General features: G+C 40.7%; 3 protein-coding genes, 3 long non-coding RNA genes and 1 pseudogene across 6 annotated transcripts in view; 3 read left to right on the top strand and 4 right to left on the bottom strand.

Annotated features, from left to right (window-relative positions):
- The window catches only part of LOC133707256 (uncharacterized), a 2,092-nt gene extending 1,098 nt beyond the window's left edge, over nt 1-994 (bottom strand). Inside the window, exons 1-3 of the mRNA XM_062132811.1 lie at nt 606-994; nt 374-459; nt 48-253 (exon numbers count right to left, since the gene is read on the bottom strand). Of these exons, the coding sequence (XP_061988795.1) occupies nt 48-253; nt 374-459; nt 606-889 (576 nt within the window). The 5' untranslated portion in view covers nt 890-994. The remainder of the gene's footprint in view (nt 1-47; nt 254-373; nt 460-605) is intronic.
- Nucleotides 995-22,696: 21,702 nt separating this feature from the next.
- Nucleotides 22,697-23,548, bottom strand: LOC133744274 (putative pentatricopeptide repeat-containing protein At2g02150). The gene has a single exon (XM_062172410.1). The coding sequence runs from the start codon at nt 23,546-23,548 to the stop codon at nt 22,697-22,699; it is 852 nt and encodes a 283-aa protein (XP_062028394.1).
- Nucleotides 23,549-26,189: 2,641 nt separating this feature from the next.
- On the bottom strand, nt 26,190-28,466 carry LOC133744273 (coatomer subunit zeta-2-like; annotated as a pseudogene).
- Nucleotides 28,467-29,251: 785 nt separating this feature from the next.
- On the top strand, nt 29,252-38,351 carry LOC133746394 (uncharacterized). The gene is made up of 3 exons (XR_009864105.1): nt 29,252-29,537; nt 30,297-30,371; nt 37,514-38,351. It is a non-coding gene; the product is annotated as an uncharacterized LOC133746394 (long non-coding RNA).
- Nucleotides 38,352-39,123: 772 nt separating this feature from the next.
- Nucleotides 39,124-48,944, bottom strand: LOC133745387 (kinesin-like protein KIN-4C). Its single transcript, XM_062173446.1, has 26 exons — nt 48,813-48,944; nt 48,518-48,664; nt 48,272-48,424; nt 47,942-48,189; nt 47,331-47,509; nt 46,968-47,092; nt 46,832-46,868; nt 46,631-46,722; nt 46,430-46,546; nt 46,217-46,330; nt 46,058-46,141; nt 45,705-45,903; nt 44,977-45,074; nt 44,688-44,783; nt 44,490-44,603; nt 44,296-44,412; nt 44,134-44,214; nt 43,115-43,186; nt 42,929-43,045; nt 42,507-42,592; nt 41,903-41,959; nt 41,559-41,786; nt 41,298-41,430; nt 41,010-41,063; nt 40,262-40,807; nt 39,124-40,156 (listed from the first exon to the last, which is right to left on the bottom strand). Exons 1-26 carry the CDS (start codon nt 48,921-48,923, stop codon nt 39,779-39,781), a joined length of 3,783 nt encoding a protein of 1,260 aa, XP_062029430.1. The 5' UTR covers nt 48,924-48,944; the 3' UTR covers nt 39,124-39,778.
- Nucleotides 48,945-50,883: 1,939 nt separating this feature from the next.
- LOC133742044 (uncharacterized) lies at nt 50,884-53,627 on the top strand. Its single transcript, XR_009862331.1, has 3 exons — nt 50,884-51,306; nt 51,446-51,532; nt 53,342-53,627. It is a non-coding gene; the product is annotated as an uncharacterized LOC133742044 (long non-coding RNA).
- A 5,003-nt stretch (nt 53,628-58,630) lies between these two features.
- Nucleotides 58,631-66,705, top strand: LOC133742129 (uncharacterized). Its single transcript, XR_009862367.1, has 3 exons — nt 58,631-58,783; nt 58,875-58,978; nt 66,485-66,705. It is a non-coding gene; the product is annotated as an uncharacterized LOC133742129 (long non-coding RNA).
- Nucleotides 66,706-71,874: the final 5,169 nt, after the last annotated feature.

Genomic DNA, 71,874 nt, shown 5'->3' with positions numbered 1-71,874 from the left:
GAATTATAGATATCTGCACATAGTATATGACCAAGAAAAATAAAGACCTTGTGAATAAAATCTTGTGTTAGTTGAGCATCTTGAGCAGCCAGTTCGGATACTCGTTCAATCAGCAAAGCAATTTTTTTTAGTCTTGTATGATTAGTTGGAAGTTTATCAGCCACATCGGCTGACACCTTCTCAGCCACAGTTGCCACTCTTTCTACGACTTTTGCTACATTGTCAACCTCTTCCATCACCACCTCTGCCTCCCCTACACCCATCCATCCATAGTTTCCCACTTCAGATTCGATCCATCCATCCATTATAGCCATTTCTATTCAGTCAAGTAATCTGCGAATCAATTAAAAAGTGTGGACATATATATACATACCTTCAATCATTTGCAGATTTTCCCAGTACTTGTGCGTCCAAACAGGAATCAAAATTGACAAAAGGGAGCCCAAAATCCATCTTACCCTGAAATTGAAATAACATGTGCTTGCTGAAGTATATATTCAAAGTACGCACAGTTCATGCGTACAGTACTGAATAATCTATCAGGAAATTAGAAGAACAATGCATGGCAGGTACCAAAGACACAATGTACGAAATTTTATTTGTACCAATTAGGGATGGTGCGCCTAGAAGAAGTTGTAGCAGGCAGTGGTTGCTCAAGTTTTGTCCATGGTTTGTTGTTGGTGCTGCTAAATAACCGCAAGCCTAAGGGATTATTCGCCGAATAACCACGATGCCCAAACATATTTGATACTGCTGTCGGAGCAGAAACCTCATGTCCTTGACGACCATTAGACAAGTAGGTAGTGCAGGATGCTCTATTGCAATGAAGAGTTGTTCCAAGAATGCTACGGAATTTGTAAATGCCCCAAAAATACTCTCTTTTTGCCATTTATGTAGAGTGATTGATGTGCTGAGTTTTCATGGAGGAGATGAATTCAATATATAGCGTATACTTAGTAAGGAGATGGAAGGCTAAGAATTTAGAATTAAGGTAGGTAGGTTGAGCCTAATTTCAATTCAATTTGTTATCACTTTAACGTGTGGGAATGATGCTCACGCATATGTGCTTGATGAAGCCACAATATATAAGCAAGCACGTGCTTAAAAGCAACAATGATTAAGAAGGTGCATCCATGCACGCCAAAGCGATTTACTTGCTTCAAGCAAAGGTACCTTGTTAAGATGATCATGACGTCAGGTATATACATGGCATTCACGTGAGCCAGGAGAGCAAGACCCGACCATTCTTGTAAATAAAAAGTAACCAGATTTTTTATTATTATTACTGGCCTTTCTGCATGCGCACAAAAAATGCGGTGTGCAGAAAAAGGGAGAGGATCCTCTCTTGAGCTCATTTCTCAACTGAGCTGCCTAAGTTTTCAAGGAGATGAAGGCACGTGGCTCATATCACATCCAATGGTCCAAATATTATGTGGTTACTAATTTTACAATAATACCCTTTCCAGATCAATCTCTTCTCTCTTCTTTCCCTGTTCTTCCCTCTTCCTGTCAGCGTTCTTCTCTACCATACATATCCATGGCTTAACCCCAGATGCAATTGGTTGAAAGAAAAGAAGGGATCATACATATCTTGTTGGGCTCAAGGGTTTATTATTCAATGGCTCTCTCCTGCAGGTGTCATTATCTCAATTGGATTCTCTTAATAAGAACCAAGAGATCATTCAATCACTTCCCCTGACGTCGACCCGACTCATCTCAAATCAATATTGTTGTTAATTCTTCAAAAAAGGGTATGTAATGGAAATCTAGGATAGCAACTTGAGATTTGTGTTTTTGCACCTTTTATTGTTTTGGGGCTGAATTTGGGGTTGCAATTGGTTTGATTTGGGGCTGGGTGTTCCATTGATGTTCTTCCCTGTAAAATTTCAGTTTTTATCTCCTCAAGCAATATGGGATACACTTTCAACTACACAAATTCACCATTTGGGGCATTTCAGATACTGGCCAACCTTGTGGAAATTTAGGGGCTAAACAGTGTGAGGAATCCGGCTTCCACAGTTTTGGATATGCTTTTTAAACACTGCTTGTTTTTTTTTTTCCTTTTATTTTTAGAAAATCAAAACTCTTTCTGTATGAAATTCATTGAAACCCACTTGATTAGTCATTGTTTGTTTTGGTGCTGAGTGAAGAAGAAGAAGAAGAACCGAAAAGAGAGTTAGTCTCAGCAGGAGTGAATGAAGCCATGAACATATGAAAAAAGATAGACAAGAATAGTTTGTAAACCATTAGATTTATTATATCCACGTGTTGGAATCTAATGAAAAGCTCAGGTAGCTCAGGAGGGGAATGAGCTCAGGAGAGGATCCTCTCCCGCAGAAAAACTAGTAATAATAAGAATCCAGATAAGCTAGTAATAATAATAAGAAATGCGGTGTGCACACTTTTTTAAAATAAAAAGTATCCAGATTTTTATTATTATTATTATTAGGCTCTTACCAACTCGACCACCTGGAGGCTCTTAGTTTTGTGTCTTATGCTGGAAATTTTTGTTTTAATTTATGGGAACTGAAATTTATTAATAAGCAAGAGGATGTACGGAAGTACAGAACAGAGGATAAAAATTCCACTAAATCCTTTGAACAGCAGAGAATTCACTAACAAAGCCAACAACAATCAAACAAAACTAATTTCACTAATAGATATACTTTTTTGTATTTTCAGTGATGTACTAACTACTAAGTCTTCATGTATTTGTTACAAAACAATGAAAAGTATTTTCTCTAACAACATAGCTTTACTCTCATTGATCAATATATATTCTTCAGACTTTCATACCTCTGCACTATGTTTCCAATATGCTCACTAATCAAAAAAGGAATATGTAACTGCTATTTGACGCGGAAACCAGTTGGCCTGCAAACTGTCTCTTTTGCTGCTGTGATTGCGCGGGCATGCCAGCACCGTGGGGTGCAGTCGTCCCGGGAGTCCCTTGACCTGACTTCTTCTTCAAGCGTTGTGGACGAGGAGAGCACCAACCTCGCCACAAGGTTCTTTTCTATGCCTTCCGAGAAAGGACTTCTTGCCTTACGGATAAGGACTTTGGGTGTGATCTCTTCGCGTCACCGAATCGATACTTAGTATTGTAGACTAAGCAGAGCAATCACTGAGAAGTTTGGAGAAAGCACGGGTTGCGCTAAAGCATGACTTTAGCTTCGCTGGGTTGCGAGGGCGTTACCCTTGCTTCGCTGGTAGTAACGGTGGCAGTTGCGCTAGCAGTCGGCTCCTGGGGAGACTAGGACTGAAAGTACGGTCGCCGGGTTGATCTGGTGATGCTAAGAGTCGGCTCTTAGAGAGACTAGGACTGGCGCGCGGTCACCGGGTTTCAACTAGGTTGAAGGTTTGCTCCGGGGAGGCTTTGTAATCGCTGGGATTGATTGATTTTTGAGAGGTCCCTGATTTGTCCTTGAAACCTGGTATATATACCTAGGGTTTCGACTGCTCCTTGTCATAGAAGGAATATTGATTGAAGTTTCCTATTCAATCTCCGCTACCCGACTCCAATAAGGTTTCGTTTTCCTTATGGATCACGGAATGGGTGAAGCTGTAACCCAAACCCGAGTAGGCTTATTTTTGGGCCACAGGTATCGGCCCGCTGTGCTAAATCCACTAAAGGATCTTGCCAAAATTACTTTTGGGCTCAAACATTGCCCCCCAGGCCCCGATATCAGGCCCATGAAAATGTAACTGATTGAAGGGGACTAAAACGACACGTCTGATGATCAAAACGATGTAATTAATGAAGGTTGTGTCTATTCGCTTGGCAAAACGTCCTTTCGTCGCATCGTTTCCCTCACAAAATCTTTTATTTAAATACCGCAGCCAGTCCAGACCTGTCACATCAGAAACCCTTCCAGTCTCCTAAACCCAGAAAACCTTTTGCTCCATACCCACTCTACAGAAACCCAAAAATGGCTCCCCCAAAGAAGGTGATCATCGATCAAGAAGAAGAGCTTACTGATAACATCGCTCGCACTTGGGGAACCAACATCGGTGCCCGCTGTTGCATCCATACTTCCGTCCAGAGACCTTTGCTTCTCAGGCTTCCAAACCATCACGCCGGACTGGGTCCGGCACCGCGAGATTCCATTCCCGCTGATGCTCTCGTCCTCTATAGCCTGCCCATTCGTCGACCCATTCAGGCCCTCCAGAGGACCCCTGCAGATTTCAGCAGTTGGGGTGCGTAGAATCATCGAGCAAAAATAGGGCACTGGCCGTCCAAAATTAGCGCAGATGAGCTTTCCTGGTATCGTGAAGTAAGAACACGAGATTTGGCTCGCTGGAACGTGGCAGGTATTACCCACACTATCGATTTATGCTTTCGCCTTCCTCGCGGTGGGGATCGCTCACCACTCGCTGCCTTCCTTTGCTTTTGGCATACTGCTACCAATACTTTTGATTTTCGATTTGGCCAAATGAGTATAACATTGTTGGATATCCTCACCATTACTGGATTGCCCATCGATGGCGAACCCTACCTGCATGGCCAATTCGACTCTGACACCTTCACATCAACCATGGACCAAACTGGTCGCAGTGCTCATAGCGGCTCCTATCCGCGGTGGCTAGCTTATTATCGCAAAGAGCGCAATGTGACTGGTGGCATTGCTTTTCTGGAGTATTGGCTCTGCAAGTTCATATTTTGTACTTCTTCCTGTAAGCCCACTGGCGCCTGGACTCTTCTAGCAACGGCCCTCTACAATGGCCGCCACGTGGGGTTAGGACAACCAGTGTTGGGTGCCCTCTACCGTACTCTGTACCAGGCCACGATGCATCCTTTTGAGACTAGCATTTCTGGCCCCTTTTGGATCCTTGATTTCTGGATTCAAACTTACTTTCCATTCTTCCGCCGCGATGACATTTCACTGCTACCACCGGCTAATGCCCTTCTTGGTCAATGGTTTTGTCGCGAGGCAAGGTACATATCTCCACCCTATTCTGAGTGTTTCTCATATTTGTACCTCCTGCACGAGATGCCCTACTGCGATCTAATACTTAATAGGAGATTCCCTGCTCCTCTTGAAAATGGGTTCCTTCCTAGGGCTCTTAATTATAGTGATCGCGCGCGCTTGGCTTTTCGTCGTGCGATCTCTTGTTCAGACATTAGGCTCGCTGCTGACGAACTTAGTTATGAGCTTTATGCTCCCAACCACTTTGCTCGCCAATTTGGTCTTATCCAATTGGTGCCATTTCCCCTCTATGATGCCTGGAATTACAATACCTCTTGGCGCAGAATTGGCCCCTTAAATGGACCTCCGCCAGAACAAAGCATGCTTGTACTGGTCAATCTCCTTGACTGGGTTGATAATATCGTCCCCGTGGATGGGGGAGCCGAAGATTATGATCAATGGTGGAAGGAAGTATCTGTTAACTGCTGGAGGCAAAGGGATGACAAACTCTTTGCGGCCATCTTCGAAGAATTGAGATATCCTTACGACGCTGATACTGAAGAACTTGCTCGCTTTGATGAAGATGAAGCAAGACCTCCACCACCCGAACCGGCTCCGCGACCCGCGCGAGCCCCACGCTTGGTTCAGGCTGGAATTGTAATTCGCGAGCATCCTCCAGAGGTAATTGCCTTAGCGTGTTCATTGTTTCCTTGATCATTTTCACCTCCAACTCTTTCCTCTAACTCGAAGTTTATAGCAGGGACGCGCACCGCCTTCAAGCGATCGCGCCGTGGGTGTTTCTCCGGCCACTGATCCGGCCGCTAAACAGAAAGCAAAACTGACCAGGCCTGAGGTAGAAGACTCTTCCTCTGATGATGATGACCCTCAAACTGTAAGGATTCTCTTCTTAGAACCTATATTTTAGCAGCCTTCTCAAATTCTAATTTGACTCTGTTTAAATCCTGACAGATTGCTGCTGCTCTAGCACGCAAACGCAGTCGCGCTGAATTCCGGACCGATCCATGGGCAGAAGATGAACCAGTCGCTGATTGACTGGTAATACTCCTCTAAAGTGAGCACAGATATTTTGTTTTGCTATGTATGGTTTTATAACGTTTCTCCGCTTCAGGTTCGTCGTAGGTTTTCGAGGCAAGTTGGGGAAGGATCCTCCACTGCTGGCGAAGGTGTGTCTGGCACACAAGTCCAAGAACCCAATGATGACCCTCCTTCTGCGATCAATGCTGCAAACAACATGCAGTTGGTTATAGTTCCAGCGCAAGTCATAGATGACAGCTCGCCTGAAGTTGAAGAAAGGATGCCGCTCCTTCATACCTCCGGCGAGCAACCAATTCTCCTTCTGGAATCAACAGTGCCTGATTCGGGTCCAACTTCCGGTGAGACTGCCCCAGCACCAACAGCAAATTTCCGCGAGCTACCAGTTGAAGAGGTACTTCTCTTAACAAAAAATGTTTTATCTTTACCCTTGACTTGGTCATTCTGAAGATGTTTCTTTCTAGGGTCCAATCGTGGAAGCGGTAGCCGGAGAAATAGCGGATGAGGATCCTGCTGAACCTGTTCCCAATGTGGCTGGTCAGGAACCTGCTCTCCATGCCCCCCAAGTCATTGAAGTCGAGGAAATAGGAGAACTTCCTGAACCAATGCCAGAAGCAATACCTGTCGCGGAGCCTCTTGAGGCCCCTGTCGCTGAGCAACCTACTTCATCCACTTTAGAACGGTTAGCTCGTGTGCTCGAAGTGACCCCACCTGGGGTCGTAGATGATGCCAGAGAAGGCCTTCGTCGCCTCTTGGGCCCTGATATTCTGATTCCTGGCGCGCCCGCGAGAGTCTTGGAGTATCTGAGGGTGCTTCTCCGCGAGGGTGCTATCACTGAAGACCAATTTCAAGAGGTTGACCAGCTGCTGCAGAATCTCCCGCAAGGGCTCAATGAGAGGGTGGTCGCGAACGCGCAAGCCAGGCAGACCGAAACACACTACCAGACCCTTACTCATCAAACGGACACTGCGCGTGATTTCTTGGGTGACCAGGCTAATCTCATCAGGGATTTGACGCTCGAGAGGAACCATCTGAGGTCCCAGATTCAGGCTCTTCAGGCCCGGTTGACTGATGTCACTGCTAGGCTTGCCCATGCGGAGCCTCAATTAGAACAACCCCTTACTGCCTTCGAGATGCTGTCTCAAGAATTGGCCCAAACTCGTGTGGCAGCCCAACAAGCCGCACAAGCTGCTACGGATGCTAGCTTTCGACTAGACGAGCTTTTTCTCCGCTTGACCCACGCAGGCCGGAGACTTTTGGGCCTCTAGTATTCCAGTACCAGGCCCATATTTGTATGAACAATATTATTATTAATAATTTAAATATTTAGCCCACATCGCTTGGCCCAAATATATGCTCAAATTTGCAGGCAGTTTAGCGTTTACTTTGCCTTTATTGCTATTGAAACTGTTTGAAAAGATAAGGATTAAATTTTGTTTAGTCCCTGTACTCTGACTCTGTCCTCGTTTCAGTCCATGACATTTTCATTTAATCTATAAAGTCCCTAAGGTCACAATTTTCGTCTGATCGGTACACTCCGTCCAATTGCTCCGTTTGTAGGCTGACGTGGCATTAAAGTCAACCCCAACTCAGCGCCACGTAAGCCTTTCCAATTGCGAAATGTCCATATTATCCATGCCCTTTATTATTTTGTAATTTTATCTCTTCTTCTTCACCATCTCTCGATTTCTCTCCTTCTGTTCATCTCCCTCCTCTCTCCTTCTGTTCACCTCTGCCTCTCTCAAATGAACACCCCCAAATACTCCGCCTCCACGAGCCCGCCTCCGCCTTGCCTCCCGCCTCGACACGCAGATCAAGACCCATATCGATCTTCTCCTCGCATAGCTACCAGTTTCTCAAGATGGATCGAATTCTCTCTCTCTTCCTCTTCTTCCTAGCTCGCGCCGATGTGGACGGCAGCGATCCGTTGATCCGTCAAGTCGTGGACGGCGGTGATGAAGCCCCTCACCACCACCACGATCATGACGGCGAACAGATGCTCGGAGCCGAGCACCACTAATCTCTGAGTAGTTACCAGCGAATGGACCCCACGGCCCAACATGGTGTGACTCGGTTCTCTTATTTGACTTCGGCCGAGTTCAGGAGCAGCCATTTGGGGCTCAGAGGGCTGAGGCTGCCGACCGATGCCAACACGGCGCCGATTCTGCCTACCGAGAATCTGCCTGAGGATTTTGATTGGAGAGAGCATGGAGCTGTTACTGAAGTCAAAAATTGAATATTCTGGTTGATCTTTAGGTATGAGAATTGTACATACCTCCAACAATATGGAGTATTGGCTATCTCACCAAGCATAAGTAACACCCTCTTTGGGACACCCACAAGCCATGGTGAGGCCCAACCGCTACTTGCATCTTGTAGCCCTATGTTCAAGCTACGCTACGGTATCCGGAAGTCGCAAATCCGTCGCCGGGAAGCCACCTTTCCGGCCTTGCAAAGTTGCCCTCACAAACTAGGCTTTCTACACTAGAATAGTGATTTCTAATATCCCACATCTAAGAAAATGTAAAGGAGAAGCATTCCTTCACCTATAAAAGGAATGCCTCCTCCCACAACTCAACACATTCATTCATGCACTCCATTACAACACACTTTGTAATCATGTTAGGCCGCAAGGCTCGACACACACTAGTATAAACATTCAAGTGGACGTAGTCTCCCGCTCATGCGGAGGCGAACCACTATACATCTCGTGTCAACTCTTTCTCTCTCTCTATCTCTCTCTCTTTGATGCTAACTAGAGTCCCCACGGATTCTAACGTTAACAAGAATAAATCTTTGAGCTTGAATATTCTGGTTGATCTTTTGGTAATTAGCAAAACAAAAGTTGATTGTTTGGATTTTATTAGCGAATAATCCCTTTTACCCAGAATTTATATGAATTAGCTTTGTTTAGTACCATTAAGGTAATATTGACTGGGATCCATCGATGACTTGCCAGAAGTTTTTGACAAGGTTAGGAACACTAGTGAAGGCTTTTTCAAGAGTTTTCTCAAGATGTTCGACAATTTGGGTACATACGGCTACAGGGACTTGGCTATATATGGAGATTGGGGATCTATACGCTGACCAAGATGGTTTACTCCCGATTGTGACCTTGACCGGCATCATTGATGAGTATACTGAGGCCACCTCCCTCCGTCGTCTCTTAGCGGATCCCGGAGAACGGCGGAGCCGGATCGTTCTCAAATCGACACTTTGCCCTCTAAACTCCGCAAAATCCTCTCTTACTCAACTCCCCAAGGTTTGATTATGTTTCTTTTTGAAATTTTTGCTCAAATTTGCTTGCTTGACCTAGTTTCCATATGAAATTGGTGTTGTGAAATTTCAGTTCCTGATGACTTACATCGAAACCCAGATTTGTGTTGTTAATAGGGTTTTTGAATTAATTAGTCTTGTGTTGAATTGATACTATTGTAATGTACGATCTTTCTGTTTGGGTTGAATGAAATCTTTAACCTGACATTGGATTCAAATGTGCTAAGGATTTGTGGAAGCGAAAATTGAAAGGAGGACAATAGTTTATCCTCTGATCGGGTTTCACAGCGAAGTGTATGCGAGAGAGAGGTTGGGTTTAAGAATGGGGTTTTTCGGGGTATATTGGACAATTTGCTAGTTACATGGCATGCAAACTGCTGAGCTGGTGTACCTTTGAGTGCCACATCAGCAACTTAACGGTCTGATTTGACGGAATGTTAACGGTGAGGACGGATCGGACGGAAATTGTAACTTTAGGGACTTTTCAGATTAAATGAAAATGTCAGGGATTGAAACGAAAAAATGGTCAGACTACAGGGACTAAACATAATTTAATCCAAAAGATAATCTCGAAACAAAGCGGTTACGTCCTTGAAAATTGCCCCGCTTCCCACGCGTTTTCAATTATCTTCATTTCCGAGATCCTTGCATTCAATTCCATCGATACTCTTATTGATGGCGTTGAAAATACTTCAACTGTCCATCGCATGGTTGAGGCCACTGAAGTTGGTCCTATAAATACCTGTACTTTGGAGAATAAAAACTCAAGCAAATATGGCTTCCCCTGTAATAGTTTCACAAACCCTACTTCTCTTCCTTCTGTTTCTGAAATCCTCTCCTCACGATCTCAGCCTCAACCCCAAATTCTTAGGTTTTATGGCTTAATCTCAATGCCTGGGTAGGTCTTATGGCCTAATCTCAGGTCCATCCGCATGTCTTTCGTCTCTGGAAATCCGGATGGGATTCCCCGGTTTCAGTTAGGCTAAAGAACACGCGGCGCTCCTAACGCGGCAGAACCAGATTCTGAGGGATCCCTCTCCTCAGATTTCTCGCGTGGAGCAAGAGGGAGAAGGGCGGAAGGCCACTCGAGGCCGGCTGTTCTTCTTCCGCAGCCTACCTCCGGGGTCAGACTGTCAGACTTCTGTTTTTCCCCTGGAGGTAGATGTGGTTGTGAGTCGCGCTCTCTCTGAAGACCATCTCCATCCCGGAGGGTAATCCACTAGAAGGGTTGGGATGGTTTATTTCCTTCCCTCTGCCTCCGGTACAAATGAGAGCAGCTGCAACTCTGATCAAAGGGGGGATGTGGGTGAAGAGAGGGAGAGTATACATGATCATAGCACAGCCCCCCTTTGTCACCACAAGATCCAGAAACTCTAAGCAGATCTGCAACTCTTATGATTTGTAAGCCACTTTTGGCCTTGTAAACCGCAAATGTAATTGTTTCGATTTGTACTACTTCTGGCCGCAAAGCCACTTTATGAATGAAAGTTTCTGAGTATTTTCAAAAAACTGTTATAAAATAAGGCCTCATGCATAGGCCATTACATATATTCTTAACACATATTGTCAAGGAATTTGAAATTGAAATAATTGAAATTGCTATAAGGCCTCAATTAAGGCCTGGATGTATAGAATGTTGCCCCCTTAGTGTTCGTAGGTGAAGCAAATACATGAAACTAAGGCCACAGAAAAAGGCCTGAATATGAAGGGATGATGGGAGCCGATGAAGACTATGGTTGCCCCGCTGTCTGGGAAGAAGGTGGATCTGGGGGGTCCTCGAATTCCCAAACAATAGGGTAATATTTCTTCAGGAACCGCCCGTTGATGGGATTGCGATAGATGTCGCCGTCCAAATCTTTGAGGTGAAAGGCCCCGCGCTCCAGAATGCGGTGAAGAACAAAGGGTCCTTCCCATCGTGGAGTCCATTTACCGCGACCGGTCAATTTCTCGCCAAAGGGCAGAACAGCTTTCCAAACAAGGTCACCCTCTTTGTAACTACGGCCATGCGTCCTCTTATCATAGGCGCGGGCGATACGTCGTTTTTCCATCACTAAATTATCCAAAGCCGCTAAGCGCTGCTCGCTCAGGTCTTCTTGCTCTTGCCACATCGCTTGGACATAATCTTCGCCGATCAAGTGATGCTGATCTTGGATGCGCAAGGATTGAACGTTGAGTTCTAAGGGTAAAACGGCGTCATGACCAAACATTAGTGCATAGGGTGTTGTAGCAGTGGGATTCCTCTTGGAGGTGTGATAAGCCCATAGTGTCTCATACAACGTGTTGTGCCATAGGCGAGGGTTTTCAACAAGCATCTTCTTTAGAATGGTGATAATAATCTTGTTACTAGCCTCTGCTTGACCGTTGGACTGAGCATAATATGGAGTGCTGTGGATGAACTGGATGCCCAATTCGTTGACATGTTTCTCTACCTCACCGCCCATGAACGCTGCCCCCCTGTCTGAGACAAGCACTTCAGGGATACCAAACCTGCAGATGATGTTATGAAAAATAAATTGTCTAATGGTGGCACCTGAAGCCTCTTTCAAAGGCTCAGCTTCGACCCATTTGGTGAAAAAATTAGTGGCCACAATGATGAACTTGTGTTGGAGGGAGGAATGAGGGTGAATCATCCCAATCAAATCCAATGCCCAGCCTCATGCAGGCCAGGGCTTAATAATAGGTTGCATGGGAATGTTGGGAAGGTGCTGCACTGGACCATGTGCCTGGCAATCTTGGCATCCCTTCGCGAACGTGATACAGTCCTTCAAAATGTCAGGCCAATAGTACCCATGTCTTCTGATAAGCCAACGCATCTTAGGGCCCGCTTGATGGGCGCCACATACTCCCGTATGTGCTTCTCGCATTAAGCGCTTTGCTTCGCGGCCATAGACACACCGGAAGTCTATGCCATCTTCCCCACGTCAGCGCAGCTCGTCACCCCTGAGGAAGTAGTTTAAGGCAAGAAAACGAATCTTCCTGTTTGCTGTAGGATCTGGCTGCTTGAGGTAATCTATCAACGGAATTCGCCAATCGACGTCAATAGGCTCTAGGACTGCGATGACAGGATCGTCAGGTGGGTCAGGCCGCGCGAGCCACGAAGGCAGCGTGCGGCGCTCAACTTTCAGAATGCGCTCGCGAACCCCATACTTCAATGTAATACCTGTAGCCAATTGAGCAAGCTCATTGGCTGCGAAATTGCGCTCGCGAGGTATGTATTCCAAATCCGCATCATCAAACTGATCCAGAAGCTCAATGGCGCGATTCAGATATGGAACAAGCAAACAGCTGGCACACCTGTACTTCTCTTGAAGCTGATTTATCACGAGTAGAGAGTCACCGCGTACCTGAACGTCCCTTACTCCCAATTCCAGTAAGACTTCTAGGCCAATAATAAGGGCCTCATACTCCGCTTGGTTATTTGTGCACTTAAACTCCAATTGGAAAGAATAAGAGAAACGATCACCCTCTGGGTTTTCCAGAACAATCCCTGCCCCTGCTAATGTTTCAGTTCTGGAGCCATCAAAAAATAATACCCAGGGCTGCAAGGAGACGGTGGCTTGATACCACATGGCGTACTCTGGAATGCGCGCCAAATCTGGTCGAGTTGTGGTGGCGGTCGCTATCTCTAATTCCTTCACTGTGGGGATATCCAACATAGGGTGATGTGCCAGAAAGTCTGCGATAGCCTGTCCCTTCACTGCCTTCTATGGAACGTATTGTAGCGAGAATTCGGATAGAGCCAGTACCCACTTGCCAATGCGACCTCTCAGAATAAGTCGCGACAACATGTACTTAACCAGGTCGGTTTGAGCAACGATGCATGTAGTAAAGGATAACATGTAGTGTCGCAACTTGCAAGCAGAGAAGTACAATGTGAGACACAATTTTTCCATAGGGGTATACCTTGTCTCGCAATCCGTAAGTGTCCTACTGAGGTAAAAAATGGCATGCTCGACACCTACCTCATCATCTTGGGCGAGTAGGCTACCAATGGAAGCCTCAGCTGCTGAAATATATAGCTTCAATGGAAATCCAACTCGAGGGGGAACAAGCACTGGTGGACTCGCTAAATAGGCCTTGATTTTGTCGAAAGCCTCTTAATGTTGAGATTCCCAAACAAACTCGTTCTGTCCTTGCAACTTCAGCAATGGAGAAAAGGGCTGGATCTTACCTGCAGAGTTAGAAATGAAACGTCGCAGGAAGTTGATTTTACCCAGCAAGCGCTGTAGCTCCTTCTTCGTTCGCGGAGGGGATGGGTTGATGACTGCACTGGCTTTGTCTTCGGGGACCTCAATTCCCCTTTGATGGACAATGAAGCCCAGGAAATCTCCTGCTTGGACTCCGAACACGCATTTGGCGGGGTTCATCTTAAGTTTGTGTTGTCGCATGCGCTTGAAGACTTTCCTGAGATCTGTGATGTGGTCCCCTTTCTTTTTAGACTTTACCACTACGTCATCGATGTAAACCTCTAAAATCTTTCCCAGGATATCGTGGAAGATCAGGTTCATGGCTCTCTGATAAGTGGCCCCAGCATTCTTCAGCCCAAAAAGCATAACCACATACTCGAAAACGCCCGCGAACCCAGGACACCTGAACGCGGTTTTATGTCTGTCCTCCTCTGCGACCGGAATTTGGTGATACCCTGCGGTGCCATCCATAAAGGATAGCAATTCATGTCATGCGACGGCGTCTACCAACATATCCGCTACCGGCATGGGATAAACATCTTTAGGTGTAGCGACATTAAGGTCTCTGTAGTCCACGCATACCCTCATCTTGCCATTCTTCTTGCGAACAGGCACTACATTGGATAGCCACTGATTGTATTTGGCCACCCTGATAATGCCTGATTTATACATCTTTTCGACTTCCTCTTTGACGAGGACTTGGGTTTCAGAATTCATTCTTCGCGGCTCTTGCTTCACAGGCCTCTTGTCAGGGAGTGTTGGTAGCTGATGGCAAACCAAGTCCGGTGACAGGCCGGGCATATCTTCATATTTCTCCGCAAAGCAGTCTTTCAATTCCAGTAATAGCTCAATGAGCCTCTGTTTTTCGCTAGGCTCTAAGTAAGCGCTGATAGCCACTTCCATAGGCTCATCTGTTGTTCCAAGATTGACCTTCTCGGTAGGGTCCCTGACCTTAGGGGGTGTATCGTCCAGCGCTGCCGGAGCGAGCTGAATTTCTACCTCATCTTCTTGTTCCTGATCAGAGAGTTCTTCATTGACGGTTTCTAAGGTCGCGATTCGATCATAGGCCTCTTTTTCCACCAGGTACGACGATAGCCGTTCATACAGCGAGTGGAGGGCCTCTATCCCTTCCTCCGGAAGGTCGTAATCCATTAATCGTTTAAGGGTTTGGGCACAGCATGGCCAGGCCTTTCCAGGCCTTTTTTGGCGAGCGTGAGCCCCCACTGTGCCAGATCAGAGGCCGTCACCCCTGTGGGGCGGCCCTTGTTATCGATGCCACTCACTTGCAATGGAGTAATAGGCTCCAAGTAGTACCTGGCATCTACATAATTTGCGGAAACTGGGAATGGACGAGGGTCCGCTTTGATCACCTCGGCCTTATCTGTCTCCCTGTTCCACATAATGAGTTCCTGATGGAGAGTTGATGGAACACAATAACTCCGGTGGATCCAGTCTCTGCCCAGAATAGCGCTATAGGCTGCATAACAATCTGTCACAAAGAAAGCATAAACTCCCTCTGCATGGCCAACCTTGATGCGCAAGAAAAGTAATCCCAGGGTCTTTGTCACAGTCCCCGCGAAGTTCTTGAGTGTAAGGGACGTAGACTGGATTTTCTCTTTCTTGATCCCGAGCAAGTGCATGGTCCTGGTAGTGATGACGTTCACGGCAGCTCCGGTATCAACCATGATCTTGCTAACTTTGGTACCGCCAACTTCTGCTGTGATGTATAAAGGTCGCATGTGTTGGACCATAGCAAGTGTTGGCCTGGTGAAGCTCATGAAGAATTCTCTGCTGTTGGCATCCTCTGTTTCAAGAAAGACAGCCTCCTCCACAGGTGCCGTGACCGCGGACGTAATCTGCAAGGGTTGTGCACTACTTTCCTCAGCTTCTACACAATCCTGCGCGGCGACCGGTAGTGCATACCTCGTGGGCAGTACGTAAACCATGTTGCAGGACGTATCAGTCATAACTGTCTCATCCATGTCCTCTTCCAGGTTCAGCTTGGGTTCGTTGACAGGGGTGTCAGTGTTGAATTGCTTAGCCAAACGGTCTACCAACGATTCCTCTGTAAGACCTTTTACCTCACATTGCTCATGTTCCTGTATCCCGGTAGCCTGCTTAGGAGGGCTTGACTTTGGTTCCGTTGCTACGTTTACCTCAAAAGGGGCGACTACTACACTCTGGACCTTTTTAGGTTGCCACTGTAAAGTACCGGTAGTCTTGTCCTTGCCCCCCAGTCTCTCAAAAACTGAGGATTTGGCCTCTGGGTTTTCACGAAACAACTTGCGCCTGACATGTGGTCGCCTAGTCGGCGAACTCTCCTTTCGAGTTGGCGGAGGCTTCCTTTCGTCGGTGATCCTGCAAAAAACACTGGGCTTAGATGCCCCTGTTGCTGAGCTCGCTTGCTTTTGGAAGCTGCGGGGGGTCATTAATGGCTTAGCAGCTAGTGCCTCCATCTCCTTTTGATACTGCTCAGGTGATTTGACCAACTGCGAAGGTTTGATCAGGCCCTGGTCCAGAGCCTCTAGCACGCGCTTGGCTTCCCCAAACCTGAGCTGCAGTTTCCTCTTCTTGGAAGGACTTATTTACACTGCCTTCCCCTTCTCCCTTGTATACCACTTGCCTTCCTTGATGGTGGCGGTTGAAGCAAGTGGGATATAGGGCTTGTTCAGAGTGTCTTTGTGCTTGGTCGTAGCCTTCTCCTCTTGTTTCCGATCAACCGCGGCCGCTCTTAGCTTCTTGAACAAATTGGAGTCCCTTGGGGATGATGTTGACTCCATTTTATCTTTTTCTCTAGGGCTAGAAGGTTGATAGTTTCTCGATGGTGAGGCCCACTTGATGGGCGGGAGGGAGAGAGCCAAAACGAAACGTCTGCTCCACCTCTTCATGTGACACTTGGATGCCACACTCTTCTTTACATCGCGAGCAGAGGAATACAGATGAGGCTTGACCACTTGGTTTAGCTTTCTTCTCTGCAGGAGTCTCATCCTCGTCGGACTTTTCTTCTTCCCCCTTTGTGTTCAAATCCAAGGTTGGTTTCCTCCGACTCTGCCTTGCCCAGTTCACGTCAACCATATTGATCCCGGTGTCAGGAAAAGGGTTCAGGTCTACTAATGCCGCTGCGGTCGTCGGAGCTTCCACCTGTAAGCTGCCATTATTGAGCCATACCTGAATCTGGTCCTTGAGCTTCACACAGTCAACTGTATTATGATTCCACAAGTTGTGGAATTTACAGTACTTCTTCCCTTTCAGCTAGTCCGGTCGAGGAAAAGGTCCAAAGTCTGTCTTCACCATCTTCGCTGCAATCATTTCATCCAAAATCTCATGTGCCTTGTTGGCATCATATGTATATGTCGCGAACTCAGGTTTGGTGAAAGCCATTGATTTGAGCTTGACAGGTTCCTTGGCAATTTTCAGTTGCTTCAAGGCCGAATTCTTTCTTCCTGTCAGTTCATAAGCAGCGACATCATTCTCCTCTTCCTCATCCTCCTCCTGAACCATCTCTTCTTCAGGATGATGGTAATAAGGGTCATAAGTAGCTGGCTGATAGTGCAGGGCTGCAACGGTGCGATGTTTTCCTGGCACATATGTCCCTTTGGACGCATTCTTTCTTGCGTCAGTTTCTCTGAGAAGATGTTCAAAGCTGCCCACTTCGGTGATAAGCTCTCCCATTGACTGGATCATGCTGCCATGTTGCTTCTTTCGCTGGCGAGGCTCTAAGCCCTTGATCGCCAATTTGATCAATTCTTTCTCAGGCAGGATCACGTTCAGTTTGGCCTTCTGAATCTGGAAGCGTTGAAGGTATGCAACTGCGGACTCAGTAGGCTGCTGGGCCATCTGAGTGAGAGAAGCCAAATCAACCTCAGGCTCAATGGCTCCAAAAGTTTCTCGAAAGAGCTTTTCCATTGCAGGCCAATCTGCCACTGTTCCTGGTCGGAGTTTGGAAAACCATCTAAAAGCAGCTCCTGAAAAAGAAGTGCCAAAGATCCTGCACTTGAGGATGTCATCATTCTGGTACTGGCCGCATTACACCTTGAACCTGGCCAGGTGAGTCACTGCATTCTCGGTGTCTTCCCCTGAAAAAGTAGAAAATATGATATTTTTATAACCCCTGGGGAAGGGCGCGAGCATTATATGCGGTGGGAAAGGCCCCTCATAAACCCCGTCCATTTAGGCCCTAGGATTAGCCAGCCTGATCATTTCCTCTACCTCATCTCGTCTCACATATTCTGGGCCCGGAGGAGGAGGTATCGCCACCGTATGGCGAGCAGCCTGCAAGGGTATTGCTTGGTTTACAGTCGCTGCCCCTTCTCCTATCTGTACAACGCGGGTTGTAACTGGTTGTTGAAGAGTCACTGCTGGCATAGGCATCTCTTTTGCCAAAGCTGTTATTTTGACCGGGTTACCAGCCTGGTCAATCCCGTAATAGCTTCCTGGCAGCTCCTGATATACGTTTTCTGCCCTATCGCTGTCATATTGAACGAACACGGTGGAATCGGACGAAGTTTCACCACCTTTCGATGCCTGCTGCTTCTGTCTGGCGGTCTGTCCGCTTGACGAAGTGGCCTTTTCTTTGCTGCCACCAATAACCAGTGCTTGTTCTTTATTTTTCGGTGGAGTAGCGGCAACGGTTGCGGAAGGCATAGCGGTATTGCTGCTAACCTTCTCTCGCTGATTCTGCGGCACGTACTTGCCCGAACCAGACGGTTGGCCAAGGGAGCCAAGGATAGCGTTAGGATCTCCTAATGTTTTATTCAACACTTCTCTAGCTTGGTTCAATTCAGCTCTTTGCATGGCCACCTCAGTTGCGAGACTCGCTCCATCCTTGCGAAGACCTGCCATATCTGACGCCGCCTGCTTGGTATGGTTCGCAATGGCCTCTATGATTACTTTCTGCTGCTGACTCTGCTCATCTGCGATACCTATAGCATGAGCCCTTAATGCACTCTCTGTTTGTGCAATTTGTTGCTTAGTATCCTCAACCTGTCGGGAAATACGCTGGTTTATTTCGCCTATGATCCGGTCTGTCTTCGCGGTTTCCCTTTCGAAATCAGCGGCTATCTTCTTGCGATGATTTTCAATATTCTCCAGGATGATCGCGAAACTGACCTCAGAGGTCGCTCCCTCTGGAATAGGCTTCGCAACGAAAACCTCTCTTTCTCCACTTCCCGCCGTGTTAGGGACAGCGGTAGTGTTAACAGGCTCGCTGGCCTGGTTAGTAGTGACAGTTTGACCCTCAGTAGCGGTCAGGTGATTCTCTCCTTGCTCAGTTGACATATCGGAGGATTGTGAATGAAGAGAGAATCTTTGAGTCACTTGTTCTTCAGAAAGACCACGACAATCCGCGTGAGAATGCAGTTTGTAACTGGAGGTCTTATGTTTAGGGCAGTTAGCGTAAACCTTCTGGTAAGGATTTTCGCTTGACTTCCCAATGGCTACGTTCACGAAGAGACACTATGTATGTCCCACTGGGCGTGCCAAAATGTTTGACGCAGAAACCAGTTGGCCTGCAAACTGTCTCTTTTGCTGCTATGATTGCGCGGGCGTGCCAGCACCGTGGGGTGCAGTCGTCGGGGGAGTCCCTTGACCTGACTTCTTCTTCAAGCGTTGTGGACGAGGAGAGCACCAACCTCGCCACAAGGTTCTTTTCTATGCCTTCCGAGAAAGGACTTATTGCCTTACGGATAAGGACTTTGGGTGTGATCTCTTCGCGTCACCGAATCGATACTTAGTATTGTAGACTAAGCAGAGCAATCACTGGGAAGTTTGGAGAAAGCACGGGTTGCGCTAAAGCGTGACTTTAGCTTCGCTGGGTTGCGAGGGCGTTACCTAGGGCTGGGATCGGTTCTGTTTTTGACATTTTTTGGCAGAACCGAAACCGAAACCGAAATGTTTTTTCCGGTTCGGTGTGATCTTTTTTTTTTGCCGGAACCGTTTTGGAACCGGAACCGTATTCTTCGGTTCGGTTATAGCCTGTAACCGGTTCCTGTACAGAGCTGGGAATTGAAGGAATCGAATTGGGAATTGGGGAAGTGATGAAGATGAACTGGAAATCCCGATTCGAGATAAAACTATGAAAGTGACTTTTCGGTCAGTTAATGTGCTGAGTCTAAGAAATTGAGGAAGAACCTGGGGAAGAAACTGAAACTAAAATGGCCGATTGACTTGGGGGCTAGAGCTGCGTTTTCGAAACTGGGGAAGAACAAGTATTGAAGGTCTGAAACTGGGAAAGAACAAGTATTGAAGTCGGGCTGGGTCTTGTTTGATAAAAAGAGAGAAGAAATCAATGATTTGATCCTTGGTATTTGTTTATTGTTTTTGGGTAAAAAGTATGGGCTAGTGGGTATTGTTTTATTATTTTTGGGGTAAAGAGGAATTGTTGGTCGGTGGTCTGGTGGCTTTGCTATAATTGGTTGAGTCTCCGAGGTGAAAAGGCATGATAGTGGGTATTGTTTTATTGTTTTTAGGTAAAAAGACATCAGCTAGTGGGTATTTAACTATTTATATAGGCCTAGGTCTATATTTCGGTTCCTGCAACAGACACAAATTTAGAACTAAAACCGAACCGATCGATTTAAAACGGTTTGGTTCTTTTAAAATTGACATCTTTCTACAAAAGAAACCGAACCGAACCGGCGATTTCGGTGCGGTCCGGGCCTGTTCCCGGTTCAAAAATCCCAGCCCTAGCGTTACCCTTGCTTCGCTGGTAGTAATGGTGGCAGTTGCGCTAGCAGTCGGCTCCTGGGGAGACTAGGACTGAAAGTATGGTCGCCGGGTTGATCTGGTGATGCTGACAGTCGGCTCTTGGAGAGACTAGGACTGGCGCGTGGTCACCGGGTTTCAACGAGGTTGAAGGTTTGCTCCGGGGAGGCTTTGTAATCGCTGGGATTGATTGATTTTTGAGAGGTCCCTGATTCGTCCTTGAAACCTGGTATATATACCTAGGGTTTCGACTGCTCATTGTCATAGAAGGAATATTGATTGAAGTTTCCTATTCAATCTCCGCTACCCGACTCCAATAAGGTTTCGTTTTCCTTATGAATCACGGAATGGGTGAAGCTGTAACCCAAACCCGAGTAGGCTTATTTTTGGGCCGCAGGTATCGGCCCGCTGTGCTAAATCCACTAAAAGATCTTGCAAAAATTACTTTTGGGCTCAAACAACTGCATCATGATGTTGAGCATGCAATTGATAAAGCATCAGCTAGAGAATCTGGGTTAGGCCTGAATTTACTTATTCCCTTAAAAAATTCCAATTGCCTTGCTGCCAGTTCATACATTGAAGCAAAAATTACCATAAAAGTCTTGCAAATGTTTCTCTAAAAGCATTAAACATGACTATTACCAACACAAACTAAAATATTCAAAAAGAGTATACCATATAGTAGATGCTCATCATTCTAACATAGTGTTTTAGGGCTGGTCTGCTTGTAAAATATCCAGTCCAGTAAGCATTCAATTTGCTAGCATATCTGATAAATGCACATAAACTATAGGTCAGCAAATTCAAGAAACAGAATGGAGTACTGTAAGTGACTGAATTTCAAATAGTTGAACTCATAGAAAGAAGTCATCACTCGTAATTGGCCGGTACTCATTTTTTTGCATATTACGCATCGGTGTATGTTAAGCATCTATACATTCCAAGTTCTTGTTTTTCTGTTCCATAAACACAGAGTTCTCACCAAATAGAATAGTTGTGAGATTCACTACTGCAAATTAATACAGGGGGTGAGGATCTCTTAATGCAAGAAAATGCAGATAACTAAGGGACAGAGAAGCCAAATTCATCCTATGACTCTAGCAATATGAGTTTGATTTCAAGTGAGAGAACACAAACAAAACAAACGATAAAATGGAAAAGGGCTCGAACTAACAAAGATCCCATCTGCTACCATTTTCCCTCCAAGTTCACTGAGGCAATAATCCAGGAGATCACCCACAAAACCAAATTCAAATGCCAAACCAAAGCCAGAATCATACGCACCACCAAACTTGCATGCACCGAAATTCAAAACCCAATCAATCACACCCCAAATTCAACTTTAAGAAAAATTGATATAGATAAATATGCAGAGAGAGAGAGAGAGAGAGAGAGCTAGCATCTAATTGAATTACTCAAGAACAAAATCTTCTTGCAACATTTTGAATAGCACATTCTGCAAATAAACAATGGGTGCTTTGAATTCAATCAGATAGCAATAGGTTATTACTGATAAACTGTGCTCTAGTACCATGGATGAAGGAAATGTTTATGGCGCCAATAATCAAATTTGACAGGCATAACTCAAAACTAGATGAAGCTACATTTCCTATTGACTGATAATCTAATAACAAGGGAATACGATGTCACTAGACAAAAATTGCAAAAAATCTACATACATTCCCAAATGGTCAGATAAGAGTAAAAAGAAAATAAACAAATGATTGTTCCTCATATGCACCAGAAGCAGGGCATTTTTTTTTTTTTCTAAATTCAAGGAATAGAAAAACACGATTTGTAGAACAATTCACTTCAAAGACCACTTATAAGACTTGAATAAACACCTTTACTTCAACCATATGGATTGCTATTCCATTCTACTCAAACAGAGGTTACAACTTACAACAACTAAATGAAGTCTTGCAATTAACCCTAAATTAATTGCACAGATTGTGATCAAGAGGTCATTCGCTCAACGTAAGAGAAGAAATCACTAAGAATTAAAAAAACAAACCGCAGACAATTCAAAATGATAGAAGTTCTTGAATTAAATCCAAAGTTTAGAGTTGAATTTCGTTCCCTCAATCTATCCATTTCCTTAATTATTATCTCTAAACTGTAAATCTAGCATAACAACAATTTCAGGTCTGTCCTTTTGGATATACCAAAGGAGCAGCTTCTCCTTCATGCACAACCCTTCAAAAGAAGATAATTTCAGGTGGCTAAAAGTTTTACCAAAAAAGAAAAAGAAAAAAGGAATGAATGCACAAGACCACGAAAAAGGAAACATAAACTAAAGGATAATCACCACAGACTACAGACTACTTCAATATCAACATTAACAAACAGAGAGGACATATCCGATATTGAAACTCTATCCTACATAATTATCTAATTCAATTTCGGTATTATCCTACTCTGATGTCCCATTCAAAATGATTGAGAAAAGCACCAAGTCCCCTATTGAAACCCAATCCTACGTGATTTCCTAATGCTGAAGCTATTACCTCCCCCATAATGAAACCAACCACCTAATCCTGAAGCTGCTAGCATAACCACAATAAAGCAGCATCAGCTCTTCAACTTGGAAAGTACAATGCTCATGACCCTTCTAATTACCGGTGTTGGTTTGCCCTTTAAAACCGTCATCATAGCCTTCGCATTAGGCACAAAACCTTTACCGATCATCATCTCCACAAACTCTTTGCCCTTCTCCTCAGCTGTCTTGTCCTCCCAAAGCACAAAGCCTTCTATCACCGCAGTATAGGCAGCAACATTAGGCTGCTTCCCCTTGTCCATCATCTCAAGCAAGTACTTCTTGGCATCTCCAAAGAAGTTGGGGTCAGCACAGAGTCCCTTGATTAAAACAGTGTATGTGTAGGAGTTGGGGGCAACCTCAGCAGCTAACATGGCCAGATACGCCTCCAGAGCACCCTTGGTCTTGCCAAACTTGAGGCAGGCTTTAATAACAGAGGTGTGGATTTGGACCAATGGCTCTACGCCTGCCTGTTGAATGGTATGATAGAGCTCGATGGCCTCGTCCACATTTCCATCCTCTACCAAAGCCTTGTGCTCCTCCATCGACCGTTCTATCCAAGGGGAGAGGCGTGACTCGCGGAACAATTTTTGAACAGCCTTGTCAGTGTTGTTGTTGACGACGAGATCAGCATACGTTTTCATTGCCTGAAATGCTTCTGTGAGGTGGTTTTCTTTGTATTGAAAATCATCGATGACAGGGATGAATCCCTTAGCTTTTATCTGCTCAAGGAACTTCTTGGCCTCCTCCACTGGCTCTCGGTAGGCAATGGCATCCATAACATACATGTAGGGTTGATATTGGGGCTTCAATCCCCTATCCAACATTTCAAGGAAATACTTCTTGGCATACCCGACGAAATTAGAATCCAAAAAGTCTTTTGCCATTCCGCAGATGATTAAAGTGTAAGTGTAGACGGTGGGGGTGACACCAGATGCTATCATCTGCTGATAGACCTTGTGAGCATCCTTGGTCTTGCCATAATTACCATGGTGAAGACAGCCACTTCCGGCAGTGTGGTCTACTCAGAATGAGGCTTAAAGAGCTCTCTCGCTTCATCACAGAAGCCGCAATCTGCCAGAGAACTGAACATATGAATCGCATTTGCATTAAGGGCATCGTAGTCCACAATCCAATCAAATATTTTTCTCAATTCCTTATCTTCACAGTCTCTGGTCACATCCTCATAAACCTTCATCAAATGTTTCTTGAGGTCTTCATCACTAGAATTAGGTGTGTCACCCATTGATTTGATTCTTCTCTCCAGTTCAGTCGAAGCAGAAATTAAATTCGAGACAACAAAAAATCAGAGCTCGACTGTAGAAAAGGAAAGCAACCCAAATCAGTGAAACTTGGGTTTTGTATTTTAGAACCAACAAGAGAGCATAAAAATCATAACTTGACTACAATCGAGTAAAATGAAGTTGGGTTTTCTATTTAACACAAATTTAAGTGTGTATATGATGATGCAGTATGGGCGGCATCCCCCACTAGTCCTATATATGCTAGGTCCGCCAATGCTTGATTCTAACACTTTGTCATGGAATTCCATTAAAGAAATTTGAGAAAAAAAAAAAACTATATTCCTTAATCAATAACATTACAAATTCAAATGGTGGCGTTCGATGACCAAAAAAGGCGTCCCAAAACAAGAAACAAGGGGAAGTAAAGATACTTTCTAGCAGCTGCCCTGGATCAAGAGAAACGCTTGTATATAGTGCCAAAAATACTACTACATTGTAAACCCCATATTCAACAAGGTCTTAACTCGATCTACCTTAACATGGATCACGACTCTACCATATTCAAGGTTAACCACCACCCCATCCACCCCGGCCACAACAAGGTTACACATTTTCACCTACTTTCTAAATTAGGGGTTTTTAGAGCAGTTTAAATTGGAAGTAGATAGAAAGGAGGAATGGAGGATCCCAAATTGCTTTTCCATGCCATTTAAGGTTCATGGTGACTTCTATTCAAAAGATCGTTGCAGCTAGGAGCGTCTCTCTCTAAAACCTAGAGAGAAAACAGATCTGAGAAAACCCATCTCCCTCCCCCTTCTCTTTGCCCGGATCTTGATCCCTTCGGATCTAGATCGAAGGCTTGAGAGTTGGGGGCGGGCTCTCTCGTTTTGGCCTCTCTTTTTCTCAATTCCTCTGTCTTTCATCATTTTCTCTTGCTTCTCTCACACCCCTGTGGTGAATTACACCCATCTTGTGGTGATTTTGCTGGCTTATGTCCAGTTATAGAGGACTTTGTTCCTCCTTTCTTTGCCGATCAACCAAAAAAATTTCAGATCCAAAAAACCCCAAGATTCCCCTCACCCATCACCTCACACCAGCTCCCCTCCACCTACCAAAGACCTTCTCCATGAAGGATTTCGTGGCTACCTCTTAAAAGTGCGAGTCACTTACCGTATGGACTATGGGTGCTCACGCATGGATGTTTCACCGCCCATTCTCCGCTGGATTTTTTCTTTGCTATTGGCTTTTGTCCCATCTCGGTGGCTATTCCCTTCCCGGTTTGAGTCTCTCTGATAAAGAAGAGAGTGTGTGTGTGTGTGGTATTTGTTCCTTTCTCTCATCCCCTTTAATTTTGGTTTTGATTGGATTTGCTTTTTGGGATTGTTCTGGCAACGGCTATTCGGTACTCATCACTTCGATTCAGCACTTCTTGCATCCTCTTGGCTTCTGACGGCGGCAGCGGCAGCGACGGTTGTGCGGAAGAGTTTGGGCGGCGGCTGCTGTGCTAGTGTAGGAGTTGATTTTAATTTTTAGGGTTACACTCTTTTGCCCTATCCGTGTGGATTATGGTTGTGTTGTAATTTTCCTTATTGGGTTTATTTGTACTTGGGCCTTGTTTTAGGCACCTTCCATTGAGTTTACTCGCATTGGTAATTATTAATGAAATTTCATTAATATCCCCAAAAAAAAAAAAAATGTTCATGGTGACTTGATTATATAAGTTGACGGAAATGAGTATCTTTGCCTTATAGAGTTTGATCACTTGATGACATCAACTTATACAAAGAGTTGAGAGTTTGATGTAAAATAGCTAGCTATGTCTTGTTCTTTTGCTCTCTTTACTGACTGACAGTTGGATTGAACTTTAAAGAATACTGTTAGAACTTATAACCGATCACACTTAGAAATTGCATCTAACTATATCATATAGAATCCAAGTCCAAATCTCTCTCTCTCTCTCTCTCTCTCTCTCTCTCTCTCTCTCTCTCTCTCTGTGTTGTTACTAGGTTCGTTGTCTAGACAAACAAAGGTTAGAAAAAAAATACTTGAAATATGGAGCAACAATACACTAGGTGCGCGCATTGTGAACTTCTGCCAAAGAAAAGGTTGCATTTTTTCAAATATTCATCGGCAGTGACATAATCGGCCCCTCAATTCCTCAACATTGTCAAATGCATGCCAACGCGTGATGATCATTACTGCAAAAGAAATTGCGCTTGATGAATCATCTTATAATTGTAGGCAACTCTCCATGACCAATTACTACTGCAAGTTTAAGGATAAATCACAAAAACTTAACTAAGTGATGTATTTCAGCAGGCAGTGACACCGAAATCTCTTCAGCTTTAACAGTTGCAAAGGGTAAAAAATGAGCAGATCTGTCATCAGACATAACAAAATATCATATTAAACTCTTCAATTATACAAAATAAACAATAGCAGATCTTAACCAATTGTCCATCATGTTTTTTCAAATATAATAACAAACCACTACAGAAACATTATATCAATCCCCTCATATTTAAACCTCATATGCAGAAAATTTTTGATGCTGCACTGGTCTCTTGGTAAACTGTGAAAAGTCGGTCATACTTCATCCGCAAATCTGATAGTTCAGCCTACAGCTTTTCATATTTAGACAGAGATGGACCTCCTAACTTTTGTTGAACTAACCTGCCATATTGAAACTGATCACCTACCCAGGTTTAAGATTGAGCCACAATGTTTCGAGCCCTGCTTGTCCCTTCCCCCTCTCCTAGTTCAATCAGAATCCCTAAAACAAATCTTTCAAATACTTCCCGCACGCATCGTGATAATAAGAATGCCCTATATATTCTATTAGTAAAGCTTTAACGTCGGTCTCAAAATGGAAGTTTTTTGCCTCTCTGCTTTAAGATAGCACAGAAGGTTTTTTAGGGCCACTATGTTAACATTTCTCTAAGCTTATCATGTAGCTTATACGTCGTATTATCATAGATAACCATGATAATATATTCTATCTTGGAATGAGATATTAGGAAGAAAACCCAAAACTATGAATGAAATCAAAAGCTAACATCTCAGATGCAACATGTACTGAAGTGACTCAGAATTGATATGCTATTAGGTTCGAGTATATTGCATATTTCAAGTAACCATATACACGTAACAACTCGTATGTGCCTTTAGTATAAGTTATAAGAAAAATTGGAAAAGATAACAGCATTATCTTCACATAGCAAAAGTAGGTAGAAAGTTATTACTTTAGGTGACTTTGCCATATCACTGGAAGAGAGTGCTAACTTTAGAGTGAATACATAAGAAACATTATATAATCATATCCTTATTGTTGACAGAACTAAGATCAAGAACAAATCTAGCCCACTTCATCTAAGCGACTTAACCATACTCATCACTCGAAGAGTGTGCTAACTTTAGAGTGAATATATAAGGAACATATTGCATACCCTTGATCAATGATCACATCAAAGCATTGAACTATAGGAGTATGAGATCCAGGTGCTCTAATGCCTCCCTTTTGTCGACATTGTTCCTGCAAATATGTATGAATATATAGCAAAAGGTCCAAAAATAAATCATTATCCAAAGTAAAAAGAGCTAGAGGCAAGAGTTATGAACAACTCTACCTCAAGAGAAGGGCAACTGCATCAAAGAATCCCTGAAGTAGAGTTGCTAAAATGAGTTCATTTTCATCGTCACCTCGAGTCACAAAGAAGTGAAGTTCCTGCACAAACTTATATATAAGAACGTTGCACTCGAACATGATTACCTCCGCTGCATAAGATACAATAGTAAATTATGAAGACTGCAAATCTGATGTTATAACATGACTTTCTGTAGCATATCGAAAAGAAAAAGAAAAAATCACTGGAGTGGCACTGTATGTACTTCAATAATACCATTGTTACATATCTTCTATCCTTCCATTTGTCTTTAGAGTCTTAGCAAACACAGATTTTTCAAATGCTAGCTTTGCAACATTTGTTGGCCAATCATCAGAGTAATACTGGATGATCACACGCATCCTTTCAGAGTCTGGAAGAAAAATGTTCTTCACAAATGGGCTTGAATCCAAAATGAAATAAAAATCTGATCAAAATAGTACGTGTAAAGAACTAAAGATCACTCCAAACTAATCTTATACGCAGTTAGCCTAATGGATCCATTGCAATACAAAACATAAGTTGTATTCAAATGGTATCAAGCATGCAGTCCAAATTCATACACGAATGCAAGGTCTAAAGATTCTTAGGCGATCCTTATCAGCATTGACAACAGCACTGTATCCATGGATCTTAAATTTTGATTGAACATTGCTCACGATTTGTAAGGTGCCAAATTGATTCAAAAATCAGCATAATTTCTTATACACATCAGTTGGTGACGTCGTCATGTATCAACTATCAAGCTTGTAAAATACATAAAAGATAGGGTATGAAACTGGGGAAGCACAAAAGAAATATAAAATTCAAACTGGATCGTTTTGCTCCTAATCAAAGATATAAAATACATTCTTGAACTTAGAGTTTGACATTTCGATGCTCAAACCAAGCGAACTCATAATCTTAATGAATGATTATCAATTACCTCTTCCCTATGGTGGCGCAAGAGGTGCGACCCAGAAAAATAGGCGGCTCATCTCTTCGGGAAACTAACCCGGGAGAAATTTTAGGCTACGTTACTCATACAGCTTCAATGTCAGTCAATTACGAGTAACGTAGCCTAAAATTACGAGTTGCTAGTGTAATAACCTAGTTTTTTTTAATCAAACAATTTGGTGGCAAACACCGGTTCCGTGATTTAAGGTTAGTGGACAATTGCATAATTTGAAGGCCGGTGCTTTAACATGATTATGCATGAGTGGAAGAACGAATCAATTAAGCTAAGAAACGAATTCTCTCTCTCTCACGTCCGAAACCACCCAAAACAGAGCAAAACTTCTCCAAACTCTCTCTCACTCCACCGGCCACCAATCAAGACCAGAACACTTCCTATAGCTTCGCCTCGACCTTGCGCAGCTGCAGGTGGCAGCCTTGAACCACGACACGGCCACCAGCGGCGGCGGGAAGCTCCGCCCGGTTTGAGCTCGTTTTGGTTCCAAGCTTGATATCTCAAGCTACCGGCCAACAATCCTCACCAAACTTCACCCACGAGCTCGCCTCAACGTCCTGAAGCTCCCAGAAGTGGCCTTGCACGGCGGCGCTACTCGTGGTGGCGGCTGGAAGCCAGACCCGATCAAATCGAAAACCGAAGCTTCGATCGGTATATCTCGAGCTGTAGTGCATCGTTTTGATTGATTCTTTTTCCAGTGGGTTCCCCTTGATGTTGTTAACGACTCTCTAGAAGGCATCGAGGCCTGAAATTGAAGTTTTTACGTCGATCGGAGCCCTCGCCGGATTCTGCAAAATTCTGCAAATTTTCCGACCACCGAAGCTTTCGATCGGTATATCTCGAGCTACAGACCATATTTTTCTGTGATTCTTGAACCAATGCGTTCGTCTTGAGTTTCTTAACAACTCTCTAGAAGGAATCGAAGCCTGAAATTGAAGTTTTGACGTCGAAATCAAGCCTTGCCGGATTCTGCAAATTTCGCCGGATTCTGGAAATTTTCCGGCCACCTCGACTGTTCTAGGTAATTTCCGACCACTTCCTTTCGTTTTCAGACTTCATGCTAGTTATGAAAGTGGATCAACTCGTCATTTTGAACAAGTTTGTAGTTGACGACTTTTGCATCGGAGGTGGTTGACCGCCGCGTTGACCGCCGTTGACCGCCCACTGACCGCCGCTTGTGGCGGCGTATTCGACCATATTTTGAGTTTTTATTATCTAGGTGATGATCTACGCATCCTTACGAGCGTTTTGATATATAACATGGTCATGTTAGAAAAAGTTGATAAATAGTGGATTTACGTTTTTACGTTACTATTTACGGTTTTTTACGTTTTATCTTCGGTTTACGATCTGTGAAGATCAGACCATCGGTTTTACTTCAAATTTTAGTATGTTGATCGTATGACTGTCCCGATGACTTTGTGAGGTCACGGGCGAAGATCCGACTGTTGGATCTTCGTATAATTGAGAAATAGTTATTCGGAAGGCGATTCGTGAGAATCCGACCGTCGGATTTTCATATAATTTTGTGGAGATGTTAGTAAGGGCGATTCAGGAAGATCTGACCGTTGGATCTTCGTGATAATTTTGGAGGATGATCCTAAGGGCGATCCGTGAGGATCCGACCGTTGGATCATCATTAAATTCAGATCCGACCGTTGGATCATCGTTTAATTTGAATCCGACCGTTGGATCATCATTATATTCAGATCTGACCGTTGGATCGTCGTTTAATTACATTTATGAGTTGTTGGCTAAGTTAAGATCATTATTGGATTAGGTTATCGACGGATTGATTTGGTGGACGATTCGGATTGATGTATTTGGCTTTTTAGAAGACGCAGCTGGATTAGAGGTGAGTAAACCTCACGTGGTTCATATTACGAACCGAATAAATTTAATTACCTTATTTTGTCGTAATTGCGTGAAAATATTTATGAAATAAATATTTGTTTTAAAATCATATGGACTTGATCAACTACGGTCCATGGGTAAGTAAAATGATTTTTACTATACAAATGAATTTCTCAGTTTTATTGCATGTGAACTATAGTTGGTATTAGTGATTATCCCTGAGCGGATAATTACGTATATATATATTTACGTGATTATATGTGAATGGTGTGACATTGAAGAGTGTGGAATTGGGATGATTAAATTATTATGAATTGACATGTGACTTACCATATTTTTATGTGATGAACATGATTGATGAGTTCTTGTTAATATTCAAGATTTACATTGGAGGATGTATAGAGTTGGAGAAAGTAGGATTCTGAGGACGAGGTGTCCGAAGTTCGACGGTTAAGGATAACCGGAGTGTTTGTGTACTGAGGACGGGGATGTCCAAGGTGCGACGGTTTATTATTAACCGAAGTTGTGTACTGAGGACGGGGATGTCCAAGGTGCGACGGTTTATTATTAACCGAAGTTGTGTGCTGAGGACGGGGATGTCCAAAGCGCGACGGTTTATTATTAACCGAAGTATATGGTGCTGAGGACGGGGATGTCCAAAGCGCGACGGTTATAGTGTTAACCGAAGTATTTTTGCCGTTGCTTGACCCTAGGCCAAGGTGTCAGAGGTAACGAGGCAGTTAGAGCTCTAACGTGTTATGGGATGGGACCCAAGTGGTGATAGTGTTGTGAGATAGGACCAAAGTGGTGATATTGAATGGGTTTGACGTTTGCGTCGTGGATGTTGAGATTGTTGGTTGTGTTGTTGAGTTATAAGAATTGTAATTTAAAATCAACAGTTCTTTCTTGTTTACTCATACTGGCTGTAAAAAGCTTACCGGGTTTTGTGTTGTTGCAACTCCCGGTACACTATTCAAATTGTGTAGCGGGAAATCCTACAGGTCAGGAGAACCAGGACGGTGATCGGGCTGCTTAGAGTAGTGTTATGTGAATTACAGCATTATATTGTGAGGTTTGTTATGCTCATTTAGAGCTTTGCAATTTTACTTTGTAAGAGTGAATTGTAATAATTAACTCGAGGTTTTCGAGTTTTTGTGTTGAGTGGCGAGTGGTATGTTTGTTTGTGAGAAAAAAATTCAGAACGTTATTTGTATTAATTGTTTATTCATGTTTCGGATTTGAATTGGTTATTCAAAATTCGGGGCGTGACAGTTTGGTATCAGAGCGTAAGGTACATATTTGGTGACGTGTCAATACCTTCCGAGTGATGGCCCGTCTGCAGCGGATCCCCATCGTGCGCTCTTCGGTATTGGCTAAGTCATTGGGTATGTGTGAGTGTTGGAAGTTGTTTAGGCCGCTAAGTCGTTTTAGGAACGTTAACACCTTCCCTGTAGTATTGACTTGGTTAATATGGACTTGTATTTGACTTATACTGTGTTTTAAGTGTTATACGTGTATTAGCCAAGCATACTATATTTCTTAGGTGTTGAATATTCGAAGGAGTAGTACTTAGAACTACAGAGTTGTCTTGTAGGTTCGTATTTGAATAAGTTCAGTTACCGCGAGTTATAATCTTTAAGGGATGGAAACCTTCGGATTTAACTCTATTGAGTTAGGGTGATTGTTTTATGGAAGTGAGGTTCTTTTGGATGTTGAGGTGTTTGGTTGAAGGCATGATGTTGGCCTATGCACGTACCTAGTGTGGATACGAGTATGAATTGATGGAATTTTTGCCTTATTAGGTTGGATATACAGATGTTTTTGATTTGATTCTTGACTCATGTGGAGTGGTGGGTAGTATTGCGGTTTGGGAATGAATTATTGTGGTTAATTCTTCCATGTGTTTGTAAGTTGATGACCAGGGTTTAAGTTGTGAGAAAGGAGTTTGATCTCGTGTTTGAGTGATTGAGACGAACGACTATATATTTGAGGTTGTTTTGTGTTTTAAGTTTATGTAGACGGGACACTTAAAGTTTTGAAATAGAGTTTGATTTTTAGTTGATAGATAATGGGGAGAATTAGAATCAACTCTTTGTTAATGATCTTGGACGAGAGTGTGTTTCTATGGTTATGGATTTTAGGTGAAATGGTTAAATACAATTTTGGGTATTGATGATAGTGACATGATTGGGTATCCATAGTGGTTCAAGTGAATTACTATGCGGTATGGAGTTGATTCGACGTATGAATCGTGAAATCTTAGGGTTGAATTATGGTAAGTTTGATGGAGCATGTTTTAGAGGGAATGGTTGAGATTTTATAAGACTAGCACGAGTAACTCTAAGGATGTGAGTTTTCCTAGTTAACTCAGGAAGTGTTTAGCTTTATTAATCCCTAATTCTAGCGACGAAATTATTGTGTTTGGTTTGACTCAGAGGATACTAGCTTGACCTCTGTGCAACTTAATTGATTGTTTGTGATAAATCATTATGAAAGATGTGTGCAGTAGAGTTGTTTATGGTTTTGAAAACAGTATTGGGTGACCAAGGTTCGATCCTTGGTGTTGTTGTTGGTTAAACAAACAGGAAAGAAAACATGCACACCATCTTATTGAGTTTATATTACAAAAAAAAAAAGAAAAAAAAAAAGAAAAAAAAAAGCGAGGACTATGCTATACTAAGCCTAGTCAGCAGCTCCGGATGGGTTGAGGCTGAGCTCAAGAGAAACGTTTGAGCCACTGTGGTAACCGCCTGAGCCACCAGAATAGTAACCAAAAGCGCTACCTTCCTCGGAAGTAGCCTTCAGGTTACCAAAGACGTCCTCGCCGTGCACGGGGAACAGAGGAAGAGTTTGAACCTCCTGGTGATCTCCTCCTCGTTGTTGCAGGGATGTTTGTCCTCCTGTTGTGCCAAAAGAGTTGTACTAGTATTAGTGTTGAAGTGTGAGGAAGAATATGAAACAGAATTTAAATCAAGAAATCCTTCATTACCAGTAGAATAGGTGGAACCAAAGTTGAGATCAATGGATCTACCATCATCAGTAGAACTAGTGGACCCAAAATTGATGTCAATGGATCCACCAGCTGGCCCAAAATTGATGTCGATGGATCCACCAGCACCAGTAGAACCAGTGGACCCAAAATTGAGATCAATGGATCTACCAGTACCAAGAGAACTAGTTCTCATGGGCACTGGAGCAGCCTGATTACACCTATTCATCTGCTTCTCTCGAGCCCTGACGTTCTGGAACCAAAAGTAAATGTTCTTACCCTCAACATGCCCATACTGGTTCAGCTGGAGACAGATCTCGTGAATCTGCTCTGTAGTTGGGCACTTAAATCCCTTGACATAGTAAAGATCCTTGAGGATTCTTATTTGTTCTGGAGTAGGAATCCACCTGGTACGGCTTCGCCAGAAATCCATGTTGGCACTACTTCCAGCTGCTTGGGTGTTTCCTCCCTCCTCTGTTGGTTGCTGTTGTTGTGGTTCCATTTGTTGCGGGGTTTGGAGCTCCATTAGTTGCAGAGTTCGTGGCTCTTGGGTCATGGGGTGAGAGGATGTGGAAATCGAGGAATACATGGTTTAGTGTTTGAGGGAGATTTTGTTAGAAGGATTGGAGTTGTTGAACTGGTGATTGGAGATCTGAGATTCTCAGAGGAAAGATGAGATCGAATCTTCAAATGGAAGAAAAGATCTGAGAAAGAAGGATTGAAGATTTGGAGGAAAATATTGAAGATCTGAAAGTTCAGAGGAAAGATGGGATTGAATCAACTAGATGGGAGAGAAGATCAGAAGAGAAGGATTGAAATTGATGAAGAAAGGATTTGAGAAGAGAAAGGCTGAAGAGTTGAGAGAGAAAGACTTGAGCTCGGAAGAAAAATTTCTTTTCTTTTGGAGTGAACAGTTTTTCTCCAGAATGCACCTATTTATAGAACAAGGTGAGCAGATCTCCACCGTTGGATGAACGATCTCAGAATTTGAATCCACGCGTTGGATTAAAGTCGCCCCGAAACCCGGAAAAGCTGTTGGCGCGTGTTGAGCGTGTAAGGGGACAGGCCGAACCTCGAGACGCTGTGGCAGACAGCTTTAGCCGAAAGTGATTTGCTTTCCGTAAATCACGGAAGAGACGTGTCGTGGCACGTGGAGTGTACCGACAGTTTGTTGTTATTCTATCGCTTATGATAGAATAAATAAAAGAAGTTGCATGGATAGTAACGAGAGCAGCTGGTGCTCTAGTGGTTGAAGAGCAAGGCTCATGTACAAGAGGTCAGAGGTTCGAACCTTGCCTCTCGTTTATTTTTATTATGTTCGCTTATGACATAATAAGTAAAACATTTGTACACATTATATTAAGCACAGCTTGTGCTCCAGTGGTTGGTGGGCAAAGCCCTTGTGCAGCAGGTTAAGGTTTCGAACCTTGCCTCCCCCGTTATTTTATTTATGTCGCTTATGACATAATAAATATAACACGTGAGCATATATTAATGAAGGCAGCTCTTGCTTCAGTGGTTGGGAGCAAAACCTTCGTGTTTGAGGTCGGGAGTTCGAACCTTACCTCTTACAAATATTTTTGGATCTCGTATATGCTTGATATACGGACGTATATACGGTATGTACGGTATACATACGTATATACGGTCTGTACGGTATGTATACTTATATACAGTTGTACAGTATGCATACGTATATACGGTCTGTACGGTATGCATACGAATATACAGTTGTACGGTATGCATACGTATATACGATCTGTACGGTATGCATACGTATATACGGTATGTACAATTTCATACCGTAGCCGAGCTGGAAGTTGGTGGGCCGATTGGTAGGCCCAAATAGTAAGCCCAAATAGTAAGCCCAAATGGTAGGCCCAAATGGTAAGCCCAATTGTTCGGCCCGAATGGTAGGCCCAAATGTTAAACCCAAATTGGTTCGAGCCGGTTCTAAATGTGGATGGTTCGGTTTCTTCGGCCCAATTGGCCAGCCCTAATGCTTAGCCCAAGGATTGAGCAAGCCCAAGTCATCATCACTGGGTGACATGTTTTATTGGCGTGCTTTTGAGAATGATTTGTTTTGAGTGATGCTAATTGAGAAGCGAAACGCTTTGTGGGAGTGTTTACTGTGCTTGTATGCCAGTACAGGATGACGATCTGTGTGAAAACAGCTATATGTGCAATGCCACGTGGTGATTTGAGTGTGGGTTGCTTGAGGCAATTGTTGTGTTGTAATTTTGAGAAATGATGCGGTGAAGGAATGTCATGTTGATGACTTAAGTGGGGATGAGGATTTCATTTGTGAATTCTCGTTGTGTGAGTTTACGTTTGTGATGAAAGGATTTAGTGGCCATAGGAATGTATTTTTATACAAAGGGCTGTGGTTTTGTAGATTACTACAGTTTTGGGAAAGATGGAGATTCGATGGTTAGGTTAACTGTAATCGAGAGCAATTAACTTGCGCTTAAATTTCGGGACGAAATTTCTTTAAGGAGGGTAGATTGTAATAACCTAGTTTTTTTTAATCAAACAATTTGGTGGCAAACACCGGTTCCGTGATTTAAGGTTAGTGGACAATTGCATAATTTGAAGGCCGGTGCTTTAACATGATTATGCATGAGTGGAAGAACGAATCAATTAAGCTAAGAAACGAATTCTCTCTCTCTCACGTCCGAAACCACCCAAAACAGAGCAAAACTTCTCCAAACTCTCTCTCACTCCACCGGCCACCAATCAAGACCAGAACACTTCCTATAGCTTCGCCTCGACCTTGCGCAGCTGCAGGTGGCAGCCTTGAACCACGACACGGCCACCAGCGGCGGCGGGAAGCTCCGCCCGGTTTGAGCTCGTTTTGGTTCCAAGCTTGATATCTCAAGCTACCGGCCAACAATCCTCACCAAACTTCACCCACGAGCTCGCCTCAACGTCCTGAAGCTCCCAGAAGTGGCCTTGCACGGCGGCGCTACTCGTGGTGGCGGCTGGAAGCCAGACCCGATCAAATCGAAAACCGAAGCTTCGATCGGTATATCTCGAGCTGTAGTGCATCGTTTTGATTGATTCTTTTTCCAGTGGGTTCCCCTTGATGTTGTTAACGACTCTCTAGAAGGCATCGAGGCCTGAAATTGAAGTTTTTACGTCGATCGGAGCCCTCGCCGGATTCTGCAAAATTCTGCAAATTTTCCGACCACCGAAGCTTTCGATCGGTATATCTCGAGCTACAGACCATATTTTTCTGTGATTCTTGAACCAATGCGTTCGTCTTGAGTTTCTTAACAACTCTCTAGAAGGAATCGAAGCCTGAAATTGAAGTTTTGACGTCGAAATCAAGCCTTGCCGGATTCTGCAAATTTCGCCGGATTCTGGAAATTTTCCGGCCACCTCGACTGTTCTAGGTAATTTCCGACCACTTCCTTTCGTTTTCAGACTTCATGCTAGTTATGAAAGTGGATCAACTCGTCATTTTGAACAAGTTTGTAGTTGACGACTTTTGCATCGGAGGTGGTTGACCGCCGCGTTGACCGCCGTTGACCGCCCACTGACCGCCGCTTGTGGCGGCGTATTCGACCATATTTTGAGTTTTTATTATCTAGGTGATGATCTACGCATCCTTACGAGCGTTTTGATATATAACATGGTCATGTTAGAAAAAGTTGATAAATAGTGGATTTACGTTTTTACGTTACTATTTACGGTTTTTTACGTTTTATCTTCGGTTTACGATCTGTGAAGATCAGACCATCGGTTTTACTTCAAATTTTAGTATGTTGATCGTATGACTGTCCCGATGACTTTGTGAGGTCACGGGCGAAGATCCGACTGTTGGATCTTCGTATAATTGAGAAATAGTTATTCGGAAGGCGATTCGTGAGAATCCGACCGTCGGATTTTCATATAATTTTGTGGAGATGTTAGTAAGGGCGATTCAGGAAGATCTGACCGTTGGATCTTCGTGATAATTTTGGAGGATGATCCTAAGGGCGATCCGTGAGGATCCGACCGTTGGATCATCATTAAATTCAGATCCGACCGTTGGATCATCGTTTAATTTGAATCCGACCGTTGGATCATCATTATATTCAGATCTGACCGTTGGATCGTCGTTTAATTACATTTATGAGTTGTTGGCTAAGTTAAGATCATTATTGGATTAGGTTATCGACGGATTGATTTGGTGGACGATTCGGATTGATGTATTTGGCTTTTTAGAAGACGCAGCTGGATTAGAGGTGAGTAAACCTCACGTGGTTCATATTACGAACCGAATAAATTTAATTACCTTATTTTGTCGTAATTGCGTGAAAATATTTATGAAATAAATATTTGTTTTAAAATCATATGGACTTGATCAACTACGGTCCATGGGTAAGTAAAATGATTTTTACTATACAAATGAATTTCTCAGTTTTATTGCATGTGAACTATAGTTGGTATTAGTGATTATCCCTGAGCGGATAATTACGTATATATATATTTACGTGATTATATGTGAATGGTGTGACATTGAAGAGTGTGGAATTGGGATGATTAAATTATTATGAATTGACATGTGACTTACCATATTTTTATGTGATGAACATGATTGATGAGTTCTTGTTAATATTCAAGATTTACATTGGAGGATGTATAGAGTTGGAGAAAGTAGGATTCTGAGGACGAGGTGTCCGAAGTTCGACGGTTAAGGATAACCGGAGTGTTTGTGTACTGAGGACGGGGATGTCCAAGGTGCGACGGTTTATTATTAACCGAAGTTGTGTACTGAGGACGGGGATGTCCAAGGTGCGACGGTTTATTATTAACCGAAGTTGTGTGCTGAGGACGGGGATGTCCAAAGCGCGACGGTTTATTATTAACCGAAGTATATGGTGCTGAGGACGGGGATGTCCAAAGCGCGACGGTTATAGTGTTAACCGAAGTATTTTTGCCGTTGCTTGACCCTAGGCCAAGGTGTCAGAGGTAACGAGGCAGTTAGAGCTCTAACGTGTTATGGGATGGGACCCAAGTGGTGATAGTGTTGTGAGATAGGACCAAAGTGGTGATATTGAATGGGTTTGACGTTTGCGTCGTGGATGTTGAGATTGTTGGTTGTGTTGTTGAGTTATAAGAATTGTAATTTAAAATCAACAGTTCTTTCTTGTTTACTCATACTGGCTGTAAAAAGCTTACCGGGTTTTGTGTTGTTGCAACTCCCGGTACACTATTCAAATTGTGTAGCGGGAAATCCTACAGGTCAGGAGAACCAGGACGGTGATCGGGCTGCTTAGAGTAGTGTTATGTGAATTACAGCATTATATTGTGAGGTTTGTTATGCTCATTTAGAGCTTTGCAATTTTACTTTGTAAGAGTGAATTGTAATAATTAACTCGAGGTTTTCGAGTTTTTGTGTTGAGTGGCGAGTGGTATGTTTGTTTGTGAGAAAAAAATTCAGAACGTTATTTGTATTAATTGTTTATTCATGTTTCGGATTTGAATTGGTTATTCAAAATTCGGGGCGTGACAGCTAGATGTATAAAGCCATCAGAATAGCAAAGCTTCTCTCATGGTGTTACGTGATTTATGACTTTGCTTCCACCCATGCCTTTCGAATATTTTACCATCTTCTTTTTTACTAAGAATGTCTCTAGTCAAGGGGGCAACACCAGAACGAATCTAGTAACACAATAGAGCCAAACGGGAGTATAGGAAAAATTATTTAATCTGAGCCCATTCTGAGCTTTTTAAGCTTTAGCAAAGTTCAAATCGGATTAAAAGAAACAATCAAATCGAACTCATCACCTTATTGTTCACCTCAACATTGACAAGTAAGCATGGGCATGCTTTCTTAGATGTCATGATACATTCATCTCACAAAGTTCATAATTTCTGTTGTAGTCCATTAATCATATCTTTTACTTGTTAATGTTTAGCCTAAAGATCATCATATCAACTAATTTGGGGATGGGCAAATGGGCAGGCAGAAGTGGTGCAGAACAACGTTGACGAGTGCTGCTGGACTGATAGTCTGATACCTTCTTTTCGGTTTACCACCTGCAAACGCTTTGTGACTACATGTGCTACAATTCCAAGACCAATTGCATAACAAATTTATGAACAATGTGTCGGATTGAATTAATGTGGGCAATATCTCTCAATGGTGCATAGGTAGTAACTTGAACAACACTCCTGAGGACCATCTAAACACACCAAAGAAACACCTAAGCATCTACATCTCTCTTCAGCAATCAAACAGAAACTCAAAGGCTTTTGGGACTGATCAATCCTCGTAGACGCAGTATTTTGGCCATTACTAGCCGCCTTGAACACAATCAAGTGAATCAACTAACCTACATCATCGGTACCAGACATACATCTCCAGCTTCACAGCTTAGCGCCACTAATGGTATAAATAATGCCACGGTTCTTCTAAGGAGAAATGATATTTAAAGGCCACAGTTCTCCTTCTCATCTGATGTTTTGTTCTGCCGCAGAGGACTTCTTGGAGCAGGAACACCGGCCTCCTTATTGACACCAGATTGATCTGCTTTATCAGAATTCCTTTCTCTAAATAAGTTGCCACCATTTGATGCAGCTGATCGCATTGCCCTAGGAAGCTTCATAGGGATGGGTGCCTCTGGTGCCCCTTTATCTGCCCCTTGAGGAAGCTTCATAGGGATGGGTACCTCTGGTGCCCCTTTATCTGCCCTTTGAGGTGCTTCAGCAGTTGCTGGCTGCGAGGGAGGCGGAGCATTTGTAACCAGTTGGATTGTGGTTCTTCGCCATTTCTTTCTCTGGTTAGGCTTCGGTGCATTGGATTTGGCCTGCAGTTATAGAAATCATTTAGACCATAGAAGTTTTAAAGTGAATGAAACTAGACCAGCAGATTGAATGTCTCTATTAAGTTTTTGGGATAAGAATAAGTATACCAACGTATTTCCGATCTCTGAAAGAGCTTTCCTTCTTGGTCCACCATCATCAGTTGTTTCACTAGGCCTCTCAACTAATGCATTCTGAAGTAACCTGGCACCCTGAGAAGCTAGATGCTGATTCTTCTCTGTTTCATCAGTGCCTTCATCATTTCCAATTCCTTGAGCAGTTTCTCCTTCTGGAGACCCATGTACCTCAACTAGGCTGGATTCTCTATTTGAACACTTAGCAGGCACACAACCACATGATGGCCCACAGGCTCCGCCAGTAGTTCGACATTGACATTTAGTTGTTTTGCAGGAGGAAGTCTTGCTACAAGAGCAGCATACACCCAACTCGCTTTTCTTCACAACACTGACTATCCCCTCACCAGCACTATCTAACTTGAAGCCTCCAGAATCATTAGTACTTTGCGCATTGAATCCCTCACTTGAACTTCCATATTTGGACTTTCTCTTTTTAGTCTTTGGCTTTCCTGAGGCTATCCACTCATCATCTGAGTCAGATATATCCATGTCCTCCAAGATGAATGATGTCCGTGAATCCTTGAGCACATAAAGCACCAGTAATTGAGTAAATTATAGGAATAAAGACTAGTAGTTATTTTTCAATCAACTGAAATCAGTTCATAATGAAAATAGGTAGTTTATAACATGTAAGAGAGGTTATAGACATGGTCTTATGAAGGTAAAATAAAAAAAATAAATAAATAAAAAAGCTTTCAAAAGGGAATGCCACTGCACTTACTAGCTTGCGCAAATCATACTTGTGTCCATTTTCAGATTTCTTCAACGCTGAGTTCTGTTGCAATAAAAGATTAACCAAACTAGAATTAGGATTCATGAATAGAAAAAAGAAAAAAGTTGAAGGGTTTCTCTAATGCTAGAAACCAAAAGGGAAAAAAAATTTCCAAAACCAAATGTGTCCGCAAAGAAAAAGACCAAGATGAGTATTTTAGTGGGTATCATAAATGAATTATGTTTGGTAGTGCTCCTTTCTACTCAAAGTTGTATTCAATATAGCTGTAGACTTCACCTGATGCATAAGTTCAGCATTCTTATTCTCCAGCTTCCTGAGCGAACTACTGAGGCTTACTACTTTTTCCTTCAAATCTCTTATTTCCAAATCCTTCTCTCTGTATGCAACTTCTTTATCTCGTAACAGGCACCTTGAAAAGCAGGAGAAGTCTTGTTTTCAGTCATATAACAAAGTATGAGGGAATGTATGACAATGACACATCATTTAGAAGAAATGTTTCTATTTGGGGAACTTCCAATGTCATATATAATCTATTACCTGGAGGAAGAAGCTAAGTTGAACAGATGATTCATCAAAATTTTGGCATCTGTAAGAGACCGAACTTGATTCCAACGCCCCCTGCCATTGAAACCCCGCTCGCGCTCTTCTGCTTCTGACAATTGTGATGCCATAGATACCATGGTGCTAGAAGAAGTAGCAAGCATGTTTTCAAGAGCAAAAATCCTTGAATTTCTTGCACCAGGAGACATTATTTCCGAGGAATCACTGCATTCATACCATTGAAACAAAGATATATACATCATGTACAGACAAGATAATGGACGAATTTATTGCAACATGACAACATGATATTGAATATATTCGACTTCAAAAATACTCACCTTAAATTACGTTGTTCTTCTATTAGCTTGGTTCTTTCCTTGGCCATCATAGCACGCCTGTGGTAGCATAGTTAAAATGAAATTGATTAGAGAACTGCCACAAAAGAAACACTGTCCCAGTCAAAAACAAAGTTGATATACGAACAGTTATTGGTCAGAAAGCATGGCTCTTTTCAAATGAAATACACAAAATATGGATAACTGCAGGTACTGTTACTATGAATATATTCAACGTATCAGAGAAGTTGAGATAGATGCTTGACTAGGTTCTCAATACATGATGCTATTTAGCCAAGTGAAATGTACTAACAAAGAGAGATACTGCAAACACTGCAATTACAGGAATTTTGCCGAAGTTATATCCAATATACACTACGATCAAGAGTACAACTCCTCTCTAGGTTCACAAGACTCATGGACCTGACACCTTAAATTTTTCAACTTGTCTTGAATAATATTTATCATGCTTATCATACCCATTTCTTCATAAATGATGAAAACAACTGAACATGTCTAGAAAGCTCCAACAGCACCTTCAAGCAAGTCAATTCTAAAAGCCTTAAAGATTAATTCATAAACTAGTCCAACAGAATTAGAGGCTTACTCTTCAATTTGCCGCTCATACTCAGATCTTACTTCATGTGTCTTAACTGTGACTTCAAGCTCAAGTTCGATTGCCTGCATCAGAGCCTATATGGAGAAAACAGTTACATGGAGGACTACCACATCCCAATGCATAACCAAACAAATCAAAAGGTTACGTCCAGCAAGACAAATAGAGTGAGGAGCCAATTAGATCCCCATTACATAGATGGAAATCGCAGTATTATAATAACAACACAAAAGATAATCAAACTACTTTACTATCAAGCTACATTAAAAGCAAGGCCCAGTCCAATGTGACATAGATAATGTGATGCCATCTTTTTTTATATTTGTCATTAGTCCAACTCATAGCATACAAACAAGCACTTCATTTTGATAAATGATTTTTCTTTTTTATTAGAAGCTTCGAGTTACAAATACCTGAATACCATGAGCATTATGACCAGAAGTTTCACGTGAAGAAGTCTTTCTGGATTCTAAAAGCTCCTTTAGCTTTTTTGTGGCCATATTAGCTTCTTCTGTCTTTCGTTGCAAAACCTGGCATAGCATATAGAAGTGAGTATATCTTTCTATAAATGAAGGGCAACCCAACAAACGTTTGCTTACCATTTTTTGCCTCTGGTTTAAAGCTAACAGCTTATGCATCTCATACTCGTTCCTCCTTCCCTCTTTCTTAAGCTGATCATTCACAAAATAGAAGATTTGTAGCTGTTTAGTTTCCAACATGGATAGAAAATAAAAGACATAATCAAGCTACATTATGTACAGCTTCTTAAAACTATTGCATATAAGAAAATATGGTATACATCTAGCAAAAGCTGCTCTCCCGCTAACCCAAAAAAAAAAAACAAAACAAAAGAGCCGATAACATTCTGAAAGTTAAAACTTCAACATCAGAAAATTTACTCCCCATAATTTAATAAAAATGTCGGTTTCGTCAATCAGGATGATGTTTTCTACTAATTAAAATCTGAAAAGTACCACTTGAACAGTTGAATGGTAAGCAGAATTACTATAAATATAGACTACAATCATTTGAGAATTATAGTAGAGTTTAAAGCCAGCAAGAATAGCCAATAACAATACTAGGAGCCAAATTTCTTATACCATTCAGATTCTGCTTCTGTTTTTTTTTTTTTTTTTTACATCATAATAAGATTAATCTGCCAGCAGACCATACATTGAAGAAAAATTCAACAAATATCATTTTGACATCTTCACTTCAAAAAGAGTAATAACATGAAAACTAACTAACTAAACTAATTTCAGTAGTTGCGTAGTAAAAAGTTAAATTATTTTAGGTCTGTGCCTGTAGTTTGGAGTGCATTCCACTTTGGGCTCCTTGTAGTTTTAATCCTAGCAGTTATTTTTCTTTAGGGATTGCAGTGATTCTAAAGTTACCTTACTGCCAAAAATATCTACAAAATTGTCCCATAAAAGGTTATCAAAATCAACAGAACAAAGAACCATCATCATACTTCAATTAAAAATGAATAAAATTTTATCCATCATTTATTTGCAGATTACTTTATTATGTTCAGTCAAGTCATATCACAAGTAGTGTGGCTCTGGTTCAAAAGAAAACCACAAAGTAAACATCTATGATATTCCTCCATTCTATATACCTGAAGAACTTCTTTTTCTCGTGATGCTTTCCATAATCTAAACTGCTCAGACTCCTGTTTGATCTTGTGTTGCAATTGAACCTATGAAATAACCTTGTATTAATAATAAAAAACACAATCATCATTCTCCATGACCATATGCATTTCAACAACAAATAGCACCTTTTGAGTCTTTATTCTCTGAATTTCATCCTGTAGTCTCCTTGCAGCCTCATCGCTTTTTTGTTTTTGTCTCAACAATTGGGCTTGAGCATCCTGTTTCTTTTTCAACTCAGAAACCTGCAAAGGAAAAAATAAGCCGGAGATATCAAAATGCCATCAAAAGGGTAAGTCTAATCGTCTATGAGTCTACTCACCTGTCCTTCAAGAAGGTTCAACTTGTGTAGATAATCCTCCTTTAACTTTTGAGCACCATCCCCAGAAGTAGATGAGATATTTGAAAGATTTTGTCTCAACTCTTCAATCTCTCTCTGAAGAATGAAATTATATGATCTTTTAGCCAGACATTAAATGATAGCTTTGACAACATAAAGTAAAGCAGACAAAAAACTAACCTGAAGGGCTTTCTTCTCATGTTCTAACTCATGAACCTTCTTCTCATACAGCTTAAGAACCGAGGTATCAGAACTTGTAAACCGCTTCATTTCAGCCTTTAACCAAGTCAAAGAAAACCAAAATAAAAACAAAGTGACCATACACCCAAGAGAATGGAGAATGAACAAACAAGCAACACCTAGACAACAGTAGGATGAAACAACTCACTGATAACCGCTTCAACATCTTCAGGGAGTTGGAGATGTAGCAAAGACAAAAAGACTACAGTTAAAACTGAAGAAATCTTACCTCCTTTTGCTCGAGAGCTTTGTCCAATTCTTTCAGCTCCCGATCCAGTTTTTCTTGAAGAGAAGAATGTTCTTGCTCTTTTTCTACATCTATCACATCTACAGATGAATCAAGTTTGTGATTACTAAAGAGTACAAACGATTCATTAGGGACATATCTAATCGTACAAGTCTTGATAAAACAATAAATCACAGCTACATAACATAATATATAATAGACCAAAAGCTTTTAACCACGTGAATGGGGGAAAAAAGCATATCCATAAAATCAGAGGAAATCATAGCCATAATAATCCTACTCCCCCACCCCACGAATCTTTAAAATTCCTTGTATTTTCTTCCACTTTGAGCCAAAAATAACATCACATCTCTACTTGTACCGCTGTTAGCAACTTAAGAGAAATCAAACACATCACCATAAGCAATTGAAAAAAAAAAAAAAGAACAAGATGAGAGAGATTTTAGTTCAAAGAATCCCCAACTATTATTAGTCTGTACAGCCCACAAGCAGTCCACAGCTTGCAATACAAGGAGAAAATATGACAGACTCAGACTTTGTACTCAATAACAACAAAAGTCATTGACAAATAGCCGTAACAGAAATCGTACAGAGAGATTAATCTTGATGGTAGATGAAATTCTGATGCAGAACGAAATCAAAAAAATATAACACGAACAATTAAATAACTAGAAGAATACCAAACAGCAAGGAGTTTTTTCATATCTTACCAGAAACATCCCCAGCTTTGGTATCGTAATCAGATGAATATTCATCATTACAGGGGAATAATATGTTGTTTGAGTGAAAGCCATCACCATCTGCCTCTACACAGTCAACAAGTCTCCTGCTTTGTGAGTTTTTCAAGCATAACAATTCCCCTTCTAACTCTTGAATTTTCGATACATAAGTTTTCAGCATGTCATATTCCTGGAAAGTGTTAAAAAGCCATGTCACGGTTTAATTTCTTTTCTAACAGAAAGCCGCAGTAAGAGAACAACAAAAGGGGAAAAAATAAAAAACGATGCGTAGTTCCAAAAAGAAGATAAACTGAACGCATCCAGCCAGTAAAAGATTTACAAACCTGAACTGGATTGGAGTCAATCTCATCCCAAGATTTACCATTTCGGAAGGCTTCAATTTTCATGGCCAGTTTATCTTTTTCAACCTGAAATATATAATATTAGTCAAGTGTCATGGCAAGATATTATTAATGAATTACACACTTTCAAAATTATCAAACCTGAGCTTCAAGAGCACGCTGTGTTAGGTGTTCACAAGTTATTCGGCGTCCCTGAAGCTCCTGCCTCAGCTCCATGTTGCTTGCTTCGAGTAATGACACTTTGTGTTTAAGAATCTAGGAAAAGTGAAGGTTATTGAAGGATCAAAGATCAATTAACACATTACAGAATTATTAAGAATCACTCTTTGAAACTTCTTCTACAGTGGTATATACCTGCAGTTCTTCAAATGGTGCACTAGTATCACCACGGTAAAATAGAAGTTCAGTCTGCAAGTGCTCAATCTGGCTGCGCATCAATTGTAACTGAGCAGCCACCGGATCACGATTGATCTAAAATAAAGAGTAAAGACAAGATTATTAGACAAAATGCCAACATGAAACCATAAAAGAGAATTACGTTACCCAGAAACTTACCACTGCCTTGTTCTGGATGTTGCGAGCACGGTTAGCATATTTTAAAGTATTCAAGGTCTCTTCTGCATTTGTGTCAGCTGGACTAACACAAGCTATCAAAAGACAAAAGAAAAAGAAATTAGAAACTAAGAAATGAACAGTGAGAAGGCTGTATCATGATTGCCTAAAGAAACTATACAGTGACACACAAGTGCAACATACCAATCATCACAGTCTTACTGTTTCCTCCTAGTGAATCCTACAAATTCAATTTCAGTTAGTGAGCTAAAAACATGTCTAGAACTTGCAAGAACTAACAACCAACACCAGATTGAAATAACTGAAATAGTTTACATACCTGTAACAAGCGAGTTAACTTGCTATCACGGTAGGGAACATGTCCGCCTTCTTTCCTCTTTTTCTCATCTCCCAGGGCACTAATCACATTTCCGAGAGCAAGTAAACCCTTGTTGATATGAATGCCTGTTACAAGACCAATAAATAGTCTTAAAAATAAGGGGTATCTACTTAAAACCAAATGCAAAAGCATTAAACGGTAGTTTTTCCAAACTTTTTGAGAGCAATAATGCAATGAGAGTGAAAGACTACTAGAGCCACTGTAAAAACATAAAGGGTTAATCTTGCCACAGCCCCATCAAATCCCCATTGTATAGTTCCTTTATACAAGAAAAAGCTTCCATGCAAGAAACATTATAGTTACCTTCTTTCAAGCGCATGCCATCTGCACCTGTCCGTTTTGCCCGCTCAGAACCTGCTAGGTCAACTAAATGGAGTTTTGCGCATAGTATGTCATCACCGATATCATCATTATTTGCTCCATTCAGACAGTGAGAAATCTTCTTTTGCTCCATGGTTATTGTAAATATAGCATGTGAGCGACTGCATTGTGAGAAGAAAAAGAGAAAGAAATAGAAATAATATGTTAGTTCCTTCCTAATGAAGCTAATTAGAAGCACACAAATGGTCTTTTTTGAGTTAATTAATGTCTCAACATATGAAGTATGAAACCAAAAGGTATGTCATTACACAAGCCAAAAGCAGCACTTCCTAATAATGATCAATTAGACAAAGTCTATCCAACCCCATCATATATAAAGAAGTAATAAAAATATACTGCATGGATATCTATACATAGACAAATTTATTTACATAACAAATACTGGTTACACAAATCAAACACAAAACAAAAACAAAAAGTGCAATAATATAATATTCCCTGAACTTAAAGACATACATATATCACTAATATTTGTTAATTAGTCATCTACTTAAATACTTCAGTCTTAACAGAAAAAAGAACAGGCATTGCACCTTGACTGACTGTTCATGTTTGTGCTCCCTGTAGCACGAGCTAAAGAACCTCGAGCCAGATATGATCCCATATCTTCCTTCGTCCTAACCTCTGGCTCAGTCACACCAGCAAGTGTTATCCCTCCACTCACTGTTTCTCTAATTTGGATAGGCACTCTTGCTATAGGCTTTGTAGTAGCTGCCCCTTCATTTTTAGAGAGAGTTGATGAATTTGGATCAAGCAAGTCAAACACTTCCTCCTTGAATATCTGTGTTGCAAATTCATCATGAGCAATACACACCAAATAACTTTACACCAGGCAAAATACAGTAGTAGAACTCGACATTTACCTCAATAAACGATACCCTGATCAAGAACTCTGTGTTATCTTTTGTTGTCTCCACTCTTTTGAAAATAGTTTCCATCACTTTCGGTATGATTCCGCCAGTGCTTCCTTCCCCAGAATAGTTAGTGCCCATCGTATACGTCTTCCCCGAACCCGTCTTCAATATCAAAAGAATTAAATCAGTTACTAACTAACCAGCTCAAGCATAAATAAAACAAACACAATAATTGCAGCAAAGAAAATGTCAAACCTGGCCGTAAGCAAGCACAGTAGCATTGTATCCATGGAAGAGTGCATCCACCAGTGGAGCAACACAATCGTCATACACTGAGCTAGAAGGCAGTGCTGTGCTACCATACACATAATCGTAGGTGAATGTATGAGTCCCAATTTGCACCTATATATTCGAAACACCCCAATTAATCACAAATCCCTTAACATTTTCTAACCTTCTATTCAAACCGACCAACAAAAAGATCAAACCTTTGATTCAATAAGCAAAACAAAATCCAATTCAAAATCAAATCAACAGCTCAAAATCTCACCTGAGGTTCACCGGGAACGACGGAAATGCAATCCGTGCAGCCGACCAAAAGCTCGGAGGTAATCAACGGCCTGATGTTCACGGCCACCCGCACGCATTCCGAGCTATCCATCGAGCCCTAAAAATCCAGATCGGAAACCCTAGAAATCCAGCACCGGCGCAACACGAATCGCCGAATCAGAACCACACGCGCCGCCGCCTATTCGCAACGAATAACGAACAGGCAGAAACGAAATATGAACCACTAGAGATTCAGAGCTAAAAGAAGAAGAAGCAGAGATTGATGGATCTGAAAAATGGAGGAGGATTTTTTTTTTTTTTTATTTAAATTTGATTTCGGCGTTTGATTTTGAATTTGAAAGAGGAGGGGCGATTCGGTTTGGTTTGGGGGGTCCAAAGTTTAAAAGAGGAAAATTTAGAGAAGGGCGGTCTGAGGGCGAATTCAAAATAAGGACGGCACGTGAGAGGCACGTGTCTCTCGAACGGTACTAATTAGCGGGTTTAATTTTGGAAAATGGCACCTGGCCCACACCTCGCTTTGAAAATGGGTGGTGAATTTGTGTTTACTAATATGCTAAGAACACCCCTTTTTTTTGTTGTTCTTTTTTTTGTTGAGGAGTATATATGGTGAGAGCAGTTGTGGACACTTCACTCATACAAAGCAACACTAGTGAAATTCATGAGGTGCAAATGGTAAGGTAATTTTGAATTTTAATTTCTATATTCATCCGAGGACGTTAATTACTGTTGGATTTTTAAGTTTGTTTTCAAACTTTTATGTAATTGATGACATGTTTTAAAAGAAAAATGATATGAAGATCGACAATTTGATATATGTAATCATTCCAATTTTTTTTATTATTATTACAAGGATGCATGAAGGCAAAGGATAAAAAAAACTAAATCACAACTAATCTTAGCGTAGACAAGCCCAATAAATCAGCTTCCAGAAGAGAAACGACATCAATAGGGGGAGCTAAAGAATCTGCAGCCATGACTAATGTTTGCTAACAAATCAGCCACTAAATTACACTTTCTATAAACATGGGTAAGGGACACATTCTAATTCCTATTCAAAAGTTCCTTACAGTTTGCCACAATACTATAAAGAGGATGAAGATGATCAATTGGAGAGAGGACCAACTTGACTGCAACAAGTGAATCCATTTCTATTTCCAACAATCTACAACCATGTTGCCAAGCCATTTTCATTCCTTTTTAGAGATAATATATAAAGTAATTTTAACAATAACCTCACTAAATGAATAAGATAATAATTTTTCTAGACATCCTTTAGAACCTAGAGAATATAAAAGTAATAATTAATAAAATACATTAAAAAAATTACATAAAAATTCATAATACATATTAAGAAATTTTTAACAATTTCTATTTTCTCAATTTAACTATTTCTCAAAATATCATTCTATAGTCTTTTGCTTTTTCCTTGTTCTAAACCGAATTGAACGTTGCCTAATGTTTGCAATGCATACACCAAATGTGGGTTTTTTTTTCATCTGGTAGCATGTAGTTACTCAAAGTTACAATTGCATGAAAATGCCTCTTTCGAAGAAACATTTGGGTAGAGTACAATTGTCATCTGGATCTTGATCATCTTTCTTTAAAGTAATAAATATTCATTATCGATAAATGAATAATTATTCATTTATCGATAATATAATAACCCCTCTAAAGTAATAATTTTATGTAGTCCCAACGTTATTAATTTATAGGGGTTTTACTGTAAATGAGGACAAACTGTCAACCTAATATAGAAATTAAATTACCACATGTACGTGCACTCTTACGCTCCACTAGACCTAGTTTTCTTCTTCCCTCGACTGGTTCTTATTCGGCTCCACACTGACTTTGCAGCGAGGTCAGCTAGACAGGTAACCGTAATATTCATTTTAGAAAATTACATACAAGTGTCAGTTTGAAACTTTAATTAGCCTTAAAGCCACCTAATTTTTTTTGTACAAATAAGGCCACTTCCATCCACAGATTATTTCATCCATGACAATATTACCCTTCTACCTAAGAAGCCAAATTCCGTCAGCCTAACATCGATCACATTTTGACCAAAAAAACATCGATCACAGATCTCTCTCTCTCCCCAGCCCCCCTCTTTTCTCTCTCTCTCCCCTCGATAACAGATCTTCACGTCTTTGTCTCTTCTTCCAATTCCGGCGAACACCGGCACGGCTCTATCGGATCTTGCACCATCGTCGTCACCTTCGATTTCCAGAAAATGAAACTGATCAAAAAATTATAGATCGAATGAAAATGAGAGAGGAGCAGGCAGCTCGTCGGCGGTCGTCTGATCGCTGCTTGATGATTGTGATCGGAAAGGTGAGAGGAGGATCGCGACGATGATGAAGGTGCACGGCGAGGCGAGGCAAGGCAACCCAAGCATCGACGACGTCGTATAGGGCTCAGTTTGGTGTTGACTCCTTTAAGCCTCCTGATTTTCAAGCCACCTGATTCTCATGAAGGTAATCACTATCCTAATTGTTGTTTCGATTTTTTTTCCTGGAATTGTGAATTTTGTTGTCATGGAAAAACTGGATCGCGTTGGCCAACTGAAATTGAATCTCCGGCGCACGGCGCCGTTTCGCGACTGTATCTCTGCAGCGACAGCTCCGACTCGTCTCATGCCTCCACCGCCGCCGTCCCCCGCTTAACCTTTCACAACGATTTTCCGGCAACCGCTCACTCCAGGTAATTTTTTGTTTTCTTTTTGGTTTCAGACTTGGTAATTTTCTGCAAAGTTAGTTTCGTCGCCTTAGATTTTTATTGTTGGCCGTATGATTTGGCTAATTTTTTCTTGAGGATTTGAGTTGTTTGTGTTTTTTGGTAATTGATTTGAAGGAATTGAATTCCCTGGGCTATGAACCTGATGTTGTTAATGGTGTTAGAAGTTGTTAAATGCTTGAAATTGCAGTACGTATTGATTGATGGTCCAGTAGCTTGAAATTGCAGTAGCTATGTCAGTAGTTTTTTATTTCTGGTCCAGTAGTTTTGTGCGTGTTATAGTAGTTTTATATACCTATTTTAGTAGCTTTTTATTAATAGTTCAGTAGCTTGAAATTGCAGTAGCTATGTCAGTAGTTTTTTATTACTAGTCCAGTAGTTTTGTGCGTGTTATAGTAGCTTTATATACCTATTTTAGTAGCTTTTTATTAATGATCTAGTAGCTTTATACATGTTTTATAGTAGCCTATGGTACATGTGTTAGTAGTTTTTTATTACTGATCCAATAGCTTTGTATGTGTGTTATAGTAACATTCTGTATTTATGACAGTAGCTTTTTAGATTGCTTATTATTTTATTTTTTTTATCTAGTTGATAAAAAAGTGCCATGTTTGCAGCGTAGTGGTACATTGTTGTTTTTAGTTTTTATTTTAAGGATTAATTACAGTTTATCCCCCTGAGGTTTGGGGGTGTCATCATTTCACCCCCTCTACTTTCAATTTTGATTTTTTACCTCCCAAACTTTCCAATTTCAATCAGTTATGTCCAATTTCTCCTATTCCGTCCAAATTGGACGTTAACTTTGACTTTTTGAGGGTTAAAATTGTCATTTCAAGATAAAGAAATTTCCAAAAAAAAAAACCTTTTTTTCTGTTTTTTCGTTTTTTTTTTTTTTTTTTTTATTTTGTCTTCAACCTATACACCACAAGTTATAATAGGTTTATAAAAATAAAAAAAATACTCTGGGTGGTTGAAAGCCGCTCGCTGGTCTACGATATTTGTGATATATTTCCGATAAAATGAAGAATTTTAGGATATATCCCCAATAAAGTGAAGAAATATCTGTAAAAAATAATTTTACACTTTATCTGTAAATAAATATCTGTAAAAAATGATTTTACACACTCACTGGTCTACGATATTTGTGATATATCTCTGATAAAGTGAAGAATTTTAGGATATATCCCCAATAAAATAAAGAAATATCTGTAAAAAATAATTTTACACTTTATCTGTAAATAAATATCTGTAAAAAATGATTTTACACAGATATTTCTTCACTTTATTGGGGATATACATATATTTACAGATAAAGTGTAAAATCATTTTTTACAGATATTTCTTCACTTTATTGGGGATATATCCTAAAATTCTTCACTTTATCGGAGATATATCACAAATATCGTAGACCAGCGAGCAGCTTTCAACCACCCAGAGTATTTTTTTTGTTTTTATAAACCTATTATAACTTGTGGTGTATAGGTTGAAGACAAAATTAAAAAAAAAAAAAAGGTTTTTTATTTTATTTTTTATTTTTTTTAATTTTTTTATCTTGAAATGACCATTTTAACCCTCAAAAAGTCAAAGTTAACGTCTAATTTGGACGGAATAGGAGAAATTGGATATAACTGATTGAAATTGGAAAGTTTGGGGGGTAAAAAATCAAAATTGAAAGTAGAGGGGGTGAAATGATGACACTTCCAAACCTCAGGGGGGTAAACTGTAATTAATCCTTATTTTAAATACTAATATTTTGTTGTATCTTTGTTCTTGCAGAGTTCTTTCCCTTTGCATTTGTAGTAGTAGATTTTGAAAATCATGTGACTTTGGATATTGAAGCCTCCATTGAACAAGAGATCATTGCCAACCAAAAAATGTTGAAATGAAGGCTCGTGTTGAAGGTGGCAAATGATTCATATGGGTCTAGAGCGTCACCATTGAAAAATGACAGTAGCATTACAACATTGACAATAGCTTTATACAACTATTGTAATAGATTTTCAAACTATGGTAGTGGCTTTTTACAAGTATGGAAGTAGCTTTTTATATAGTTACATTATTGTGGAACCCTACATACATTTTGTAACATTGAATATGTTTTCTTTTCTCGATTCCAGTAGCATTTTATTTTTGGTGTATCTTTTATATTGTCATAGTTTTCTTAGTCTTTAAGAATAACTTTCTCAGTCTCTGAAAGTAGCTTTTGTTCTACTTGATTATTGCTTTTGGTGGTGTGAGAGTAGATTTTCTTACTGGTGAGTGTAGCTTTCTGGTGTTGGTGACAGTAATGTTTATTGCTGGTGAGCGTAGCTTTTGGTGTTGGTGACAGTAGCTTTTGGTTTTGGAGAGTGTTGCTTTTGTGACATCGCCAGAAATCTCACCGGAGTAGCTTTTGTTGCTAGTGATAGTAGATTTGTTGGTAATAGTAGATTTTGTTGGTAATAGTAGATTTTGTTGCTGGCGACAATAGCTTTTGTGGTCGCCGGAAGTTGGCCGGAGACCCGCCGGAGTTGATCGGAGACCTCGCCGGAGAGGAGAGAGAGAATGATTGTTGATTTTGTACTCTAGTTGCATTTATGTAAATATGTTAGTTTTTAATATCCAAAATATAACACCCTTTTTAATCTAGTGACCTTATGAGGGAAAAAAACTAGTTGGTGGCCTTTTGGCTAAAAAAACATTCAAAGATGCACTTATATGTAATTAACTCTATTCATTTTCCTCTTTGGCTTCTCAGGAAGGGGTATAGGTGACTGGGTTTATGTTTCAAATAATGGCGTTGATGGATGCAATAGAATTTCATCTCACACATTGACTTGGCTTAGGTTTAAGGTTGGTTTGGTTGGATAGGAGAAGCGACATGCCGTCGTTGGGTCATATCATTGTCACTACTAGTCACGGCGTGCTGGTGGTTGTCAGATCGGATTTCTGGGGTCGCGGGTGGGAAGAGAGCTATTGTTGTATGGAGGTCGACCCATATCTGTAATAGATCGATGAGGCTATGATTGTGCTAGCTAGGGTGGGTGGTTGTCCTTACTTGTACGACGACGGCTAGGGTGCAAGGACTTTGGGGATGCGACAATGCATTGTTGAGGGGGTAGCGGGGTAGGTGTCTATGGTATGAAGTAGGGTTGCCACTTGGTTTGGTAATTACCAAACCGACCGACTATCAACAGATGATTTAGATTTGGTAAACTGACTTTTTTGTAACCGAGACCGATAAAACCGAAATCGACAATTACCAAAAAAGTTGGTTTGGTTTTGGTAAATACCGAATCTATTGATTATCTAAATATTAACTTTATATATTATAGTTTTTAATACACATACATGTATATTAAGAAATAAACATAAATATTTGCATAATAGTATGAACATTATTACATATACTACATTAATAGTACATGTATTTTAAGTAACCTGCTCAAAGATCGTTAAATAACCTAGTTTTATTGAAAATTGTTAAAATTTGGTGTTATATGTACAAAAGAAAGCTATAATAAGTAGATGAATATAAAGTTTACGACTATAAAATTAAAAAACCTAGTATTTGTTCATTCTAATTTATATCACAAAGAATTAGTTGTTCTAAAGTTGGTAATACCGAAAACTGAAATATCGAATTTGGTAGATATGATTAAAAACCAAAAATTTTGGTTGGTAATTGGTAGCTCAATTTTGAAACCAAAAGCTTTGATTTTGAAGTTGGTTATACCTATAATCGATTTGAACCGACCGAGTGACAACCCCAGTATGAAGTAACCCTATTGTACTCTGGGCTACATCTTGGGCTTGGGCTCAATCCTTGGGCCCTAATTGAGCTACTGATTTTAGTTTTTAATTAGTTTTATTTTATCAAGGAGTGATGATGGTTTCTTTCCTCTAGTAGTGACAGGTTGAAGGCAGGGTTACTATGGTTTGTTGCTGGTTTGGCTACTTTGTTCTAATTAGTTAAGTAGGGGATAGATGATTTTTTAGTATGGTTGTATTTCGACTCACCCTACTTAATTGCTTTGTGTACTTGGGGTCTTGAGGAATTATTCTATGGTTTCGGACTATCACGTGGCACTGTCATGTGGTGGTTCAAGCCAATAATATCACTCGAATTTAGTAGGGACCATGCAGGGGGGTCCAAAAAAAAATTAAGAGACTAATCAGAAATCATATGAGCCAATAACATCAACTCGTATCACTACGTGTACGATGGTCCGAGACCATGTTATAATTTTTCTGGGGTCTTGGAGTTTAGGAGTTGAAATGTAATGTTACTATTTTTGGGGCTTATTTACAGCCTGTGATTGGCTTCTTATAACGTTTCTTTCAATGATCAATGCAAAGGCATTCTTGTTTCTCCTAAAAAAAAAAAAAGGTATTACTTTTTGAGTTTTTTCAAGAAGTAAAATTTTAGCTAGTAAGTAGTAACCCCAAAGTATACTTTAATCCTAGTCTTGGGAAAAGTCTGTCTTCTTTCACTTGCACGTACTACTTAATTCTTTTCAATGGCTTGTAGACTATTTTGTAACCATATAGCCATATAGGATCATCACAAGCTCCATATCTTTATATCATTCTATGGAACTACAGCTCCTAAGCTCGACGACCGAAGTCTCTTTTAAACACAAGAAACACTAATGAAATTCTGAGGATGGTGCAAATGGAAAGGTAATTTCGAATTTTAATTTCTATATTCATCCGAGGACGTTAATTACTGTTGGATTTCTAAGTTTGTTTTCAAACTTTTATGTAATCGATGACTTGTTTTAAAAGTAAAAAGATATGGAGATCGAGAATTTGATATATGTAATGTGCAAATCATTTTTTATTATTATTATAAGGATGCCCAAAGGTAAATGATAAAAAACCTAAATCACAATTAATCTAGACTAATAAATCAGCTTCCAGAAGAGGAACGACATCAGTAGGGGGAGCTAAAGAATCTGCAGCCATGACTAATATATGTTTGCTAACAAATCAGCCATTGAATTATACTGTCTATAAACATGGGTAAGGGACACATTCTATAAACATGGGTAAGGGACACATTCCAATTCCTATTCAAAAGCTCTTTACAATTCGCCACAATACTGTAAAGAGGATGAAGGTGATCAATTGGAGAGAGGACCAACTTGACCGCAACAAGAGAATCCATTTCTATTTCCAACAATCTACAACCATGCTGCCAAGCCATTTTCATTCCTTTTTAGAGATAATATATAAAGTAATTTTAACAATAACCTCTCTAAATTAATAGGGAAAATTTCGCAAACAGTACACCAAGTAAATGTCACTAATAATTCTTATACACAAAGTTTCAAACCAAACATTTCGGTACACGAAATCTGAAACTCGACCCACTATCAGTACACGACGTCAATTTTTGACACCAAAATGTCCATTATGCCCTCAGTTCTTTTTTTTTAATAATTTTTTTTCTGCTATTTTTTTTTTCCTTCTTTTTTATCTCTTTCTTCTTCCTTCTTCCGGGCTCACACCCTCACTCGATCTTTCGCCGTCGGGGACGGCTTTGTTCCCGGCAAGGCCTTCGGCTCCGGGACCTCAATCTGGCTGAGCGGGGCCCACGAGCTTCAGTTCAACAACTGCGAGAGAGCCAAAGAGGCCCAAATCCACGGGATCGAGACCTTGATCTGCATCCCAACTTCCAACAGTGTTCTTGAAATGGATTCCTCCGGTTTGATCAGAGAGAACTGGGGGTTGATCCAGCAAGCCAAGTCGTTGTTCGGGTCAGATTAGCCCGACCCGGAAACAAGACCGCTCGAGTTCATCAACCGGAACTTCTCCATTTTTGACATCGGCATCATTGCCGGCGTGCAGGAAGAGGATCACAACTCGTACAATGACGACAAGAAACATGTTTTTGGTTCTAGCAAGAAGAAGAACGGAGCTCCAAACCCAAACTCGGACTTCGCAGATTCCGACTGCCAGATGAAAAGAGCGCCGAAGAAACGGGGCTAGAAACCCGGGCTGGGCCGAGACACGCCGCTCAACCACGTGGAGGCGGAGCGGCAGCGGCGGGAGAAGCTCACCTCGCAAGGGCGGCGTTGGAAGCGAGGGAGTGAGCGTGGAGGTGAGGAAGGCGGCGTTGGAAGCGAGGGAGTGAGCCCGGAAGAAGGAAGAAGGAAGAAGAAAGAGATAAAAACGAAGGAAAAAAAAATAACAGAAAAAAAAAATTATTAAAAAAAAAAAAAGAACTAAGGGCATAATGGACATTTTGGTGTCAAAAATTGACGTTGTGTACTGATAGTGGGTCGAGTTTCAGATTTCGTGTACCGAAATGTTTGGTTTGAAACTTTGTGTATAAGAATTATTAATGGCCTTTACTTGGTGTACTGTTTGCGAAATTTTCCCAAATTAATAAGATAATATCTTTTGTAGACATCCTTTAGGACCCAGCAAATATATAAAGTAATAATTGATAAAATATATATAAAAATTATCATAAAGAATATAAATAAGGGTCCTTGACCCATAACACCAAAATAGACTAAAATTAGCCCACTCACACCACCAAGAGATTTTTATTCCCACTAACCCCATTTAAAGGAAAATAACGGTTTTGCCCTCAGACTAATTAAACAATTACACTATACCACACTCATCTCATCTCTCTCTCCGATCGGCTCTCTCTCCTCTCTCTCTCTCTCCCCCTCCCCGATCACGAGCACCATGTGGTGGCCGACGGCGTCGTCTTCATCGGAGGAGGAGGACACAGACTGATGGATCTCAGACCATCGTGTCCTTGATCGTCGTCGTCGTCGTTAGCGGAGAAGAGATAAAATCTCTGGTTTCAAGCGGACTTTGTGTGACGATCTCACTTAAGAAATAGGCTAGGTTACCGCATTGTTTCTTTGTCCTTCTCTTTTGTGTGTTTTGTTTTCTGACTAGGATTTGGTTTTATTTCAGATTTTTATCTCTATAGTTGGTTATTTACTTTATTTTGTTTTAGACTTATCTGTTGGGGTATAGAAGCCTAGTCACAATCTAGATGGACAACACGTGCTACGAATTCCTGTGCCTTTCTTTTTCTCAACGAGAAACATCATGCCTACTTCCTCTTCCACCGCTTCTTTTGCCTCAAAGACTGACCTCCATTCACTCACCCAAAGGTCAAAATCTACACTTTTCCAATAGCTTCAGAGAGATTGCTGTGAAACCCACCGACCTCGAATTGAATTCCTTGGTTACTTGCAGCTATCTCTAGTAAGTCGAATTTTCCATCTTCTAAAACCCACTCATTCTGTTTCTGCCTTTCTTTGATTTTGGGTTTAATTTTGTCGAAAATTTGGTTTAGGTGGTTGGAATTGCTGATTATCGAGTGGGTATTAGCATTTTGATTTGGGTTGCCGCTTGTAGCAGTGGATTGGGGTTTTGTTAGCCGCTGAACTAAGGCTTGAGGTAGGGAAAACAAAACTTTCTTATAGCTTAGTTTCTAATCTGGTGTGTACGTAGTGAGTGTGATTGCTTTGGAATGTTTTCTTTACCAATTGTTTTGAGATTATTGTTTTGGGTATTATTTGATTTGTAAGTGGAAATCTTGTTTGTTAGGGAATGCTTTCCCTTCGTGCAGCTTTGATTTCTTTGTTTTGGCATGAATTAATGATGCCTTGTTTCTTATGATCATTATCTCTGTTCTTTCAGTTTTATCTGAATTAGGTTTTGAGCAAAAGTTTTAACAATGATATTTGGAAGCATCTCTCTTTCTCTCCCAATTTTCTCATGTTGTTTAGTCACTGATTTGAATGAAGGAGCAGTTGTGCTCTTCGTTTTTTTTTTATCTTTATTCTTGGGTTTTGGACATCAACATGGAACTAGTTTTGTGCTATAATTGCTGGAATTCTTCAAAGTTCACACAAGAACTATATTTTGATGTTGTTCTCCTCTTTTAATGCTATGTAGCTAAGGATTTATACATATAGCTACTGCAGGTTCAAGTGTACCTATTGAAGGTGATTGTTAACAAATATATTCTATGCCAAAAAACGAATCAGACAACACAATTCCAACAACAGCAAATTTTTTAACTGTTGTCTGATACAATCAGACGACAGCAATAATTATTCTGTTGTCCAAATTTTTGATTCAGTCAACAGTTATTACATTGCTGTTGTGCAATTGTTATTCAGACAATGGTTATATTTTGATGTTGTCTGAGTGAGTTTTTTCAGACAACAGTTATTATGTTAGCTGTTGTGTAATTGCTATTCAGACAATTGTGGTACTTTGATGTTGTCTGATCGATTTAATTCAGACAACAGTTGTTTTTTGCTGCTTTATTATGTTGTATAACTATCTTTCAGACATTGGCTTCAGACAACAGTTATCTATTGATACTTTACTGTTGTGTAATTACTATTTAGACAATGGTTGAGTTTTAATGTTGTCTGACTGATTTTATTCAGACGACAATTATTTACTGCTACTTTATTCTGTTGTGCAACTTCCTTCAGACAATGGCATCCAACAATAGTTATTTATTGATGCCTCAATCTGTTGTGCAACTTTGATTGAGACAATGGGTATGAATTTATGTTGTCTGAGTTCCACACTTAGCCATAACTAGGCCTCATCATATGGCCCTTGGGCCCTAAGCCCGGCCCTTCCATTAGGGCGGGCCGGCCCGACCCTTTTTTATTTAGGGTAGGGTATGGGTCACACAAATAAAGCCCGGCCCTACCCTACGGCCCGGCCCGATTGAGCCCGTAAGGGCCCGGCCCTAAAAGGCCGGCCCTAACCCGGCCCAAAAATTTATATTTTATTTTTGTTATTTTCTATTACATGTGTTATATGTATAAAACTATGGAAGTGTAGAAAATTATTTCAATCTGCCATATTAGGAAATGAGTCTTTTAAATTGAGCCATATTTTGAGAAGAACAAAATAATTTTTTTTTAAGAATTAACCGTTAATTCGACAAAAACGCCGCCGTTTTAATATAATCTTATGGGTATTTTAATATTTACCAATAATTACTGTTAACTAATTAACTGTAATAATTACAAAGCTATTATTTCAAATTGGACAATATATTCATGTAATACCAATTTTGAAATAAATCAAGTAATCAACATAACTAAAAATAATCAATTGGTCGAGTTGAAACCATTTTACCAATGTAATGTTAACTTCTTAATGAGCAAAATGGGGGACGGAATGGAATTTTTTAAAATGCACCGCTGGATGTTATTTTCATATGAATATATGTTAGTGGTAGAAATTTCAGCAATTTCCGCCTTCGTTTGGACCTCGATCTACCCGGTCAACTCAATACCCTAAATAGAACATAAAACAAATATGCTCTTAACCAGTCCTTGGCAATTCACTTTTTTCGATCTTTCAGCTCCCACACTCTCATGGGTAGGGGGTCTACTTATGGATGTCAAAATTCCGCAACGTTTGTCCGCGCATGGTGCCGCTCCCCTTAGGGAAGTTTGCTTGTGCAAAGCGTTGACCGCTCCGTTAGGTGCCTTATTCACGGCGGATCGGCCTAATTTCTTTACACAATACCTATCACTATTGTATAAACATATAAGAATTTTCCGATTGATCGATTTTCATTTCAAAATTTTTGGATCGCACATAATCCTTATATGCCTATTAATGTAGTATAACTAGTTTATTAGGCTTGTTACCCTCCATGAGCAAAATGGGGGACGAAATGGAATTTTTTAAAATGAACCGCTGGATGTTTTTTTTCATATGAATATATGTTAGTGGTAGAAATTTCAACAATTTCCACATTCGGTTGGACCGCGATCTACCCGGTCAACTCAATACCCTAAATAGAACATAAAACAAATATGCTCTTAACCGGTCCTTGGCAATTCACTTTTTTCGATCTTTCAGATCCCACACTCTCATGGGTAGGGGGTCTACTTATGGATGTCAAAATTCCGCAACGTTTGTCCGCGCATGGTGCCGCTCCCCTTAGGGAAGTTTGCTTGTGCAAAGCGTTGACCGCTCCGTTAGGTGCCTTATTCATGGCGGATCGGCCTAATTTCTTTCCACAATACCTATCACTATTGTATAAAATATGAGAATTTTCCGATTGATCGATTTTCATTTCAAAATTTTTGGATCGCACATAATCCTTATATGTCTTGTAATGTAGTATAACTAGTTTATTAGGCTTGTTACCCTCCATGAGCAAAATGGGGGACGAAATGGAATTTTTTAAAATGAACCGCTGGATGTTGTTTGCATATGAATATATGTTAGTGGTAGAAATTTCAACAATTTCCGCATTCGGTTGGACCTCGATCTACCCGGTCAACTCAATACCCTAAATAGAACATAAAACAAATATGCTCTTAACCGGTCCTTGGCAATTCACTTTTTTTGATCTTTCAGCTCCCACACTCTCATGAGTAGGGGGTCTACTTACGGATGTCAAAATTCCGCAACGTTTGTCCGCGCATGGTGCCGCTCCCCTTAGGGAAGTTTGCTTGTGCAAAGCGTTGACCGCTACGTTGGGCGCCTTATTCATGGCAGATCGACCTAATTTTTTTACACAATACCTATCAATGTTGTATAAACATATGAGAATTTTCAGATTGGTCGATTTCCATTTCAAAATTTTTGGATCGCACATAATCCTTATATGTCTATTAATGTAGTATAACTCGTTTATTAGGCTTGTTATCCTCCATGAGCAAAATGGGGGACGAAATGGAATTTTTTAAAATGCACCGTTGGATGTCGTCAGTATATGAATATATGATAGTGATAAAAATTTCAGTGACTTCCACCTTCAGTGTGTGTATTAAATATGTTCAATAAAAAACAATGAGTCTTTATCTTGGAGAAAGATAACTCAATTTTCTGGTTCACTCCATCGACTTTTACCCGCCTATTTTTTGGCCAAAACTTAAATTTCCCCCTTTTCACAAAACTCCTGATTTTATCTTGGAGAAAGAAATAAATGGTTCAGATTCCACCTCTCTCTTCTCTCAGAGGCCCAGCTCCACAGCTCCTGTGCTCTTCACCTCTCTCTTCTCTCAACTTTGCCCGCCTCAGCTTGTCAAAACGGCAAAACCTAAACTGCAGTCGCCATCTGTCCTCTCTCTCTCTCTCTCTCTAGTCTCTCCGGCACGGGCCCTCTCCCTCTCAGCCTCTCTCCTCGGCCGTCGATGGCCCTCGCTCTCCTCAACGGTGACTCCGGTGACGGTAAGTCAAATAGTTGATCAATCTGTCTGATTGTCTCTCAAACCCAAAAACTTTCTTCGTTTTACTTTCTGGGTTTTCATTTTTTGATCGATCTGTCTCTCAAACCCAAACTGTCTCTCATGATCAGTTTAAATTGAGATGGGTTCGTGAAGCGACTCCCTCCAACTAGTTCGCAAGAAGGAGCTCTCCGACTACCAGTATAGTCCTTTTAATCCTCGTATGTCCCTCTCTCAAAAACTCGATCTGTCCTTGAAATTTCTTTTGTTTTTTTTTTATTCGATTGATTCGATCTGTCATGATTCATTCGGTTGATTTGATGTGTGAAACAATGGATTTCTTTCTGCTTTTGGGTGTCTGATATATCAATTTGTTGATTGGTATACTTGTATTTCTTCTGCTTTGTTCAAAATTGTGGACTGTTTCGACTCGTGTAACTAAAGATCAAATCTTTGTTCGATTTGATTGATGAAAGACTATGTTGAAGACGTTAATGGCTTTAGTGGTGAGGAGGAGGAGCTCTCGGGTTCAAGAGGTGGGCCCGTCTACATTGAGATCAGTCTGAGTGGTCCTCTCACCAGTGTCGGTCTCTTCCAGTCTTTTATTCTCCAAGAGCTTCAGGTGAGCTTTGTTTTGTTCTACTTTGCTGGTATTCTGATAGAGCCAATTACAAAGTTGTTTGATGTTGAACTTGGAGTTGGCTTCAGGTTCATCGCAACTTATTCAAAGAGGTAGATTGGGGCCTATATATATATATATATATATATATATATATATCATTCAGCAAATTAGAGAGCATATTTGAGTATGATGAACGTTTCAAAGTAGTTGAAAGAGATAGAGACCGCAGGATTTTTTTGATAGCTATTTGGAGGAACTTCAGAAGAAAGTACGTTGTAATAAAGTCCAATATCATGTATTCTCTCACCCTCTATTGTACATGTAATAAAGCTGCATAAAGCTACTCTATCATATATGAAAAATGATTGTTTTCCATAGCAGTTTCATGGGACCATGTTTCAAATTTAACAGGAATATTGCCTTCCTTTTTTCAGATATCATAGATCAACATGTTCGTAAAGGAACTAATCTATAGCCAGTCCCTGACAAGGAGCACTCATGCTGAAGGTTCGTAATAAAGGTAACATACACAGTTAACACACCTATGATTTTCTGATTCATATTTCTGGAATTTCGACCCAGTCACTTTCTTTTGTCAAACTGTACTGATCTACTGGGAATTTGAGGTTGGCTTCTTCTAAAGTGTTTTAGTAGACATCTTAATGAGTCATTTAGAACTGGAATCACCCAAAACGGAATTTTCTGCAATTAGTTATGAATTTCCGAAGTCAGAAGTCAGTCTCAGAAATTTCTGATATCAGCTTCCAACTTTAGCCAAAAGGCAGAGCCTTATAACCCTTTGATTCAAACTCGAAAGTAAACGTGAAAGAGAAGAGGTGGTCGGCATTAGATCTGTATAGTTCTTAAACTTGCTTGTTCAGAACACTTCACTTGATATATTGTTGCCTTTGTTCAAATTTTAAACTTGATACACCATTCAATATGGTTTCAGAGCTTAGTGAGTAAATTCTGTGTTTTGTCAGGTTAGATACCAGCTTTTATGAGGTTTTAGAGCCTTCTTCAGTGTACAATCAAAGACAAATGACACTTAAAAGAAAGAGTACAGGGAAGCAAAATGATGTACCATTTAGTTGCCCTTTTTCTGTATTGCAATATTGAAATCGATGTTATATATGGTACTTAATGAGTTTGCTCTATTTGTGTTTTCAGATTTGGTCAATAACCTTGGTGCCATTGCAAGGTCTAGCACCAAGGAATTCATGGAAGTCTAGGCTGCTGGAGCTGATGTTAGCATGACTGGTCAGTTTGGTGTCGGGTTCTACTTTGGATATCTTGTTGCTGAGAAGGAAGAGGAAGGAAAGGTATAGAGTTCGGAAGTTGATGAAGACGTACAAGGAAGTGGACTAGTACAATATGTTTCTGGCCTTGATGTTTTTGGGCTTTATGTTTAGGTAGGGTTAGTATGTTAATGTTGGGGTGATGATGGAATGAATTGGTTTTGAATGTTTAATCAATGGATATGTTTTTGAATGTTGGTCAATTGGTTTTGGTTAAATGCTATGTGCATAATGTCTTGTGACTCTCTCGTACCATTTCATTCCAAATGAAAACTATTGTCTTACAATTGTCTGACAATGGAACATTATAAAATGGTATTCAAAAACTGTTGTATGAACAATCTAACTACAATACTTTTCAAACAATTTTAATTGCCCAACTAGAAAAAACACAACAATAAAGTACCATGTTCTGTAGTATCACACCCAAACACACAATGCTTTCTACAAACTTCTGTTGTTTTGCTTCAATTCAGACAACAGCGTTATCTCAAAAAAATGATGTAGAACATTTAAAGGGACAACAGTTTCTACACAACTGATCTTGTCAAACTTTGCTTCAAAAGTTACTTTTCATGAGATTGCTGCTGACTTAATATGACTTGCACAACGGACTCTACACAGTCGTATGTCGTCCTTTCTGGTATTCAGACAACATGCATATTAATACTAGCGCTTGTCCAAATTGGATTCAGACAATAGTTTCGCGCTGTCGTCTGATACCTGCATCAGATGGCAGGAGTATTAACAACAGCAATTTTCACTATCAGACGACAGTTTTTCACTGTCGTCTGATTCATTTTTTGGCATAGTATAAGGTCTTGAATCAACTCCTTCCTTACTTACAATCTGTTTCATCCAAACAGTAATTTTCCCATTAGAGCCTTGTCTATACTTTATGCTTAATCACCTTCTCTTTTAACTGAAAGTATTGTCTACAAAAAAAAAAAAAGGATTTGTTCTTTTCAATTATGTTTACAACAAGTAAGGGATGTTATTCAAAAGATTGTTGTTTCGGACTGAATTCAAATTTGTTTTGTTTGGCAAAAGCTGTTAATTTTTGTACAAGAACTGTATTTTACCATGCTTGCTATTAAGTTGTGAGACTACTGTCCATTTATGAGATTACTCAGAAACAAGGTTTCATTCCTTGACTATTCTCTCATTTTTTTTTAGAGTTCAATTTTAAACCTTAATTATCTTGGCAGAACTCTATTGAATTTGAAAACAAAAGAGATTTGAAGTTCTTATCTGAACTCCGCTGACTGTTCAGTTTGGTTTGAGAGACAAAAGGTTTTTGGAAAGAGTCTTTGGTTTTAAATTGTTTGATTTTTGTTAGGCCCGGGAAAAGTTAAGTAGGGATTGTGCCTTCCTAGGGTGAAAGACCCAAAACCTGATCAGGATCCGCTTGTACGGGGTGTGCTCGGTGGCCTTAATACGAGCAATGGGCTCTAACTGGAAAAAGATGGATTTTCAAGGATTTCGTTGGGATTTAAGACGAGTTTTACTTGTCCCAACATATTTGAAGGTTTACCAGGACAGTTTTGGTTTTATGTTTACTCTTCTCTTCTGGTTCAGTTGTTTATGGAACTGTTTTAAGCTAGTTTGTGTCTTTGTTATAAAGATGAGCCTTGTTATAACTTATATCAATTGTGTCATTGTTTTCTTTCCAAAGATTTTCAGCAGTAACTTTTAAGGTTTAATTCCATTAGCTTCTCCCTTTCTATGGGCATTCTAAATTAGAATCTTTGCTATACTAATCTTTTGTTGTACCTACTGAGCTTGTGAAGCTCATTCCCTATATTTTTGTTGTGATTTTCAGGAAAGACGTCCATGAGTGGACGTGGTAGTGAGATACCAGAATTGTCTTGAGCAGAAAATGTTGGAGCTTTGTTTTGCTTGTGAAGTGTGTGCTGGACCTTGCTTTGCTTGTTTAAATGATTGCTCCTTGGTGCTGGATGTTCAACATTCCAGAATTTTGCTCTTTTTGTTATTTTTTGCAATGTACATTTGTTGTAAATGACTGAAGTGTTAACCTGGAGCATTCTTTTGTAGTGGAAAACTTTGTAAGCAAGTTGCTCTTTTGAGCTTGTATAATGTATTACTTTTCTCTCAGATTTGTAGAAATGCTTTTTGAGAAGTGTTCCTTTGGAATTTTTTGGTAAAAAGTCTTGTTCAGTGAAGGATTTGAACCTTGCTGTTAAGTTAGAGTTTGAAAACGTCCAGTTTGCTTGTGTTACTTTGGTGCTAACAGATCTGTTCATACTTCAAAAAAAAAAAATGTCTTACTCTAATTTCAGTTTTTAACCTCCACTTTAGTCATGACTCAATTCTGGGTTGTGACACTTTGCAAGAGCGGCGAGCGGAGGGGGTGAGAAGATGGAAGCGGCGCCGATTCCTCGAGTCTAAGCGGAGCGGTCGACGACGGTTTCGCTTCTAATGGTCGTCGGCCCTCTGCGATTGGGGTTCTGCGGATACGAGTTCGATGTTGGTCGACCTCTTCTCGCTTGCGTCGAATCCTTCCTTCATCCTCCGGTGCTGGTTTCAGGTCCAGCTTGTCGGCGTCGAGCGCAGGAGCTTCTCGGAGGATTCCGGTACGGGTCATGTGGCTTCAAGAGTTGGGTTGGTTGGGTCGCTGGCGTCGTTGCCAACAATAGACGTCTTCTGATGCCCGCGCCGGATCAATCTGATTTGGTTAATACCTGCAATACTCCTTGCCCAATTTCTGATGTTTGTTATTGACCTCTGTGATACAGGATGCTGATGATGATGAGAAATTCGATGAGGACGAAGTTGATGAATAGGTGGTGCAGATCCTTTTAGGATTATATTGAATTCTGGTGTTCTGCTTTTTCGTTTTCATTAACACTAATATTCACCGGACCTTGTTTTTGCTTTCCATGACTTATTTTTTGTGAACTTTATGTCTATTTTTTTCTTAGAGGGGGATAAAACCTTGGTAAAATGGTGACAGAAGGAAAGAGAAAGAAAAAAAAAATATTGGGGCAATAAAGGTCTATTGGGAGGCAATACAGGCCTGTTAAAGGTCTATTGGGGGGCAATAAACGTCTATTGGGGGGCAATAAATGTTTTGAATTGATGTATTCTCCTCTTTTTTTTTTCCTTAATCAAAGTTTTATCTGTAAATTTTAGGGAGACTAGTTCCCATATCGGAAATTGAAAGTTCTATTAGGAGGCAATAGACGTTTTTAAATTGATATAATCTCTTCCTTTTTTTTTTTAATCAGAGTTTTATTCGTTTAATTTTAGAAAGATTAGTTCCCATTCCGGCTACCGAAAGTTCTATTGGAGGGCAATAGACATCTATTGGGGGGCAATAGATGTCTATTGGGGTCAAAAAAACCTTTCCGGTGAGATTTTCTTTCACGCCCCGAATTTTGAATAAAGATATTCGAATCCGAAACGCGAAAACATAACAATAACAAGAAAACACACATAGAAAATTTTTCATTTAAACTAAGCAACAAACAAACTAAACTCACAATGTCAATACCGACTCGTTCTTTAGAGTCACATATTATATTACAATAGTTTACAAATTAAACTGAATATCAATTCAATGTGTAACTACTCTCACCAACTCACTACACAGCGGAAGACTACAAGTATAAGCGCCCTTCTACACCACGTGACGGAAAGTCCACCTCAGCTTCGATAACGATCACCCAATATTCTAACCTGCACAATAACCCCTACACCATAGAATAGTGCACCGGGAATGTAAACAACAAACCCGGTAAGCCTTTCAGCCCGTATGAGTAAACTCAAATAAAATGACTCACGTCACTCGTGCTTATAATTTCTCAATTCGTGAGATAATTAAAGCAACAATATTTAATTATCACAACAAAAACATCAAGTTTCAAACTAATCAATATCATGCTCAATAATTTCAACCCAACTAAAACCCACATGCTCTGACTCTCAATTCATTTTATCTCACTTCCCACAATCTCCAACTATACAAATAACTCCCAATATTTTAAACATTTCACGTCCCCACAATCTATCAGATCACCATTCCTTTGCCTCAACGGCACAACCAGGAAGACATACTCATTTCCAACCACTACAGATCACAACCCACAACTATACCCACAATAAGAATTAAGCAAAATCAGTAATCCCTGCATAGAAACTTAGTTCAGGAGATCACATGAAAACAAACAAAAGAAATCATATAAATCCCTGCGTAGATTTTAGTTCAGGAATTTACATTAAAACAAACAATACAAAAAACAGTAATCCCTGCATATAATTTAGTTCAGGAGATTACAATAAAGCAAACAATACAAAAGTAGTAATCCCTGCATATAACTTAGTTCAGGAGATTACATAAAATTCAACAATTAGAAGGAAAAGGAAAATAAATGAAGAAGTCAAACAACTCACACTAAAGTCAATGATCACCCATCAACTCCAAACTAAAGTCAATAGTCGATGTTCACCCATCGACTTCGACTAAAGTAGATGATCACCCATCAACTCCAAATACTCTTTTAATACAATTACATCAATCACTCACATGATGAATTGTATACCGCTACACTCATACAATTACATCAATCACACACATGATGAATTATCGCCACTTTGGTCACCACTTTGGTACTACTGTATAAACTATCGCCACTTTGGTCACCACTTTGGTACAACAATATAAACTATCGCCACTTTGGTCGCCACTTTGGTATTACAATATAATTAATCACACTCTCAAACACAACTTCACCAATGTCACACCATCCAATATATATATTCCACGTAAATATATATATACGTAGTCATTCACGCAGGAATGACCACTAATACCAACTATAGTTTTATAAATTATTACTCTCGAAAATCATTTTATATCAAAACCATGTTTTAACTTACCCACGAACCGTTGTCGATCAAGTTCATATATTTTAAAACAAATAATTTATTTCGATAAATACGATGTTTCATGCTAACAATTAAATATACAAAATTAAAACATAACTACTTTATCAACCGAAACACCGTGAGATTTACTCACCTCCAAATCCTGCAGCGTCTTCACACAAACCAAGACAAGCACAAAATCACAATCACAACCGTCCGTCCATCACCTAATCAAATAAGATCGCAACTTAGCAAACGAATCACAAAACACACTTAAACGACAATCCAACAGTTGGATTCCCACAGATCGCCCTCGGGATCATCCTATCAAAATTATACGAAGATCCAACGGTTGGATCCTTGCGGATTGCAAACCGAAACCCTAGCATGCATCAACTTTCTCCAAAATAACCTTATAATATATCAAAACGACCATATCGATGCGTAGATGCATAAACTGAAAACAGAACACAAAAATAAGGTCTGACGCGCCGCCACAAGCGGTGGTTCAGATTGTGGTCAACCACGGCGGTCAACGCCGGATCAACCACCTCCGATGCCAAAGTCACCAACTACAAACATGTTCAAAATGAAGAGGTGAGCCACTTTCATACCTGGCGAAAAGTGAGATTCGGTCTAGATCGCCCTAGATCAAGCTTGGAAGTTGGATTAATCTCGTGCGTCTGATCAGATTCCAGATCGAATCAGGACCATATAAAAAGTGAAATCTTGATCTAGCGCTCTACACCCCAAATCGTGATGCAAGGAGGATATGAGGATGATCAGGAGGAGGAGGACAACCCAAAACTGAGGAGGATCGGCCCGTGCAACGCCGGCAATGCCGAGATCTGATCGGGTCGGTTTCGCTTCGCTGGGCGTCTTCGATCCGGGTCTGGGGGCAGCGGCTCGGCAAAGCGACGGCAGAGGGCGGCTGGGCGTGGAGCGACAAGCACGGTAAGGGCCGGGTCGTGGCCGGAGGACGCCGGAGCAGAGAGAAAACGCCGGGTCGGGTCGATCGGAACCCGAGGGTTCTGAGGAGAGAGAACGGAGAGAATCTGGGGAGGAAAATATAATTTCCAAAACTTTTGAGATTTATGAAAATATCTCAGATTTTTCCATATTTATAGAAAAATCCCAAAACTTCAATCCTCCATAACTTCTTCATACGAACTCCGATTTTCGCGTTCCACATGTCCACGAACTCGTATCGACGCGCTCTACGACTTTCGTGAAGGAAGTTTTCGGAGAAACCCAATGTATAAAAAGTCAACCATTGCCACCCCCCTAAAACCATATTCTTCGACTAATAATTCGTCCGAAACACTTCCGCTCCATTCACGAGCCACGAAATCGTACAAATGAACATTTTACTAATTCCCGAAAACCATTAGAAATTAATAACGAATTTCCGGGGTCTTACATTTTCAGCAAATTTCGGTGGGCGGCAGTCGGTGACAGGATTCCGGCGGCCGGTGACCTGAATCAGGCGAAAGTTGGCCGGATTCCGGCGGCCGGTGATCGGCTCCGGCGAAGTCTCCTATGGTTTCTCTCTCTTCAATTTTCTCTCTCTCTCTCTCTAAGTAATAAAGGGGTGAGGGTAAAATGGTATTAAAAAAAATTAAAAAACTAAAAAAAAAACTTAATGGGGCATTAGGGAAGACCTCCTTAGAGTGTTTTGGGTAAGAGAGAATTAAAAAAACATAATGGGGTAGGTGGGAAAAAAATCCCTAAAAATGGGGGTAAATGGACAAAACCCTATAAATAATTGATGAAATACAAAAAAGAAATAGTATATAAAAATTCATAATACATATTAAGAATTTTTTTACAATTTCTATTTTCTCCATTTAACTATTTATCAAAATATCATTCTATAATCCTTCGCTTCTTCCTTGTTCCAAAGCGAATTGAACTTTGTCCTACTGTTTGCAATGCATACAACAATTTTTTCTTTTTCTTTTCTTTTCATGTAGTAGCAAGTAGTTATTCAAAGTTACAATTGCGTGAAATGCCTATTTTGAAGAAACATTTGGTAGGGTACAACTGTTATCTGAATCTTGATCATCTTTCTCTAAAGTAATAAATATTCATATATCGATAAATCAATAATTTATTCATTTATAGATAATATAATAGCCCCTCTAAAGTAATAATACAGATTCATTTATAGATAATATAATAGCCCCTCTAAAGTAATAATAATTTTCTGTAGTCTCAATGTTATTAATTTATAGGGATTTTACTGTAAATGAGGACAGACCGTCAACCTAATATAGAAATTAAATTAGCACAGGTACGTGCACCTTTGCGCTCCACTAAACCTAG

The sequence above is a fragment of the Rosa rugosa genome, chromosome 4, assembly GCF_958449725.1.
Source record: "Rosa rugosa chromosome 4, drRosRugo1.1, whole genome shotgun sequence".
Taxonomy (NCBI): Eukaryota; Viridiplantae; Streptophyta; class Magnoliopsida; order Rosales; family Rosaceae; genus Rosa; species Rosa rugosa.
The sequence above is the reverse complement of the archived record's forward strand: the minus strand, read 5'-3'. Positions and strand labels throughout refer to the sequence as shown.

Coding starts and splice junctions, on each gene's coding strand:
- LOC133744274 (XM_062172410.1), bottom strand. CDS start 23,548: ATGGCAAAAGACTTTTTGGATTCTAATTTCGTCGGGTATGCCAAGAAG.
- LOC133745387 (XM_062173446.1), bottom strand. CDS start 48,923: ATGGATAGCTCGGAATGCGTGCGGGTGGCCGTGAACATCAGGCCGTTG. Junction 46,331..46,429: donor CACCATTTGAAGAACTGCAG/GTATATACCACT, acceptor CACTTTTCCTAG/ATTCTTAAACACAAAGTGTC. Junction 42,593..42,928: donor ATAATGCTCATGGTATTCAG/GTATTTGTAACT, acceptor TTCTCCATATAG/GCTCTGATGCAGGCAATCGA.